Consider the following 72,089-nt stretch of genomic DNA (forward strand, 5'->3'; position numbering starts at 1 on the left):
AATAAGTCGTGGGAAACCTCATAATATGTGGAGCCAGTTCCTTCTGACGGAAATCACTTTGGAAAATATGATCAAAAATGCGTTACACTAACATTAAAGAGCGAATGGCACTTGAGTTAGAGAATGAGGAAATTATATGACCAAATATCTAAAGGCGTGTTTCTAAATAACAGCTCACTGGCGAAGCATGTTGACGTTGATTTGTCAGATGTTGACATTAGTAGATACCGCTCGCCGCCCTTTGTTACGCTCTGACTGAGGAAAAGTGATTGGCAACGCCATGTCACCACTTCCGAGGTGCCCGGAAAAGGAGTATCAAGGTAAAACACCTCACTGCGGACATCGTTTATGTGTCGGTCCTAAGAGACGCATGAAGGACATCTAGAGGGCTAGCAATACTGCGTGCTCAACGATTTCTGTGTCGTGGTTGGACCAATGCCGATCTTGCTTAACTTTGGTACGTGGGGAATCAATGGAACTATAACGGCATGGCTGGCATCCTTAGCCGACCATCCAGAGTGTAGGATTCCTGCGTGTCGCCAAGGTGTCGCGTACGTGACCTCCCACTGATTACTCCGGAGATTCAGCCTAAGTTTACGAAGAGACATGCTACTTCCTATGGCTCTTATCTAAGCTATCAAGTTCACTTTCACCACAAGACCAACGGCATCAAAAAGGGCAAGCTATTATGCTGATCTTTGATGTATAGATTAACACTTGCATTTTCATTTAATTTTCCTTTAGGCAATGCCAAAGCGTCCGTAAAAGGGTCGGCAAGGCATCTAATTAAGGGGCACATGTAATAAATAGCTCAAAGTAGTAAGTTCCAGAGTAATTCACCTGCCGGCGCACGAAAGGTGCGGCAAGCGCACCCAGTTGCCCGGCGAACATGGTGGAGCAGTAGCTGGCTGCCCGCAACGCAGACGGATACTGCTCGAGCGTGAGCAGTGGCAGCTGAGTAGCGGCCACGTTGATCGCCCCCAAGCACATCAGAGCCAGCACGGTCATCAGATCCTTAAACTCTGCAGGAATGTCTCGTCAGGCAGCATCGTCTTCGACTGTTTCCAAGAGATTCTGAAATTCTACTTGTTCTCGGTGTTTACAACGTGCGCAACAGACTAGTGGTACATGTAGCAGTGCTCTGCCTTGGCAAAAAAGAAGAACTTAAAGCTGTGCTAATTGTCCTCTAATTACGCTTGGCAGGCATTCTCAGATCATAAACGGCAGGTTGCCATTATCGCTCGAGAAAAAAGTGTATTGCAGCTGTGCCTTATCAGTACTCACGTACGGGGCAGAAACCTGGAGGCTGACGAAAAGGGTTCTACTTAAATAGAGGACGACGCAGCGACCTATGGAAAGACGATGATGCGTGTAACGTTAAGGGATAAGAAAAGAGCAGATTGGGTGAGGGAACAAACGCGAGTTAATGACATGTGAGTTGAAATCAAGAAAAAGAAATGGGCATAGGCAGGACAAGTAATGAGGAGGGAAGATAAGCGATGGTCATTAAGCGTTACGGACTGGATTCCGAGCGAATCAAAGCGTAGCAGGGGGTGGCAGGAAGTTAGGTGGGCGGATGAGATTAAGAAGTTTGGAGGGCCAACATGGCCAGAATTAGTACATGACCGGGGTAGTTGGAGAAGTAAGGGAGAGGCATTTCCTCTGCAGTGGGCGTAACCAGGCTGGTACTGCTGCTGCTGATGATGATGATTATGAACTGTCCTCTCGCACCAGCGTGTGCCTGGTTCAGCAACAGCACCGACGCCAATCGCCAGCTTCTTATCGTTCTAAACGCAGCGAGTTTGTTGAGACATAGACAAAGCACCTTAAATGAAGAAAAAAGACAGGTGCTTTCATTTGTCTCATTATCTTTGCTGATTTTAGCATGATAATGGCCCCCAGCCAGGCCCCCCACCTACTAGCCCACCAGCACCTCCTGAGCATCTTCTTAGAGCTGGCTTTCTGAGAGAACTTTTGTATGCTCAAGTTTGCGCGCTCTGTGAAACTGTAGAATACGAGTCGCCTCAGAAATGTGCGCACAGGTATGTAGGAATACTTAAAATCCTGCATATGTCTCACACCAATATTTCTACCGTAATACCACAACCCTCAAGGAAACCAACTGCACATTGTTGTGCTTGACTGACAACGTAGTTTCTTGCGTCGAATAGATGAGGAGCTAACAGTTTGTGGTTACCCGCTTTTCGGCACTCTGGTAAAAGTATAATCTTTGTAACAATACTGGCAACCAAGACGAATATTGGCCAAGTGTCGCAGAAAGTTGGAAACTAGGTACAGGGTAAGCGAAAATGTAAATAGATAACCAGGAGTCATCAAAAAGAAAGCGACAGAAAGAGGGAGAGCAAATTGGATGCAAGAAATGGAAACGAAGAAGTCGATTGAGATTCACAAAAATGGCCAGAATGAAATTAGCAAAGAAAATCGGCACGGTAACACAAAGTTATCTGCCTTGCTATTTGAGGCCCGAGCTATAGTTACGTAAGGACAGAAAGATACCGGAGCCAATATTCGCAATGGGTGAGGCCTACAGCGAAAATTCGAAGATAACTGAGCACATCATAATGGCATGCGAAGCCATTCACCTCACCCCGAGTGAGACCCGTAGGAAAGGCTCATCTTATAGAAGCGGTGAGAATCGAAGCGGATGTAAGCATTAAACGGCCAGCTGTCGAGAAAGTAAGAGTCGTTAAAGTATAGTTGGAAAAAAAAACGAAAAGAAAAGGCATTGCCACGAGCGGATCCGCTACAGGCATAGGCAAATATACAAGGTAGATATGGGGTGGGGGGGGAGGTTGGAGGCTTTTAAGTAAGAGAGAATTGATTAAAGAGAGATGGGAAAACGTCGCAGTTTCGCCCGAAAGGCGAAGCATCGATTGCGATTGCAAGGTCGTAAATAACTATACGAAGTAAGGATAGTAGTTTTATCGCCTCTACAAAGTTGGAAAAATAGGCATACTAAATAAATTAACGAGCGCGGTGTCATCCGCGCACAAGTAAACATCAACACACTCACTCGATGACCGCAGAAATTCGCTGTGGAAATGCTGGAACGAGAAATCGCGGCAGCAGCAGCGAGTGAATGGACCTTCGTGCTGCGTCTCGCGTCAACGCGAATTAAACCGCAAGAACACAGCGCGCGGGGTGATCTGTCCCTATTGTAGAGGGCTTTATAGATTCCACCAAACTGCAGACATTGTAGCTGTCCCCTGGCGGACCAAGATCACATCTTGTGGGGATGCCAAAAGAACCCTCCCCCGAGAGAACTCTTTAGGCGAGCTCCCTCACGTGAAGAGTGGGAGAAAAAGACGAAAACTTCCAACCCGCAAGACCAGACACGGTTGGCGGAATGGGCTGATAGCGTCGCGGCAAAGCAGACGCCACGCTAGCCCACACCGCTGGGAAAGAAAAATCCACTCACTTGACAATATAAGTTTTCTCTCTCTCTCTCTATAGATTCAGCGGCATGGCCGGCGGCTTTACAATCCGTCTTTTTCACGGTGCGGCTAGCGTATGCGCCCTGCTCAAGCGTATTAGTCGCGAAACACTTAGGAAGGGTAGCGCGCTTCGTCGGTGCGCCGGAAAGTCCCCCGAAAAAGAAAGAAAAAGGCGCTCGGGGCAAACACTCGTGCAATGTACCGCGTTCAAACTCCGCCGGTAGCTCGACATCGTCGCGGTGCCGAAAAGGTGCGCAGTGTGAGCCTGCAACTCCATTTCAAAGCAGAAAGTGGCCAGTGCTTCTTTCGAGTGGTTCGGACTGCACCGTGAACCACGTAGTTGCCACCTTTCATTGATGGCTAGCAAATTTAACGAAAAACCCGTGCCCTACACATGGGTGACACTTGGAAACATCACGTCGCTGATGAAGTCCTCTTGCAGCGTTGTTCCTCACTTGCTAGTGGTGGCAGCGGGTGCCAAACTTCACGTACTCGTTTAAGGCGCGGTAACACTGGGTTGATAGGAGACCGACAAGACGCTCAGTCAACAATTGACCGACTATTCAGTCACTGAAAGCACTTTATCAAACCAGGCCGACAATAACGCAACCGACGAGCGCGAGTTGTCACACTGCGACGGGCTTTCTTGTCGACGGCACTAACAAAATCAGCGCGCGGACCATCGTTCGACCGAACCCTGCGCGATCGGCCATCGAACTGACATCGCTATAGCGACAGCGCCTTCGCATATATATATAGTAAATTGCGCTAACAGTGAGTCAAAACATGCGTACGAAGTTGAAATGCATAAGATTCACCATTATCAAACCGTGAACTTGAAGTTTGAGCCAATGTAGATCCTGTTTAGCGAAGGTTAAGCCTGGCGCCGTCGTGTTCGTGCACCTGCTATCGGTGGACTTGAACTGAAATGGAAGCAGTCAGGACGAATGAAACGGCTTTGATAGTTAAGTTCTGTCCTTAGCGATTAGAAATTGACTGCACTTCACTTCGCACGGTGCGCACAATAAGGGGCAAACGGCGACACAGCGCTGTGCCTAAATCTGCACGTAACCGTGCCCGGCTGCCGGTCGCATTAGCTACGTAGATGGGTGGGTCTGTACATGTTGTTATGCCAACATATTTCTCAATTCCAGAGATGTACTGTTTATCTCTGCGTCAAAGAGGAAACAAGAGACGGTGCCTTCGGTATAGAGCAGTCTAAAAAACCGGTTCGCTCATTTATACCAACGGTGTCAGTGATGGTCTTCGGCAAATAAAAAACGGCTTAAAAATTAGCACTTAATTTATGCGAGAACAGTTTTCTATAACATTGTTCTATGGCAAGCGCGAACTGTAAGTATGGTGTACCTAAAGAAAAGAGAGAATCCTAAATCAATAAACAGGCCCGTAATGTGTTATCTGGATCACAGTTTCCGTTGTTGAATTGGTTCGACCGCGCTTATTGACTCGTTTCAGGGTGGAACAACGTGGCATATATGCGCAGATATGTATATTTTGAAAAGTTTTGACATTATTTCATATCGACCATGCACCTTTTCCACAATATTTGACGCTAACGACGATCTATAGATGTCGATTTAATAGATGTCGATGTCGATACAGATGTCGATGTCTATAGATATTGATGTAAACGAGTACACCGCCTTGATAAATCCGGCGCGGATGACTACGCTGGAATACTTCTTGGAAATACGAAATGTCGAAATAATGTTTTAAGAAATACAAAAAGCCAACTCCATGTGTAGAAATCAGCGACAAAAGACTGCAAGTCATCAGTGTCGGCAAAGGGAACTCAGCGTACCTTTATAGGCCGCACTGTTTGCACAACAGCGCACTCAGGCCTGCTCACCCAGTAGTCATTGAGTAATTCATGGCTTTTAGGAACGATATTCTGGCCCGAAGAAGGCACTAATAATGACTAACGATCCACAAAACGCACAGCTGACGCGCACTCATCGTGGGCGCAGGTACACAAATCAACCGGCGAAGGCCCCGACACCCTTCCAAAACGTTTCCAGTGGCGTCGACGCCGATGGATTTCCGCGTAATGTGGCATTTAATGCTTTCGTGTTGAAAAGGGATAGAGAGAGAGAGATAATGTAATTGAAAGAAGGCAGAGAGGTCGGTTTGAGCTAAGGCGCTCTAACCTGCTACTCTGCGTAGGGGGAGGGGGAACGGGTGCATAAAGTTGTGATGAGGGATGGTGATGACATAGCAAGAGGGATGCGCAAAGGTGAAAGCAAGTTGAACACTCTGATGGTAAACATTCACAAATGTCATCCATGAAGCCACTATCAAGTTTCGTATCAAGTCTGTAGTCACCAATTCAAGTGAACTTAAGAGGAAGCTTTAGCTCGAGTGCTCCTATCTAAATACATGTAAAAGGAGAATTCGTTTGTCTCGGCAACCACTGCACCAAATTTGACGAGGTTTGTTGCATTTAAAAGACAAACTTAAAATCTAGTGACTGTTGGTTTCGAATTTTTGAGTTAGATTGTTAATTTTTTATTAAAAATTCGCAAAAATCGAAAATTTTGAGAAAACGAAATTATGAAGTTTACAACTCTGTAACTTAACCACTAAAAATGATAATACAATTCTGTGAACTGCACCTAATAGTACTTCTAAAGCGGACAAAATTGATATGTTACACATGAATATAAAAGGAATTAATCATAGTGAAATACATCTTTTGCAAAACCGTTGTAACAAACGTAACAAATTCACGTAAGATGTAAAATGACATATTGAAAATGTCCTCTTTGAATGATCTAATGGATGCCGTTTACATTTCTGCGATATCAGTTCTTGATGCAGAGCTATGAATTTGTAAACTTGGTGCTTCTATTTTTTTCAAACGGTCAAATATTTGAAAATCGTTTTAAGAAAATTCAAGCACTAAATCGAAATTCCGCTTCCAACAGTCACTAGAATTTAACTTTCTCTTTCAAATGCAACAAATTTCATCAAAATTGGTCCGGAGGTTATCTCATAAAAACGTTTTTGCGTTTTACATGTATTTGAATAGGCCGCGTCGGAATTGGGCCCGAGCTAAAGCTTCCTCTTAAAGATAAAGGCGCTAGGACGAAGCCGATGTGTGGGCCTTTCCTGCGTGAACAGCACAAGCACCAAACAAAAGCTTTATAGCATATAAAGAGCTGCGATAAGCGGCTCCAGCACATTGAAGAAAGGTTTTGCAAGATAATTAAGGTGAGCGTCATCGCACACGAGCTGACTCAATTTGAGTTTTTCTTTTCCTTATTTGGATATTTTAAGACAACGAATTTCATCACAAGATCGCGCTCACTAAAGGAAGCTAAGCTGTCCGAGTCATCACGCCTCCCTTTCTTTTCAACGTGACTCGAAAGTTCAGTCGTCCTTCTGCCATTTGCGTGGTCATACAATTTTAATAAAGTCAGCCAGCGAGTCAACAAGAAAACAATAAAGTCTATGCTCACAAATTCACTCTTCAACAGGCTACTTCAACACGCTCCTTCCACCCTCAAGTGTTGTTTAAAGGGACTGACAACCGATTGCTAAGGACCAACATTTTTATAGCGCAACGCTAAGCTCCCCCTCGGTACTGTTTGCACCTACAGTGGTTACTTCCAAAAGTGCCTGGATATTTATTAAGGATAATTTTTTCGCCTGAGCAGCCTCTAAAGAAGTAAGACTCCCTCCTCCAGCAATGTTGAGAAGTTAGAGCGATGTCGACTGGAAGCCTCGTAAGTTCTGAAAGCGGCCCATCGTCCTGCTTTGGCATGAGCGACTGTAACTGTGCTTAACCACCTACATTTGTTTGTTTATTTGTTTATTGACAAAGCAACGCTCAAGAGTGGTTTGTCTTGGTGCCAAGGCAAAAGGCGGCACTAAAAGCCACCTGACTAGGCCTTTGACACCAGACAGCACGCGCAGCACACAACATGAGTGCAACATGCTTCAAAACACACTGCAAAATATCAAACACATACAAATAAAAATGCATATACGCAGTATCAAACACGATAAAGCAAGATAAGGAAGAATGACAGAATTAGTCGTCAACACATTCATCATCAACAAGACACATACCTACTAAGGCCAATGGACTACAATTGGATTTGAAGAGAACAAAACAAATGTACAACACAATTACAACTATTGGAGGAAATACATTTTAGTTAGTTTGCTGAAGGCAAGCAAGGAGGGAGAACTATCCATTGTATCTAAAAACGATGGATAACAATTCAGGAGGTTCGGAATTTGCCATTTTAATAATTGCATACCATATCTAGTTCTCGTTTCAATCTTTGCAAAGTTTTTATTTCGTAAATAATATGGTGTCTCCGTATTTGTATATGTATGAAAAAAACAGCTCACAATTTGCTTTTAAATCGAGAAATATCAATTCCAACAAACGCTGTTTATATAACATTTCTATGTGAAGTATCCGGTTCTCGGCAAAGTATGGGGATGTATGATCACGACTAGATAGGTCTTGAATGAATCATATACTTTTCTTCTGCATTATGTATACTCGTTCCAAATTATACTTTGATGTAACCCCCCAAACTAGTACACAATATTGTATACGGGAATGTACAGTACCAAAATAATGTTGCCGTTTTAATCTTATTGGCAACAACGTCCGAAATCTATTTAGCATTCCAATTGATTTAGCAATGATACCTTTTATAAAATTCACGTGACTTGTCCATCGAAGATTTTCATTAAATAATACCCCTAAAAACTTGTATTCTGAAGCCTGATCTAATGGACATGATTTAAACCTTATAGAGCTATCAAGGTGAACTGGTTTATTAACGGATGAGAAGACAATGTATTTAGTTTTCCTAACATTCAATAAGAGTTTATTTGCATCTAACCTGAAGGACAAATTTTGAAGCCATAAATTAACAGTACGAATGAGAGACGAAAGTTTATTAGATGTGAAAAAAACATTTGCATCATCTGCGTAAAGGACAATGTCTGAGCTCAGGGGGATGTTGACAATATCGTTTATATACAGCAAGAATATTGTTGGTCCTAATATAGATCCTTGGGGAGCTCCATAAGTTATGAATTCCGTATCCGACTGTACGTTCTTAATTACAACGAACTGAGTACGGTTAGTCAGGTAACCACGCAGTAACTTAAGTGGAAGTCATCTTATTCCATAATAGGGTAACTTTGCAAACAGTACGGGTTGTTTAATAGAATCGAAGGCTTTGTTAAAATCTAGGAAAATGCATAATGTGTACAGTTGATTTTCTATATTAGTTACAATTTTTTCTCTGATGTTTAAACTTGTTTTCCACTTTTGAAAATGAAACGCTGGTACATAAATTTCGCGTTGTTCTACAGACATTTCTTGTATTTGTACCGAATTTCCCCCCAAGTACACGCCTACGTCATGGTTGGCTGGCCCCCGTCGTAATTGTTCTGTCGAAAGAAGAACCACCGAAAATGAAGGCGATTGCAGCGCCACTTTTCTACTCACTGCAACGAAGGCGTATCTCCGCATTGTAAGATAGAATGAGCTCAAAAAGGGAAAAAAGTGTACTGAATCGCCACACTAATAAAAAGTCCAGGAATCGTGTGCACTAAAGGAGGGTCACGTGATGGGCCTCCTATGCAACTTAATGTTTTGCCGCGTGTGGCGCCAAATGTCATTTTTCACCAAATTTAATAAAGAATTAAAAACATATCCACTTTTAATGAGAAAAAAAAACATTGCTCGTTTTCGGCACTACGACAGGCAATCTTTCCATCAGGGGTGCAATCTCGATTCATGTTCTCAGTGATTGTCTGTCCCTTTAAAACAAGCACAGAACAACGAAACAGCTCAGAAAATCTTACGCTCTAATAAAAAATAAAACAGTGCTGGACGAGTTGGGCTCGTAGTTCCTTTCTTTATAATTAAGCCCTCGTAGCTCTTCTGTACGAAAATTACTTTCTTTCTTTTCGTACACTTCACCTTTACCGTCGCTGTGCGTATCATTAACCCACTGAGCCGCGTCCCTGCTCGCGCAAAGCAGAGGACGACACAAAGCACTCGCGAGAAGGACTCACGTGAAAAGTAGAAGACGAGCATGGCCGTGATCCCCGTGGCAGCGAGCGCCAAAGCCACTGAGCGGCGTCGGCCGAGCGTCTCCGCGAGCAGGTAAGCGAGCACCAGTGTTGGAGGACCCAGAGCGCCGCGCACGTCAAAGTTGAAGACATCGTAGGTCATCCGGATGTACGAGAGCACCACCGTGTAGTACACGTAGCCCATCGTGAACCTACCAGCACATACGGACGACTAGTCATCGGACTCGCACGAATAGAAGCACGACGATAGTGCCCACATGTTCGTAGTGCATTTCTAATTCGTCATAGGCAATCGGTGCCAACCCCGTATGCTTTCTGCCGCGAAGGAAAGCTCAGTCTCTGTTTGTTATAATTGGTGCGAATGAGCCACTTATATTGTATCGGTCAATTTTGGAGAACTACAGTGGCTGCGTGGCTGAAACAAAATCGTATTCTCGGTGGGTTACTTTCATGAGTACCTTCGCTTCGAAACCAGATGTTTTATATTGCTTAATTTATTACTACTACTTCCTATTCGCATTATCTTTAACACGTAGAGATAAGTTATATTTCTATAGATATATTCCTTCTGTATCTTTGTGCAACTTCGTAATTCGGTGAAGTAAGTAAATTCAGTGTTTGCCCCAACAAATGAACATTTCTGAAAAAAAATTGTACGAAAGTGGAATATGAGCTTCATAATATGCAACTAAGGAGTTCTTACTACATATCACGAATGAGAGGACTGGGATGAACCGAATATACACGTATCTAAGAGGCTACCTTAGGATACTCTAAGTATATGGGACATTTCTCGTAGAATATGCGACCATAAATGTATTTTATCTGAAATTGCAAATGCATCAGTGCAAATGGGGTGCATTTCAGATAGAAGACACTCTTTGCAAAATCCACCAGGAAACCCAGGATCAATGAAGCCTCTCAAACGACGGCAAAGAAAGCTGATTTTACCTGCTATTTCTCATCGCCACACATGCGAAAGAGTGCGAAGTTGCACAGTGCAGTGCCATATAGAAACTCCGTGGTTCCAACTATACCTAGTGGCGAGCGCCAGAACATCTGATTTTTTTCAGGAAGGATATGTACGGCCCCAGGAAATCGAAAACAAGCAGCGGGTGAACCAAAGTAAAAAACAACAACATCATTACTCTTCAGAGGAGGAGGATCAGTCGCTTAAGCTTGAGGAGATTATGAAAATGCGATTGATATTGAATAGTTTTGTTGTTTAGAGGACGAATTCAAGTTTTAGAATGATCTCAGTCAATAATCAAAGGATATAGTATTTTTTTTTCTAAAACTTTTTATGCTCCGAGTTAGCTTGAAAAACATCGGTCTGAAAATATGTCGTGAAATGCACTACGGTTTCAGTTAGGCTACCATATATTTTTACAGTACGGATACATATTATTGGAACAGGATTGCAAGGCGTTGCAGATTTCGAGTACATCATGGAAAGTTTATGAATGCAGGTCAGCCATTGGCAAATACTCTCATAGTCTTCCTGTATTGGAATCAGAAGCCAAAAAAGCAGGCATCAGCGTGCATTAATTTTTGTTTTTTCCATTTGTTTCAGAAGCCACTGTCGCACATCTTGCGCAACGGCTATTCGCGTGAAGTCACATTATCGTGACTTACATTTATTGGCATAACATTATGCGCTAGCTGCACCGAATTAGCAAGGTAATTTGCCATCTGGAATGTCCTTAATATCATGAGTGCGATGAATACGGTTTCTTTCGCGTTTAGGCAGCGGCGAGAAATGGCATATAAGTGAATGCGGAGCGAACTTTCTCTTTAGTGTCTGTGCTTGCCCGATATGCCTCTAGTCGCTATTAACCTATTTGCGGCAGGTTCGCTCTCATTTCCCAAGCAATCTTATTTCCCATGCCTTAGACGTGGTAACTATACGTCTCCCTTTGGTTGCGGGTGCATATTTAGAATGTGTGCAATAACAACGTGGTCAATTGTTTCTTCGCTATTTCCATAGGTCACAGATGAAAATTGATCGGTAAATTCAGTTCTAGACCAATATATTCCTCCGATAAATCACCCTTAGCTGACTTATCTGACCCTTATCTAATACTAGACCTGAAAGCACTTAATTTTATTCCCATGACAATTAGATAGACAATAGACGCGCCTTCGCGCCATCTTGCTGTCCTTATATCGAAGGCGCATGCGCTTCAAGCGCATGGGAGATTTGAAGGCCGCCATAGGCCCGCAATGCTTTTGGTTGCAAGAAACGACGCCAAGTGGACGCACCAGAAAGCTCTGCACAATGGGCTCTGCCGGAGTCCGTGTATACCGTTGTGGCTTATGGTGTTCGCATGACGCGCACACACACTATAGCGTTCTTGCTGAGGAGATGTGTGCATATCCCGCCCTGGTGCTTACACTCCTCTGGCTGGACTGAAGAGCATACGTGAAGCTGGAACTGCGTAATTTTTTATTGATTTTTGCCGTCGCCGTGAGGTTTTGTATATATTTAGGTATATGTATGCTTTTTACCGCGCCACACTATATGACGTGCTGTATAAGCGCGTTATATTACCACACCATTCACTCATTAAAACTGCTCATACCAAGTCTTACATTAGTTAGTTAATTCGGGTTTAATGACGCAAAAGCGACTAAGGCCATGCTTCGCCAGCCATAAGTTACTAAGTAATGAAATGTTAAAGCAGCGAAATCTACATTACTTTATAGCCTGTGCAAAAAACCAGTTTCTTCTAAGAAGTTCAACAAGTCAGTGAAAGGCACTAGCGGATCATCTCCCAGTATTGAGTCGGGGTGTAAAGGTATGTGTAAGTTATACAGATTCTGTACAAGCTTCCGTCTCTGTTTCAGTAGGTGAACATGTCATAATAATGTGCGTTACTGTAAGTGGTTCATGGCACTTCTCGCAAGCTGGCGGGTTTTCGTTTCGAAGTAGAAAATTGTGTGTCAGGTGGGTATGCCCAATTTGAAGTCTACATAGGATCACCTCATAGCGTTGCTGGCGACTGCACAACTTGCGCTCGCCAAGCACGAGTTTTGTTGCGTACAACTTGTTATATATCCTAGAGTCCCATTCTAGTTGCCACTTTGATGCAAGGGCCTTACGAATTGCTCCGATACTGTCTTTGTATGGAAGTGTTGTGTGTGTTTTGTCTTTGTGCGCTGCCGTGAACGCGCATCTGTTTGCTACTTCATTCCCTGGTATCCCAACATGGCTTGGGCCCCAGCAGAATTGTATGGTTCTTCGGTATTGATTATAGGCCACGATGTTTAGGATATTGCCAAGCGGAGGTTCACAGGCGCAGTTTAACTTTATGCCTCTGAGTGCACTTAACGAGTCAGTATAAAGGATAGCATTCTTCTGCTTGTCGGTGGTAATTTTTTTTTACTGCCGTCCATATCGTATAAACTTCGGTGGTAAAGTGTCAAGAAAACGTATTTATCCGAATGCTACTTTCCCAATTTTTTGTTATGATCCCGATACCCATGTATTGTTGTGTTTTAGAGCCACCAGTTAAAAATTCCGTGCAAGTGTTATATTTTTCTTGAGTAGCGCGGAACTCTTGTATTGTATGTTCTTGTGGAATCTCTTTTTTCTTTATATGTGCCAGTGTCAAGCAACATAGCTGTGTAAAATTACACCAGGGGGGGCAACCTTGGTGGCCTCTCAGCAACCTGCAGGACCTGATGAGGAATACCATAAGTGTCACACTATTCCTCGTGTCGTAAGATATGTGGCCGAATCACGTTAGGTTTATTTGTGTAGTGTACATGTGATTTCCACTGTGTTACGATGTTTTAGCATATATGTTGTGGTGATGGTCGAATTTTCATTACATAGAAAATTGTAAGTAGTGCTCTGCGGTGCTGTAAGGAAGGCTTATTACAGTCGACATATAAACTTTGGACATGCGATGTTCTGTAAGCACCGTTCGCCAATCGTAAGCCGAGATTATGAACTGGATGAAGTCGCTTAATGTGGGACTGCCTAGCTGCACCGTAAACTACACTACCGTAGTCGAGGATTCAACATACAAGGGACCGGTATGTGCGTAGTAGACATGTTCGGTCAGATCCTCAGTGCTGTAAATGAGCGTGAATGTATGTGCCAAGACGTACTTGAAATGTTCTATTTGACATGAAGTCAGATAGAGAGTTCGCATTCGGCCACGAGTTCCCAGGTCAGCCAGGTTTCTCAAAATTCCATATCGCCACGTGGTATCATACGCCTTCTCTAAGTCGAAGAAAACCACGAGACAGTGTTGATTGTGTAGAACCGCGTCACGTATTTAGTGTTCTAATCGCAGAAGATAGTCCGTGGTGGAGCAGCCCTTCTTGTATCCACACTGGTGCATGTCTATTAGCCTTCTTGATTCAAGGCTCAATGTGAGTCTTATGTTTATGATGGTATCATAGGATTTGGCTAGAGAACTTGTTGGTGAACTGGATCTGTAGCTGCTTGGGGATGTTGCGGGTTTACCAAATTTTAGAAAAGGCACTACCGCTGCATTTTTCCAATCTGTAGGCATTGCCCCAGACTCCCATATTTTGCTGAAAAACTCAAGTGCCTCTACCGATGCTTGAGATAAGTGCGCCAGCATTAGGTAGTGGATACGGTCCAGAACTGTTGCCAATTTTTTACCGGCAGAAAGAATCTTTGTTCAATTCCTGTGTTGTGAGCAGGTTATTATACAATTCATTTGAAACCACAGGGAAGGGTAGTGTCTGCTTCTCAGCCGAATCTTTGTATTTTCAGAATGTATTTGAGTAGTTTGCTCAGCTGGAGATGTTGTGAAAGTGTTCGCCTAATAAGTTGGCCTGGTCATGTAGTGTTGTTTGTGTGCCTGGACATGTAAGTAGTGGTATTGCGTATGATGAGTACTCTCCTTTAAATTTTATCAAATGGTCCCACATTTGTTTTGATGTGACTGTACTATTTGTTTAGCTTTGGCCTGTTTGAAGTTTAAAAGGTTGCTATAGGTGGGGTGCTTCCGTAGGATTCCCCCGGCCTTATTTTGTTATTTTTTAGCTTTAGTAGGTTTGTTTGTCCACTAGGGATTTAGCTTTTTGCGCATAATACTTGATTACTCACGTATTGCCTATTCTGCCACCAATATTATGACCTCAGTTCATTTTTTTTGAAGTTCGTGAACGCTTAGTTCTCGTGAAAAGTTTCGCATTTTGCATAAAATCCAGCCAGTGAGCTAGCTGTAATTTTCACCGGCGTGAGATGATAAGAGTTTGGTGATTGTGGGTAAGTGAACACTACCATATGACGTGTCGAAGGCTTCCCATTTAAGATCATTAAAAAGAGATGGTTAGCAAAAAGCTAAATCTAAACTACTAAAAGTACGTGAGGTTGGTTAAAAGTAGGTCGGTGCACCTGAATTTAAAAGGCAGATTATCATTGGACCGAATAAAATCCTCAATCAGCTGCCCTCTTTGGTCAGTTTTGACACTGCCCCAAAGAGTACAATGAGCATTAAATTCCCCTGCTAAAAGAATGGCTCCGGTGATTGATCTGTTAAATTTTCTAATTGTTTAGTAGTAAAATGTGCGGGGGGTGAAAAATACAGTGAGCAAATGGGGATGGTTTTGTGAGACAGAATGGTGACGACTATAACCTCGAAGGATATATTAAATTTAGGGTAGGAGTGCCACCCTGCACGACTATAGCGACTCCTCCTGACAAACGGCTCGAACATTCACGGTGTCTTCGGACAACGGTGAAACCTTTGAGAACGTGACTATTTTTCGGACCGACATTCATTTTCTGAAGACGCATTGCAACTGGCCAAAAAATGTTGATAATGTCTTTCATGTCACCTATATTGTGTATGAGAGCTCTAGAATTCCAATATACAATGAAATCCATGGTTCTGAAATGAAAAATGTACTGGTGTGTTAACCTAACAATTAATGGTGACATGCGGTAGGCAACATTACACGGCCGGTGGACGCTAACCACTCAGGTTATTTCTCCCTTTTTCGGCGCAGTTAAGAGGAGCTTGCCTTCTTAGGGCGCTCAGAAGAATGGTGTTCCTTTGGTGTCGATGGCGCCGGGATTTCGGGGTCGACCTCCCCTTTCTGTGAGACGCTGGATGGTCGAAAGCCAGGCGCCGAGACACGCCTTCTTGGCCTTAGCGTTCGCTTTAGTCTTGGGACCTGCAGCTACCTGCACGGCCGTCTTGGATGATGGTGGAGCAGCACTAGTTGCTGCCACCCAGGGGGTTGTTGGAGTTGCTACGGGACCACTGACTGTGACCCCCGTATTCTTCTGAAGCCAATATGGGGCTGCCCGCTGCCGCGCCACATTGCCAAGTTATGCCAAATTGGCATAACTTATTTGAGGTAACAGATAAAGCCTCTTCCTCGCTTCAAAAAATGAAATCTTTTCTTTTACGGCGAGGGCAGTTACCTCCTTCGCTTTCTTCCAGCTTGGACTTCATCGTGAAAATGCTGGATGATTCCCTTTGCAGCTTACACAATGGGGGTGAGGGGGGGCGTGAGGGAGGACTGAGGATTGTTGGCACTGCACTTTGAACATGTACCAAAAGTGAGTATCTCGTGTTTTGGGGTTATCTGTTGGTCATTTCGTCGGAGTGTTATTATTTGTACCTTAATGACATTTTGTTCTTGGAATCCTTCAAGAATCTCTTCATCACTAAGGATCAGGAAATGTACTTCTGATATTACTCCGCTGCTTGTCTTTAGTGAGCGATGTGCAGATATTGTCACGGTAATGTCACCGATACTGGCAAGTTCACCGAGCTTTTCAAGTTGATCTTTCTTTGTCAGTTTGAGGAGGAGGTCGCCGCTTGCCATTTTTGATGCTCTAAAGGTAGGTCCAATCGCGTTTACCAGGCATTTGGATATTAGAAAAAGTGACAGTTTTCTAACAGTTGTGTTTCCTTAATTGCGAAGGGCATAGTAATTTGGGAGGGCTTGTCGTTTTGTTTGAAAAGAAACTGAAATGTTGCTTCGGTCCGCCCTCTTTACAGAAGGCGATCTTGGTGGGTGGGAAAAGCGTTTGTCATCTAATCCTTGCGAAGTGCGGCGGCAATGGTGCCCAACCAGCACCAAGCCCAACAAGGGGACGCTACAATGTTGAAAGAATACCGGCAGACTCCAGCTATGCATCCCCGCTATAACCTAATATAAAGTACCGAAGGTTGCATAAATACACAAGGATAACCCTTACCGCCAGGAAATTCGGAAGTAGGAAGAAGTGAAAAGAAGACAGGAAAGCTGAAAAGGCGAGAGAGACGAAGAAGATTGTAGATGAGGACAGAAAAATGCGACTGCCTGTTTCCTCCAGGTGGGTCAGTGTAGAGGTGCCGTCTATGTTAAGCAGAGGCCAAACGGTTGTGTTACCTTTGCCGGCGTACCTTAAAGGTGCGAACACCCGTCATCGGCTGAACCCCCAGGATTCGCCTTGCCCCAGACACGGCTAAGCCACGCACGGCTACACGCGGAAGTGTCCAACCCTCGTGTGCTCGGGTACGTGGTGTCGCAACACAACACAGGCCTGCTTACGCAGACGCCCCTGTGGGCAGGCCTTACCTTTTTACATTCTTAACGCATTTTTTCCCTCAGGATCTCGAGAATCGCAGTAGCAAACACATGTCATGAAACAAATCACCCACCTTTTGTCTGAAACCGTATCAGACACAAATATGGAAGTGCGAAACAATAACGGCCCTCGAAGCTGAAAATGATGCAACCTCTTTAAAAACTGAACTACTTCCGGGATCGGTCAAAGAAAAAGCTTTGAAACATACCCAATACGGAAAAGTGATGATAAAGTCGCTAAGAAAGACGTTGGCTATACTGATATAAATATAAATGAAATTGTGCGATGGCTGGAACCAAACAGAGGGCCCCTATCACTACCGCTCATCCTTACTTATGTTTACTTCAAATCATACTGCCACTACAGCTACGAGTGTTACATTTCGCGTGATATTCTAGCATGTTGTTATCGCGTTCAAATTTGGGGTGGGCCAAGTTGAAATCTAAGTGGGCCAAATGAAATTTGGGGGTGGGCCAAGTTGAAATTTGGATGTGGGCCAACTTGGAATTTGGGGGGGCCCAATGTCCAAATGAACACTGATGAGCGTCCTTTGAGTCATGAGCATCATCGCGGGCAAGCGAGCCCGTTGAAACGCTTAGTGCATTTTAGTTGGGTCTTACCAAGACCCAACTAAACGCACCAAGAGCTTGCCTAAATAAGGAGCGCGAGCATAATACAGGCTTGTTAGAGCGACAGCAAGGATGACATGTGATTGCGGCGTTGGACTCCCCTTTCACATCAAGCGTTTTTCCTTTATTTAGATCACGATCATCATCATCTCCTTTCACGCCACGCCTCACACGCTCCTGAGGAAGTTGGTGTTCCCTATCGACCATTTAGCTCCGGCGAGACACGCTCGTGCCCAGCGTTCCGATTCGATTGATGCAATTGCATTAAAGTGGGCGGATGCGGTGACAAAACTCTGACAATTGTGTACTAAAGCGCCAAGCATTCTTTGCCACCGGAAAGACCATGGGTAGACGCGCATAAGCTAGGAAAGCAAGTAAGCAAAACTAAGCGATAACGAAGTCACAGCCGAGTCAAACATCGCTTTTTTTTTCGTAAGTACTTCTGCGCATATGCTGCATTATCAAGCTTTACGCACCGCGGTGGCCTAGAGGATATGGCGTTGCGCTGGTAAGCAAGTTTTTCCGGGCTCGATTCCCGGCCGCGGCTGCCGCATTTCGTTGGGGGCAGAAAGCAAGAACGGCCGTGTTCTTGGATTTCCGGATACGTTAGCGAATCCCAAGCGGCGAAATTAACCCGGAGTTCTACAGCGTGGCTCATAATCATATAGTTGTTTGGGCACGTAATACTCGAGAACTTAATTAAATAAATTTTCTACTTTTGGGAGACAGGCAAACTGTCAGCCCCTAAAACTCTCTTAAAGGTACCCTGAACCACTTTTTCGATAGATGCATTTGAAGTTAAATTAGACTATTTCAGAAATAGTCTAGCACGAAAAGTTCTTCAATGCGTTTATTAGAAGCGGAGTTACTGGCAATCAGACATACCGCCCGCGGTGCTTCCGCTCCTTCTTCAATGACTTGCACTGCGAAGGGACAGCGGAGCTGGGACTGCCCACAACGCTCTCCCTATGGAATTTCACCGTGGCGCGCAGTTCAAATTTGATTTTGGATGTTTACGTAGACACTACTATTTTAGACGATGGCGCCTAAGACGTTCCAAAACGCGGTTGGGCTCAGCGAGCTGCCATGCGCTCAGCCATTTCACTCGTCGCGGCACCCCGTGGAGGCCACAGTATTTACGCTACGTAGCAAAACTCAGCTACATGCAACTGCAGCGTTTACTTTGTGCACAGCAGGGCTAGAGTGCATGCTCGCGCTCTAATAACCCTGTCTGGCTCTGCACGATAGGTGATGCAGACAGGCTTTGTCCTGCGCCAGTTTGACCAACGGATAGTAGCCACGCCCGACTTGCGCATCTTGAAGCTCATTACGATTCGAAGCATGCCAAAGCGTCTCACCAGGAGCGGTAAGCAGTGAGCGCACGCCGGCAAGCGTGCGTGTGGTGTAACCTTAAGTATCACGTGTTTCGTGGCTATTTGTGTTCAGAACTAGTGTAAATTCGGGAGACGTGACGGCTATGGCCCCAAGAAGCAGGGTGGCCAAAGCTTTAATTCCTACTCGGGCGGCCGCGGCCGATTGGGATCAGACGATAGTTGGCTTCTTCCGTGAGCACGTAGTTATCAGCGAAATTCGAAAGCAGATTTTCGTTTACTCAGCCTGTTCATTAAACTGCGTCATTAAATATACACAGTAGCAGTAGAAGGAAGCACACTGATCCAAACACCTTTCTTGATTGATGTTGCTATTGCCCAATAGCAGCCGCCTGTGGGAATCTGCTGTATTACGAAATAAAGCGTCCAGATAAGATTGAGGAGCAAGTTTCTGTTGAAAAGAGCGTTTGAGCGAAAGCTGGCTTTGCACTCCGTTTGCGAGATCCAAGCGCCTCGTACGACTGCAAAATTAGGCCCAGATGTTCACAACAGCGTATGTTATCCGCGCGCGTAGAATCTGTTTATTCACCAAGTCGGGGTGGTGGTTCAGGGCTCTTTAAATACCAGGTTGCTTACTTTGAGGCATAGGAAGCGAAATTATTAATAACTAGAATAAAAAATGCAAAAATTAAGTGTTTGCATGGGTATTGCGTAAGGCATTTCAATCTCTAGATGTTTTGTTTCATTGTTCGCGCTCGTAGATTGGACGTCTGGGATCGTGCAAAAGTACGGACAGTTAAGCGTTTATCAGTGCAGAGAACAAGTTGATGAGTACTTACCAGGTAGTGAGCAGGATTATGGTAGTCCATCGCCAGGTCGCCCAGAGAAGCCAGTACATCGGACGCGGTTTCGTTTTAGGTGATGTTATTTCCTGCGACAAACCGGCATCAACCTTTAAACGATTAGGTTCGCACGAAGTATTATGACCGCGCTCACGCACGAGAACGTGCAACTGAGGTGGCTTGTAGCTGACTTCTTTGGCGGCGCAAGTTGTAAATGCATATTATGCATAAATAAATGCAACATATGCAAGATAAATGCATATGCATATTATCTTGGGACGTCGCAAGAAATTCTTCGTAACCGTTTAATCTTGACAACAATACAAAAGTTCCGCAAGGCGGTATTATTTGCTTCCAACAAACTAAACATGTGAAAACTTCGAACAGGCCCTAGGGCTTGTAAAAGTTCCTCCCTATCCCCGAATGCACATTTTAAGATGATCTTGCACATCTGTCTGACAGCCACGATGTATTGATTGGGAACTTACGGAACTTTCCGCGCCAAATGGACTTTCTTCTTTTTATGCCAAGTTTTAAAAATATTTGCTTAGATATTAAGAATAAAATTTGTCTATTCCATACCAGCCGAAAAGTATAAACATACTCCAGACATTGAGTCTGTTCCCCTACCCGTCTCCTACTGACACAACATCAAGTAGCTGACATACAAGCAAAAATTTACGAACAGATACACGAGCAACATATACAACTCCACAGCATCAAAAAAATGGAAACTAAAGAATGTAACAGAGGTATCGAAGTTATTCAAAGAACACAAGATACAAAAGAGTAACGTACTTATTAGAAAGTGGCGGAGGTAAATCGAAGTTCTAGGTCTAAATTCATGGCACGAAAAGCAGAGAATATGAAATGTGGTTATAAGAACACATGCAGGACAACTGCCAATACATCCTCGTTATTCTGATACACCCGGTTGGGAGTACTCACTGCGACTACAATAATTACACCTGTGTCTTCTTATAGAAACAGTAGAATTTGGTAGCACAATTTATAGATATCATTCTCTATACTATGGTTTTCTTTCCAGCAGACATAGCGTCGAATATTATGTTTTTGATTCCTCAAGGAATTCGCTAGAAAAAGCTACGGGATCAGTTTTAATTTGACGATAACAGCCACTAATTTATTTATTCAATGCGCCTATAACACACAGAATATCATACGTTGTCGACCTCTGCTACTTGAACAGGCAACTATTTTATTTTTCACCAGTTATACACGCGACGAGTAACGTAAGTTGCCAAACTTAAGTTATTATTCTTTGACCTAAGATACAGTATGCGCTACATTAGCTTGCAGTCTAATCCATACCACCGACTTGGTATCCCTTAACATTATTCGTATCATATTTAGTTCCACCACTTGTTAAGGGGTACTCTGCTCCTAGACAACATTGTCATACTTCATATTTCAGCCACACAAGTTAGAGCTACAAAAAACACAAACACTGTAGACAACTACTCCATCAAATATATAGGTACGATGCTATTTGGTACTTGTTGATGTCTCTCGTGTCTTTACCCTCCAACGCATTATTTCTTTTACCAGGAAATTTTCTTCTTTTCATCTTTGTCCCTCCTGCATGGTGTTACGTTTCGCCTACGACGCGCGGTATAGCCGGCGCGGATGCAACGGACGCTGGGGCTTCGTTCAAAGCGGCAGACATTTTGGCCCGTTCGGCGCCGCCGCTACGCCTCCCCGCCAAGCGCGTCCAGGCATGTTCCAATGCCACGTGTCTTCGTGTGCGTGTGTGTGTGTGTGTGCATGTTGGTGCCCACGCTTGTCGAAGCGCGGCAGCCGGGGAGAGGAGCTCCCCCAACTGTGAAGCGAGGAGGTCTGAGCGGCGCCGGCCCGGCGGATGCGTCACCTACGCGTCCCAACGTGCCCGAGCGGCGCCGGCCCGGCGGATGCGTCACCTACGCGTCCCGACGTTCCCGAGCGGCGCCGGCCCGGCGGATGCGCCACCTACTCATCCCAACGTTCCCGAGCGGCGCCGGCCCGGCGGATGCGTCACCTGCTCGTCCCAACGTGCGCGAGCGGCGCCGGCCCGGTGGATGCGCCACCTACTCATCCCAACGTGCCCGAGCGGCGAAGTCACGTGCGCGTCTATAGAGGCGTTCCTTCTTGCCCTCAACTGCGAGAGTATAAAAGCAGCTGCCCCCGGACACCAAAGGGGGCTCCGATTTCTTCTGTTGAGTAACGTGCACTCCCGTCTCTCTACTTCGGTCGACCTGACCGCCCACTCTTTGCGATGCTAGAATAAACAAGTTGTTCTGTTACCTGTCGACTCATGCTTTGCCGGGACCTTCGGATGCTTCCAGTTGTGCCCCAGGCCGCCAGGCCAACGCTACCCTTGGGGCTTGCGACCCAGGTGCAACAACGGGCGTCAGCGCCGAGTTCTCAACAATGGTTAGTGCTACTTTGAATGACAGCAAATCAAACTCGAGTATAAACGAATCATGGCAGAAGGAAAGCATGGAATCAGCATTCGACTCTCGAAGGTCACGACATAGAGGGCGGTTTTTAATGTACTCTGAAAGCTTTTTTCTTTCTCAGAGAGCTATTTACGGTGGCTGTGAAGCGTTGTCGTAGCCCTCCAGCAGCGCGTACCCACCGCTATGAGTCACGGCTTCTGCGTGAAAATCAACACTCACGGTACAGCTGACAATCAACGCTGGGAACGTCTTTCTCGGGTTTTTCCCCTACGGGTAACCCGCGCTGAGGCTTCGCGTGTAAACAACAACGCTGTAACAAACACGAGCACATCATCATTGGGTTTCGCCGCTTTTTCTGCGCATGCGCGAGGAGCAGTGGTCGCGAGAGAGAAATTTCGGGACTTTCGGTCCTTGAGATTTCTCTTCGCCTAGGTACTACGGAGAAGAAAGCTGTTAGCTGCGTTCGTCCCTAGCCGAGCTGGCAACGCAATCGACAGAATGCGTGGCGTGTCCAAGGTGAGTTTGTCGCTATTTTGTTGGGACGGTAGCATAGTAAATTTTCATAGTCGCAGGGGGATACATTTGGAAGTAAGGCGTCTTCTCGAATGACTTTAGTGGCAAAGCATTACATCGTGCCGATGCATTGTTCATTAGTGTCGTTGAGCAAGGTCAGCATAACACACACTTCAGGAGATTCGCGGGAACGGAAACGGTTTATGAATTCGACTACCGTGCAGATGCGAGTGTGTTGCTTTTATTGTTTTCTTTTTGCGGTGGTTTCATAATAAATTCTGATAGTCGCAGGGGGATACGTTCGGACGTGAGGCGTTTTCTCGGATGACTTTAATGGCAAAGCATTACGTCGCACCGATACATTGTTCATTAGTGTCGTTGACCATATACCGCACACTTCAGGGGAATCGCGAGAACGGAAACAGTTTATGAATTCAACTGCCGTGCCGATGCATTAGATCTTAATGTAACTGGGCATACAACACACTTGGAGATTCATGGGAATGAAACATTTTGTACTCTGTATAGGAAAGTATTAAAACTTGCGTGGCCATGCAATCTGAGCAGTAGATCGTTGTGAGAGCTCTACAGCCACACTGGGAAAACACTGTGCCTTACGGGTGAATAAGGAACAAATGTATGCTAAAGAAATATGGTCGTCATGCAATTTCATAGCAGCAGATCCTTGTGAAAGCCGTGAAGGTAGTCACACTGATATTGGCTACGTGGTAGGTTGGTGCAATCAGCCAGCTCTTCCAGATTCACAAAAGACTTATGACCGGAGGAAAATTTCTAAAAGTACAAGACGGCAACCTGATTTGCTAAACCATAGCTTGGATGTTTCCAGTAGAAGCATCTGCACCAACGGAAACTAAGTTGCAGTAAAAGTTGGACTTCAGAAAGTAAGTGCGTCAACATTACACCAACGATAAACGCAATTCCACTACATGGATGACTTGCCTTGTATGAAAACATTGTTTTCACATAAGCATTGCGGATTAAGGCGAAGTCTCACTGTTTAGTGCAATGCGTTTGTCACTGGCTGACCACAAATGAATCGCTATCAATGTCGTATAATGAGCATTAAAAAGCTCTCTTCAGCTCCTACTTTGCGACTGATGAGCCGGCTGTGCTTACATAGGTGCGGATCCACCTCGAGAGGGTCATCACTGAATTGCATTTTTTTTTTTTTTGCAGGAGTGTGGACACCTGCATAAATAATGTTTTTGGACTGACTGCACATAGGTTACCAGGCTTTTTAACATTCTTTTAAATCACTCACACAGGCGTACGTTGTCCTCTTCATTTAGTAAAGAGGGGTAAATATCGACAAAATGATGCACCTCAAATAGCTTGAAAGTGTATGCGTTTTCTATCCGCAGTGACGGACAAGATGGCTCGAGCGTTGCACAATGCTGTTGGCCTAAAGTCAGCTTTGCCGTAGAGCACCAATGTCGAGCAATCAAGCATGCGCAGTGTATTGCGGCGAAGTATACCAAGAGTGGAAAGCGGCCACTGTCAGAGGATATAGTGTGATATACGTGCGCACCTGCCGTCACGTCTCCTGTCACAGTACAAGCACGGAGACGCTGACCAAGTGTATTGGGAGGCCTTCAGAGTTATTTCGCACGCGGTCGTAGCGATCTGAGCCCTTGTTTCGCCCACATAGAGCTCCCCGTATATGAGCTAGACATCGTAGCAGCCGGGATCAGTAATACGCGCTCCTTCATTAATTACCCTTGCGCACAAGCACCTCAGAATCACTACGAATCTGCACCACGTAGCCAATATCAGTATTACCGTACAGCTTTCACAAGGGTCTACTGCTGTGAAATTGCATGACGACGATTTTTCTTTAGCATACATTTGTTCCGTATTCATCCGCAGGATGTCGTGTTTTGCCAATGTTGCTGTACAGCTTGCACAACGATTTACGGCTCACATTGCATGGCGATGCAAGTTTTAGTACTTTCACATACAGAGTACAAAATGTTCCATTCCCACGAATCTCCAAGTGTGTTGTACGCTCAGTTGCATTAAGAATTAATTCATTGGCACGGCAGTTGAATGCACAAATTGTTTCCGTTACCGCGATTCCCCTGAAGTGTGTGGTGTTCTCAACGACACTAATGAACAATGCATCAGCACGACGTAATGTTTTGCCACTAAAGTCACCCGAGAAAACGCCTCACGTCCAAACGCATCCCCCTGCGACTATCAGAATTTAATATGAAACCGCCGCCAAAAAACAAGAAAGGCAACGAACTCGCATCGGCACGGCAGTCGAATTCATAAACTGTTTCCGTTCCCGCGAATCTCCTGAAGTGTGCGGTATGCCGACTTTGCTAAACGACACTAATCAGCAATGCATCGGCACGATGTAATGCTTTGCCACTAAAGTCATCCGAGAAGACACCTCACTTCCAGACGTACCCCCCAGCGACTATAAAAATTTCATATGCTACCGTCGCAACAAAATAGCAACAAACTCACCTTGGACACGGCTTCTTCGCCTTGCCGGCCACACATTCTGTAGATTGTGTTGCCAGCTCGGCTAGGGACGAACGGAGCTAACAACGTTCTTCCCCGTAGTACCTAGGCGAAGAGAAATCTCAAGGACCAAAAGTCCCCATATTTCTCTCGCAACCACTGCTCCTCGCGCATGCGCAGAAAGAGCGGAGAAATCCATTTATGATGTGCTCGTGTAAGAAACAGCCTCGCGGGCAGAAGAAACAGGTTTTCAGTTGCACATGCTGTGACTTCGCGTCAAAAAATTCATCACTCATCTTGGGACACACGTGTTATGCTTGCGAACCGACGGAGCACCGGTGCGCTAGAGCTTGGGAACCCATGTGCAGCTCACAAAGAACGTCGCCATGCATGGCTGAGCTTGGCTGGACACATCAAGCTACACTGTAAAATTTGGTACAGGAGCGAGTCCGTAATCGCTCAATAAGTGTTTCCATTTTCATGGCTTTCCTACCGGACCTTGTTGGCCCATTTTAGTTGCAGACTAAAACGGTCGCAGCATCTCTTTGCCAGTGCTGGTTCCCCATAGATATTTTGCATTGGCGCCATCTTGGGCACCATCTCAGGGCACTAGCACGTCGAGAAACGATACGTAACCAAGGATTGTGACAGCACGAAAGCCGCGTCTTGAACGATGCGACGAATCAATGAGAATCCGGTGAAAAACAGTCAGCGTCAGAAAGTAGAGGGATTTACGCGGCATGTTATGCTGCACCGAAGCCATCAAGACCGCCATGTTTGGGTACAAGGACGGTGAGGGTGCGTCCGCGACGTCGTGCGCGAACTACCCACTGTTCAAAATAATGAATAAAAGCAATCTACAGAGAAAACTAAACTACATATTTATTTGTTTGTTGCCACAGCCCGACGAACACTTCATGAAAAATTGTGTTCTCCTGTAGCTGCATCCATTTATCGATATGCCGTGCCTGTGGGCGCATGTCGGTAGTGCATGCTTGCGTAATGGAAAACCATGCCATTTTTTATATGTTACGGCCTGCTAATGAATGCAACGTCTGCATGAACTATGTATAAAACATGCGCATGCACCATCTTTATTACGCGACCACTTGTTTCACGTCGTTTACCTTTGCACACCAGTATACGTCATCAGCTCACTGAAACCTTCTGGAACCTTCGTTGAAAGCAAGGCTGAAACGTTTTCGAAAATGATGTGCTTACAAGTACCTCCTGCCCGACATACAGTGAAACTGCGTCGTCGGCAGGACACGTCGTCTTACCGCCTTCAGTAGCATCGGCTAGAAGGCGAATAACTGGCGAGTGTAAGCAGCGGGCGAACAAAAAAAAAGGCCTCAGGGTGCAGCCGACGCCTCCTGGACAAAACGTTGTCTATAGCTTTATACTTCCTTTGTTTGCCTACTGTTGATGCCTTTGTCCTCATCCTCTTCTGAACCACTTGTCTAGTTTTACCGGGCACAAGACGCATGGTTGGCACAATAGAGACGATCCAGAAATAGTTGGACTCCCCTAAACACTTCACCCCTTGCTTATAGCTTCAAAGACCAATCGCTTCTTCGGACGCCCGCCCTGCCGCTTTCCATTACCCGGCACAAGAGCCTCTGACACTGACTGCATCTCCAAAGTGTAAGTAAAGTATGTTGTGCGAGATCTTCGAAGTGCTCACCAGATTTTCAAGTATTCCACGCGCTTTGGTCCACAGGTTCAGTGCCCGGATGGCTTCAAGACCGTTTTTGCGCGCCGCGCCGAGTAAGATCCGCTGGGCACGGTTGTAATCACGCGTGCGCACCAGCCAGCGTGGAGACTCGGACGTGGAACTGTAAAAGACAAATGTAGGGTGTAACCAGTATAGTTTGAACGTGCATCGCGGGCTATAACGTAGCGTTAGAGGTTTCAGCCACCGTTACCGCCCCGGCTGCATTATGCCTTGGCTTATACCCGAGGTGGCCGATCCGGTGTCGGGCAGCGGGCAGCCTACGCTTCCACGTCCTGTTTTGTATTGACGTGGATGACGCCAGCCCATGATTCACGTTGCGGATTGAGTTTAGCGACAAAACCGTTTTTTTTCTCATCCTACGGCTGTGCTCGGATTGCAGCATAAACATACCATAAATGTCCAAACTCGGCCGGGAACAGCTAAAAACTTGCTCGCGAGCCGCGTGGAGCCCGTGGACTCTGTGTTGTGCATCTCCGTTCTAGAACTATACGATGTAACTTGGTATATGACGACAGGTGATATGCTTTAAACTGCCTGATTGGGACACTGAAAGCAAACAGGCGTGGTGCATATAGACCATGTGGTGAAACGCGGGTCCGCAGTGTATTACAACAAAGCGAGAGACCGCCCCACTGTTTCTGACAAGAACGTGTGACCCACAAAGAGGCTTCGGAAGTCGGACCTTTATGGTATAATGTCGCGAATGCCTCTCAATAACTACGCGAAAGACTAAGCGTTGGCAGTGAAACAATGAGCACGCAATACGGGCACTGCAAATGTGCCAAAAATTGCGGGACAGGGAGGATAGAAAAAAATGAAGCGGTAGTTAAGACGCCAATGTCATGTGGGCACTCGGTTCCCACGCCTGGTTTTATTTCATTCTTCAAATGCTGTTCTAAATATTTCCAACGAGGAGGAAGGAAAAAATTCTGCAGACACACTTAAGACTGATTCCGTGTGGGAATGCGAAAGCATTACAATTGCTTATGTGGAATGTTTTCGATTGTTGTTTTCGACATGCATTAAAGTTCTTTCTGCTGAATCGGTGCGTGTGTGTTTTCGTATACGTTGGCCAGAGGCTGGAAACGCTCGAACCATTTTGCTGCCGAACAATTTAATTTATTTCATGCCTAATGGTAGGTCTGTCGCGACCATGGTCTAAGAATATTATATCTATGTGTATAATACTCATACGCTGTGGTCGTTACTGTGTCGTCTTCATTCGTGTTCCCTTGCTTCGTCTTCTGAGACGTGCTTCCGTGGGCGTCCACGTTTCACAGCTGACGCTTCGGACTGTATCGCAGTAGACAGAGCACCGATGAAATCCGAAGACCAAGTGACGCACGGGAGGCATGACGGGAGGCATGACGGTCACGAAAGCCGTGACGTGTGCAATGACGCACCCACTAGGCACAAGTTTATTCACCCACAACCGTGGAGTTAGCGTGGCGTAGGGGAAGCGGGCTCGTCTCGCACCCCGGAATCCCGGGCTCAATTCCCACCCAAACTAAAACCTACTTAATTTTATTTTCAAAGGAATTAATTTACTTTGTTAACAGAAACCTTCCTGCAAACTTTACGTGAGTCCGAGTATTTTTCGACGTGTTTTTACTCTTCGCACCATCGGCCATTTTTGGTACCATCTTTCGGTCACGCCGCCGACGACAATGCCGGATTGTCGCGCGATAACGCATATAATGTATTCGCGTTAAGACTAAGGACAGGCCTTGATGTGACTCTCTGTGAAGCTCAGTGACGCTGGAAGTTGTCGTTACTCTACCATCTAACCAGGTCACATTCTCCTGTCTTGTTTGTTTCTCGTCTTCGGCGCGCAGCCACGCTGGGCTGCGCATCGTATTGATCCGACCAACGGATCCAATCGCCGTGTATTCCTTCGCTATACGACCAATGATAAGCCCTGCTGCAATTTATGAGAACAAACACGTAAGCTGGTTGTGGCTTCATAGGAATCGTTTTACTTCATTCAACGCGTTTCGGGCGGCCATGCACTGCGGAGATGTGACGAGCCACAACGTGCCCACGAGCAATCCGGCAGAGGAGAACGTCGTTTCACGGTTAAATGCACCGACTGCGGTCTGAGGTACGTTGTTCTCACGGTAAGCGACGCTTCATGGAAACAAAGTTCTTCGGTTCCGTACAGGAAGCGCGTACGCGTCCAGCTAGTGGGTTGTCCGGGCCTACGTGCGACCATCAGGCGTTTGATGTGCATGCAGGTGTACGTTTTTCTGACGACCCTTGTTCACTCTAGCAGCGCATCCGCCAGTCTTGTCTACCCTGCGCCCTTTGAGCACACAGATAAGATTACTGCAGCAAGGGGTATACGTTCTCTTATTACTCACAGCGGCCGCTTCTTTCATATCCTTCAACGTGGCTGTTTTACGCGCTACAAGCGCATCACACATCAGCAAAAACAGAAACACTGCGCAGATGTCGCTGACTTGCAAGCAGTTTATCGTACGTGTTCTCAAGCACAGCGATCTCAGTCTGAGGTGACACGTTAGTATGAATCCACAGAAGGCGGGAAACATATTCGAAGGTCTTCCTTCGTTTCATTTCATGCGTTTTACTTCTTTCAGTCTCACCTGACCATCTCAACAGCTGGGAGAGCACGATCTAGACAACACAGCGGAACAAAAAACGCAGACATACGCAATCCTACACCTACGAGGCTTTTTCCACAGTACGAAACCTACGGAGCAACACGTGTGAGCACACACAACCATAACACAGCCGCCATTGTGACACGACAGCATGGCCGCTACAGCCCAAAAAGATCACTTGATTTCCTCCACACTTTTCTACTAGCGCGCAGAGGGCAAAGGGCCTCTCCTCAGTTCTTTTTACTTCCTGCATGGTTTTCAGCCGTTTTTACTTCAGAAAACGATGTACGCCGAAGGTTGGCCACACTGTGTATCGTAGAAGGAGGACCAGTCATGTGTTTGTCCTGCAGGTAGCGGGACTTTCTCTGGCGTCTGCTGCTATGCGGCAGCAGTTCTAACACGAAAGCGTTTTATGCCGGCGTCCATTATTGACTTTCTGTGACGCATGTAACAGATGTGATGTGGCTAGTTGCAGCACTGTGAAAGTTACAAGACTTCATAGCCAATAGGAAAGCCAAATGCCCCGCGACATTTGCGAGTCCGCGCCGCGTCGTATTCTCACCTTCTGCTTGCCATCCTGTTGCACGCTCCATGGTTGAATTGACGCCGTAACTATAAGCTGCATTTACGTGCATGCGATTCCAGGGCTTCGTTTTACCTTTACACTTTCCGTGCATGTTACCTTGCAGCCTCCGTAGGAAGTAGTACGCCCAAATGCCCTTACAAACGTTCACCTGCGTCACAGCCCCTGCTGGCATATAATTTGCGTTTGCTCGCTACCGTCATCACGTACCATGCTCGAGGGGGTTGGAAATTAATGATGCAGTGATCAATTCAGCATATATAGCATCGCGCATCGTCAATTCATTACCAATGCTAATGCTGTGGCGCGATCTGTTATCTAGAAATCAAACCAGTTTTACGGTTCGGTGCTGCATCTCTAGTCCTAGCAGCGTGAAAACAAACAGCAGATCTCAATAATTACAACAAAGAATAACTAATTATTTGACCTGAACGTGAGATGAGACACAGTGATGACGGATTTTGCTGCTTGTTTCTTGTTGACAGGGCGGAGAGCCAGTGACAAGCGGGAATTCGCATCGAAGGGGGTGGTCGGCGCTGTATGTGCTCTGCCATGTTACGGTTAGGGGGTCTATTACGGTTACCGGCGTCGACTGCCAGAGTAATTCCTTGTTTACGACGTCCATGCGCAAGGCTCCTAACATGTCGCGTATCACCGTACTGTATAATGTAGCAATCAAATATAAAGCTCCCTACTGTACACCCAATAATCAGCCGTTTATGCCCGGAACTATATACCGCTGAGCAAGAATATTACATGTGTGCGCCTCGTACCTTCGGCAGTGCTGCAAGTGACATGACGATAGGAGCGGGGAAGCGAAGTACTGCATCGTGACCATAAAACTAGCGCCGACAGGAAGTGCTTTGGGAGCCACAGCGCAACGGAGGCTCCAACGCGGTATGACCTGGTGTTGGCACTTTGCGCTCACGGTGTGTCCGGTTTGTCTTTCGCGTCGGATTAGCCTGTTGCGCCTCGTCGCAAACGTAGTGCAGCTTCAACAAGCATCAGCAGTTCTTACATGCCGCCTACTGCTTCGCTTGCGATGGAACCAACTAAGAAAACTACTGCGCTAAGTGACGCCGAAAGACAACGGCGTCGACGGCCGAATCTCGTTTCGGTCCGGCGAGAGGCACGCCAGCGTGAAGCAGAGCTGCAGAAAAAGAAAATCCCAGTTCCGCCTGAAAGGCGAAGCACCGATTGCGACAGCAAATTAGTACGAAGTAAGGAGAGTAGATTTATCGGCCGTATAAACTTGTAAACATTCGCTAACTAAATTAACAATGTTAGGAGGATAGAAATTAACAATGATAGAATCTGTTTGCACAGTGAAGGCATGTGAGGGTGAGCCGGCGAACGCGGTTCAATTTCGGGTCCGCGAGCGAGGAACGCGGCCCGGATGCGTGCCCTCTTTTTGGACCCCCCTGTGGCGTACGCGGTAGGGAGGTGAGGCGGGGGAGGAGGGGAGTTCTTCTCCGGCGGCTGCTAGGGTGTCTCGATGTCCCCCTCGCCCGCCGCTCAGTACAAAGTGGACACAACCGCGGCGTCTTCCACGGCGTTGGCCACGCGAATCGCGGTCGCCGTAGTAGACGGCTTTGGCGGACGCTGTAGGGACGCGTTGCCGGCGCTCGTGTCTTGAAAGCGGTCTGCGACGTGGCTAAAGGGCGCGCCATGCGCCTGTATGGCGGGGCATCACTGCGATCCAGATGGTCGGCCTGCACGAATGCTTTTTCGAGAATGCATGTCGAGATTTGTAGAAATTCAGAAAGCGCGAGATTGTGTACCTGCGTGGCTGTCAAGGGCGGAACCCTTGACCGAGCTCAAAGAATTTTAATATAGTCAGCCCTGTAAGGCTAACACTTGGTGCCGAAAACTTACTAATTTATCTTGTTTTCTCAAATATCATTTGTTGTTTGATACAGTTCTACAAAATAGGCAATAAATAAATAAAAAGAGCTAAAGGGCACGCCCGCACGGGCCCCATCTTCAAAGCGATCATCGATGTTTGCAGAGTTCGTGTAGTGCGGGTAGCTTCGCATGCGATGTGCTTTCGACGTTTCGTACGCGTTGAAGGGACATATACTTGGAGGTCAATTGGATCGCGGCTGCTGCCGCGATTCCTAACTCCAGCGTTTTCACACACAGTTTCCGTTATCATCCAGCGATGTGTGTTCACGTTTACCTGTGCGTGCGTGACACCGTGCTGGTTGACACCTTGACGGGCTAGTTGGTTTGAATCAATGATGGGATGTGCAAGCATGACTGAACAAGGACGTAGAAAGAACCGACACACAAAGAAAGCGCTCTCTCAGTGTGTCTGTTTCTTTCTACGTCCTCATTGTGTCATGCTTACGCATTTTTTCTTTGTTAGTTTATTTAGTAAGCGGATGTTTGCAAGTTTGTACAGCCGATATAACTACTCTCCCTAGTTCGTACAGCTATATAGAAATTTGCTATCGCAATCGGTGCTTCGCCTTTCCGGCGGAACTGGGAATTTTTTTTTTTTTGGTGCTGTCGTTTGATTTTGACGCTATTCTCAGTGGGCAAAAAATAATACTGCAATAATTTCTGCGCGAAGCTTCGTGATAGCGACGCAGAAACATTTCAAAGGTTTCCAAAACCGTCTTGGTGATCACGCTATGGGCATCAAGTATATAAAGATGTGGTAGAACCGTCTTAAATGTTCTACATTTGTGGAGTACAAGCCATGCTTTGGAAAGCATTGAACAAGCCATAATGGTATGATTGTTAATGAAATGAAAATCTGGATATTGGGAGACCATCTGTTTTCTGCGAGAGAAATCGCTCAGCCTGTGAATAGCAATACAGATGTTGTGAATGCAATTTTATATATGATTTAGATACATAGCGGGGGAGCCGGCGAAGCTTGTGCTTAGGATTCTGCCTGCAGCAGTTCGATGACCTGTCAGCTTCAACGGAATAACGCAACGTTTCTTGCGGTTGATGTCACGCAGTCCTTTTTTTTTACAATACCGTGCACCGTCAGGATTTACAGACACGACACAATGCTATACCGTTGGCTGCTCAGAAAAATTGAAAAGCACCTTGTGCTTTTGAATTTTCAATTTCGTGTACGCACCGGCTTTAAATCTCGAGAGGAGCAACGCGGTGGTTGCCGTATAGGCGCACTTGCCGAGGAGGGCCTCTGGGATTTTGCTCGAAAAGCGGAAGCACCGCAAGAACCTTTGCGTGAATGCACAAAGGAACGATTACCATAGCGAAAACATCAGGTGATGCTTTTTTTTCCTGGAGCGCTGTGGACTACTTTATGAACCTTGTCGCTGTAGAGAGCTCTGATGACAGCTCTTCACGACTTTGTGTTGTATAACCACAAATTTTTTACGAGGCCTGTTAAAGGGTCGTTTGATAAGACATTGTCGTGAAATTGAGCAGGCGGCAACAATTAGGTAGAACGCAAGAATTTGCGACAATAATGTAAACGGCGAGCATTATGTCAGAATCTGTTGATAGGCAAAGGTCACGACCGGCCTAGGCTGGTAGCCCTCGACGAAAGCGCAAGCACCGTTGGCATCCCGGCAGATGCTGACAGAACTATTACAGCCCACCTTTTAATTAACCTAATAGCCAGTTACCGAATAATACGTGGATAATACCGTAACAAGGCGATCGCGTGCGGTCAACTGTCGCACACTGGCTCTGTTCGTCACAGGGAAGAGGCTACATAAAATGTTACGTTGATCACAAATGTTTTCAGGCGCCGAAGCATGTTATGCCAGATTTCGCCGGACGATGCAGTTTCGGTCTTGCTATTGAAGTATAGATCTCCATATGGCATAGGCATCCCGCATTAAATTAGCCAGTGACAATGCTTATGCTGCAATCAATAAATGGCGAAAATCAGACGGCCGGTTTTCTATATTTTTATATCTATACTGCCATACACTATCTATAGCGGGAACTTACCCAAACTGGAAGAAGAGCAGTAAGACAGGCATCATGGCAATGACGATGACGAATCTCCAGCCAGCAGAGGTGCGGTGCAACCACCCTAGCGCCATACTGGCTCCGCTGTTGCCCAGCTGAATGGCCATCACGTACACGGCGAGATCGCGGGGAGCTACCACTTCGGAGACTGCGCGAAAAGCGCAGCAAAGGAAGTCTTCACGATGCTAGAATACACGCGCCTCAGTCGAGAGCTTTAGCTTTCCCGTATACATATTGACCTTTAAGGCACGAATTTAAAGACCGCCGTTTCCAGCATGCCATGTGGCGGCCGGCAGATTCGGATACGCCATGGGGCGACGCAAGGATCACCGAAAATTTGCCGCCTGTATAAAGGTTGCCACGTGTAACGTGGCCCGTTGCAGTGCCGGGAGTGCGGCGACAATCTGTTGCCTGAACACATGGGCGCAATAGCGCGTTGAGTGAGCGGTTTTTTCTGGTTGGCGAAGACGCAAACTCGGTACGCTTTCTTCAGTGCATCCGAAATGCAGGCCATCATGCGTCCTGACGTTCAGCCAGCGAAGGTGCTAAAGCTTAAACCTCAGAATTTATATTGAAGCGTTAGAACGCTTTTTCCTGTTACATGAGTGCTGTAGCAGATGAATAATAGGGATGTACGCTAATAAATATGCCACGGCTGGCACTTTACTTCAACAGGTTAGTAAAACACGGTCGCTTACTGTAATCACAGCCGTGCTCTCTCTCTTTAAACTGTGGCACGCGATATCGCTACCAGCGTTGGTATACAGGCTGTCCCAACTATAATGCACCATCATTTAAACATACGCAAATGCCACGTAGCCAGACTGAACCAAGGTAATGTTGTCTGCTTGCGCTTGGACATACTCAGATCATTTTTTACATTCCGCCTAAATACATTGGTCTTAATTAATTATTCAAATTATCAAACATCATAATTAGAGGAACAGGGTCCATGAGAAAATTGTAGAGCAACATGAAAAATTACCGATACAGGTTTCTGTTTCTCAACAGATGCTACATAAGAATGTTTCTCCTAGCGTGAGAAAAGCCCGCGAATGCACGCAAAATTGCCGCGCGACTGGCCGCTCGAGGCACTTTACGTGTATTCGTGCGCTGCTTCTTCGTGACACGTGACAACGTTTAGTGCGAGAGGAATGCAACCTGCGCTCACTCAGTACGGTCGAAATGACTGCAATAGGCGTGACGCAAACAGCGACGCAGAAGCGTAGCACAGTGTAGAGGTACGGCGACGACGCCATGGACAGCGACAAACCAGCGGCACTCATCGGCAGCAGGCAGATCAGTAGCGAAGTTCGACGGCCAAACCTGCGACAAGCCCATGATCGCGCTCTCAAAAGCCCTTCTAATAAAAGTTACGCGCGAGCGCGCACCTCAGCAGTCCGCGCGCCAGGGCAGTAAGACGGTAGAACTCAGTCGTCTGCTAAATGCTGCTAAGCTGTACGAACGAATTTACCAGACGCCTAGAGGCCCATGCAAGTTCACTAAGCGCTATATACTGAGCATTCGACATGAGAAAGTAGCCAATGCCTCATTTTAATACGCATGCATGCGGCGGCGTATGCAGCACCAATAACTAATAATCGGCGCAAAGAGGGTGCTGACGAAGGTGCCTTCGCATTTTGTTTCTTGACAATGCGGCAAGGAACTGTGCCAGGTGCATAATTTGAACGGTCGGGACCAAGAATTGTTGCGATTGTGCCGCGAGTTGAGCAAGAGCAAATCCGCAGCAAGTGCAAAAGGTCTTTAATTCTTACGAGAAAAACGCCGCTCCCTGTATCAGCCGCCGCCAATAAAGAACGAGTGGTTCTTACGAGCGAAAAGCTTTGTTCATTAATCTTTCCGCAGCTCGTGATTATAAGGCACGCCAAGGATGCCTTTTGCGTGCAATTTGTCTAAGGCTTTGGCTGAGCTGAGGGTGAGGTTGAGGCGCTTTGGCTAAGATGGATGCCAGTTTGTTCAAGAAAATTCACTTCACTCTTCAGCAGAGCCAGCGATATTTGGCTAACGCATGTGTCGTGCATGTGCTTTGTTCCGACGAATCAATTGGGCTCATGAAAAAAAGCAACATGACTGACTGTACGGTTGACCAACATTTTATTAGTAGTATTTAATTATGAACACTCACTAGGAGAATGCACCGAGAACCATCTCGCCAACGTGACTTTCCTTCAAGTGATTCTGCAGCGCTTTGTAAATAATTATTTAGCTTTGATAGAATTATCCATAGTCCATCTTTATGCATGACCGAAAGGGTTACGGTTCACCAGCTGAGCAAATATGGAGAGCGGGCCTCACCTGTCGCTCAGTATCCCTGCCAGTATGATGCCCACAATGGCGCCGAGCGTGTAGGTGAGTGCCGACCTTTCGATCCACCAGGCTCGTCCGCACACCAACTCCCACTGCAGAGCGTGCAGACACTCATTCAAATTGCAACGTAAGTGTGAAGAACCAGTATGCCGCAGGCATTAGCATCCACAAGACACCTGTCTGCGTTAAGCAAGACTTGAGTACCGTCTTGCACGTGACTTGACGAACACGAGCCGCTGGCTGTGATGTCTTTCACAACAAAGAGCGTACAGCAAAACTTTGAAGCATTACCAGCAACGGAGACCATGGAGATTTAAGGAAAGGGAGAGGTATATAGCTTAGCAGATCGCACAAAAAAGAATTTACCTTTCATAAGAAGTCATCCTCAACACTTTAAGGAAACCCATTACCTCGTTATACCCGTGCAGATTATGTACTTAGATTTCTGGAGTTGAGGTGGCTCTCCAAAAGCGAAGTCGGTCGCCTCCGTCTTTCTAGAGGCAATAAGCCCGAACGAGGGTGGCCACCGTAGCACAGCGTAGAGTGCGTTATGCATGCTTATTAATTGCGCACAGTCGGAACAGTGCTCAACTCATCATGGCATGCTTTCCGAGGCCACCACATCATCTCTGTAGGTCATGGTTACACAAATCACGTTCAGCCTCCTCTGCCTCGTGGTTAGCCCAGATGGGAGAGCGACCGCCTAGGAAAGGCGTTGGTCCCAGGTTCGAGTCCCGGACTAGGGCTATTTTTTATTCAATTGCGAGGTTTTCTTTCTGAGAAAAACTGTATGGGTTTCCTTCATAGCTTCGTGCTACAATTGGTTGGATGCCAATTTTCCCCTTTTATATACTTTCCTCCACCTTGCGGGCTTCCGCAGAATTGATTTTCCATTGTGAATTACTTCGAAAAGTTTGAGCTCATGGGAAATATAACTCTCGGTTACTCAGCAGTTTAGTTATTTCAATGGGACATGTCGTAGTAGTCAGAATTGCTTAGTCGCCTAGAATTTTATCATCACATAATTCAAACTTTACGAAGAAGTTACCAGATCGGGCTTCCCTATAGAGGTGTGCCAACTAATTTTAGCCAGAGCTTTAAAGTACGAAAATGCCACGTAGCTCGACAAAGCAAGGGTAATATTGTTTGCCATCGCATGAAGATACTCAAACTATATATTTTTTAAATTCCGCCTAATTAAATAATTAGGCTTAATTAATTAATAAACATCTCAAATATTATAGCTATATGAAATGTGTCAGTGAGAAAATTGTAGAGGCACTTGAATATCTCCCAATGTGGCTTTCTGTTCCTCAATACGTGCTACATAAAAGTATTTTACCGAGCGTGAAAGAAGCCCGCAAATACACGCAAAATGGCCACGCGGCTGACCGCTCGAGGCACTTTGCGTGTATTCGCGGGCTCCTTTGACGCTCGGAAAAGGGCTTTCAGGTAGCACGTATTGAGCAACAGAATTCTGTATCGGGGCTTTTCATCTCGTTCTACAATTTTTTTTCCCTGACACTTTTCATGTGATTATATTATTTGAGAAGTTCATTAAATAAATCAGGCTATTTATCTCATTAGACGGATTAAAATCATAGTTTGGGTATCTCCAAGAAATTACAAAGAGCATTACCTTTGTTCTGTCCAGTTATGTGGCATTCACATATTTTTAAACTCCAAAAAAGATAAAGACACCCTGTGTCTCATCATCAGCATCAGCGTCATGCTCATCATCCTCATCATCGCCATCCTATTTTATTTACACTGCAGGACGAAGGCCTCTCCCTGCGATCTCCAATTACCCCTGGTCATTTCAAGAATTCTTTAGGTAACGCATAGTATAAGGCAGCCTCTTATACTGTATGCCACATTACTTGTTCGTATTTATTCGTTCGTTTGTAAGTTGCCCTCCTATGCAAATCTTATAGCTAACACTGTAGGCTGTGTCACTTTTGCTATACGTGGCTTTATTACTCGTTTGATTGTTGTATTTCAACCATAGCCCTCTGTAATGTCTCTGGCCCTGAAGGTACAGGAAATAAATTAATCATTTATTGCGCTGAATTCGTAACGTCATAGCTTCAGCCGCCTGCTTCAGAGGCATTAGAAGATTTCGTCGCATCGTTACCCCCTTCTGTTGCGGTGCTAATATTTGTGGACGCGAATTAATTCTTTTTATTTCTTTGCCAATTCCGTTCAGTATTGTACTAAAGAAAAGAAATCGGAAACTGAAGTGAGAGTACATTGACCCCTTTGCTTACCCAATGTCACTCCGATTCACTTTATACCGATGAGCACTGCTCCACATGAACACGTTTCTATGGTATTGCCATGTTCGATGCCATGTTGTTCGAGGTGCCACATTCCGTCAGCTGTGATGCAGTAGCAGTTTTTAGTTCCTCTTTATGCTTTCAGTCAATACTTATGTTCACCCGTCTTAGCGGTGTAGTGTATTTGGCGTCACCCTGCAAAGCCCGAGGGCGAGGCATCCAATCCTGGCTACGGCGGCTCCATTACCATGAGGGCGAAATGCAAAAACGCCGGTGTAACATGCATTGGATGCATGTTAAAAACCCCAGCTGGTCAAAATTTATCCGATCTGCTCTACTACGGCGTGCCTCCTAATCATATCGTTGTCTTGGAACGTAAAACCGCAGGACATAGTTAACAATTATGTTGTGTTAGTTAATAAATAAACTTAAGCCAGTGATTCACAATTTTTTATAATAAATGCGACCTTACTGCGCATTTACTGATTCGAAATGTTATTACTCTGTGATTACGAAGCCTGACTAAAAAATGCAGGAGTGATCTTCCCACCGTGTCTTCGCTTTTGTTCAAGAAATTCTGGAGCACCTTGAAGCAAAATGATGTGGCTATAACATTTCTTTTGCGAGATTTCGTCGTAATTGGTGATTGAATGGGGAAACATGAAGTATATTCGACATTGAGGACCCGACCTTCAGTTGGAAATGAATAAAAAAGCCGATATTGACGTGAGTAATGATTAAAGTTGCTAAAGGCTGCCTGAAACTAAGGTAAAGCCTGCGTGCAGAAAAAGTACCTGCACCTAATGGGACCGCGATTGTTGTGTTATCCCTGGCTCGCAGCAAGCCTAGCTAACCTCACTGACGATGGACACCTTCCTGTCGCGCAGGTTGAACTCCCAAGAAGTGCAGCTGTCGTTCGTGCCGGGCTCCAGGCACGGGTTTTGCTTTCCCAGGGACATATTTGTGCCGCTGCACCAGAACTTGGGACGCACCGCCACCACCTCGGGCAGGAAGTAGTGCAACTCCTGCAACAACAAGCTCGTGTTACAAGCAGGCATCCACCTTTCACGTCACGCACGAAGTGCAAGCCGACTAGAGAAAGAGAGAGAGAGAGATTTACAGAAAAACAGAGAGGTCGGCATGAGCTATAACTCGCTCTGGCCTGTTACTCTACACTGGGGAAAAGGGACGGGGAGGGAAACGGCTCATGAATGATAATGGTTAAGGAAGAGATGTGTATATACATATTCACAGAATTGTGGCATCTCTAAAGCCGTGCGTCTAGCCCAGTGGCTTGGAAAAAAGCTATAGCGGCTCTTGTTACCAGGGCTGCGCTGTTTGCCCTAGGTCAAGCACCTGAAAGAAACTCGTCTGAAACCGGTCTCTCATGGATCTTTGCAATGGAAGTGACAAGTTGCTGTCGTTCTTGCGCGTACGTGCGACACACACAAGATATATGTTCAAGTGTTTCTGGCACCTGACAGAATTCGCAGCTTGGGCTAGTATCACTGGCACTTTTGATATGTCTATAACGGTTGGTTAATGCGGCACCAAGGCGAATCCGGTGCACCATGCTCGTGTGGCTTCTTTTGAGCTTGTGAGACATACGAAATTTCATTTCTTGGTCCCATTTGTGTAATCGATTCTGTCGTCGATCTGGTTGGGTCCAGTGTTCCAACGTAGAGTTGCGGTTTACGCGACGAAGTAGGGCGTTTGTGTCTGTTTGTGATAACGGAATGCGTACTTCACAAGCATTATCGAAAGCAGTTTTTGCTTCAGCGTCTGCCTGTTCGTTCCTGATCAGGCCACAGTGTGAGGGTATCCACTGAAAGGTGACATTGTGGCCATTTCTAGTTGCGCGGTCGAGACGCTCTGTAATTTCTATAGCCATAAAATAATACGGGCCCCGTCTGAGGACACAGTCAATTGTTTGAAGAGCTGGCTTAAAATCGCAGAATATGGTCCCTGCGTGAGGAAGCTCCTCGGAGAGAAATCGAAGTGCCTCCCGGATAGCAACAAGTTCTGCGGCAGTTGATGTTGAGCTATGGTCTAGGTTAAACTGCCAAGCGATGATCATATAAGGAATGACGAAGGCTGCAGTGGAGGCATATGGAGTGATAGAGCCATTGGTATACACGTGTACAGTATCGCCGTACTTTGCAAAAATGTGCAACAGAGTGGGTTGCCTGAGGCCAATAGATGCAACGGATGACATTTTAGTAATTGCAGGGATCTGCAATGCAACAACAGGTTTAGGGAGAAGCCACGGGGGTATTCTCGGAATACGAGCGGGAGAAAATCTTGAAGGCAAAACACTCTGATGGCGCGATATAGTCATTGAAAAGCTGGAAAGCTGGGTGGGTGACAGAGAGCGATGACAGAGGATGGTGCCTGTGTCGGGTCAACACGCGAAGGCACATTCGAAGAGGCTCGCAGAGCAAGTATACCCGAATAGGACAAGCACGAGCTTCCGCTATTGTTCCATTGGTTGACGTGCATCGTGGGAGGCCTGAACATGTGCGCAATGCTTGAGCTAGTATGCTCTCCAGCGCGCGCGCACACAGCTAAGTCCCATGCTTGAGAGCGCCGGAATGCTGTACCGTGTACACCCTACGAATAGTGCTTGGTACAAGTGGAGTAATGACTACTTCGAGGAGCCCCATCTTGTTCCTGCCACGACGCGAAGGACGTGAACAAAACTCTTCAGCTTTGACTTCAGTTCGGTGACGTGTCTTGACCAAGATAATCCCCGGTCTCTGACTAAGCTAAGGAATGTGTGGTGTGTAACCGCAGGTATCGCTACTCCGTTAACAATTATCGGATACCTGGTCATTTGTTTTCGCGCAAATGTAATCACGGAACATTTTTCTGTTGCGAGTTGGAGGCCTTGACGCCGCAGATACTTAGTTGTGATTGTCACTGCACGTTGAAGCCTAGCGCGCATTTGGGGACAGGTGGCTTCAGATGTCCATATCCATATGTCGTCCGCATATGCGCTAATCTTCACCGTGCTAGGAAGTTCGGATACAAGGCCAATCAATGCAACATTGAAAAGAGTTTTGGAACACCTCGATGTCGCTATCACTTGTCGACATATACACCGTGCAGCCACTGAGGCAGCTAACAATCCATGCATATAGCCGGCCACCAACGTCTAAATCTTCCAGTGCATCAAGGATTGCATAATGGAGTACATTGTCGTATGCACCCTTAATATTCAGAAAAACAGCTCCAACTAACCGACGGCGACTTCTTTCCTGTTCAACAGTGGAGACCAAGTCGATAACACCGTCAATGGAAGAACGGCCTCTTCTAAATCCGTGCATAAAATCAGGAAAGCAATTATTTCTCTCTAGAATCATTCCAGCCTTGACAAGACCATTCTTTTCGTTACTTTGCCGACGCAACTGGCTAAGGCGATCGGTCTGTAGGAGGAAAGCTTGTTAGGGCACTTCCCCGGTTTAAGCAGCGCGAAAACGCGACTGCATTTCCAAAAAATCTGGAACATTTCCTGTCTCCCACATCGTATTATAATAAGATAGAAGAAGACGTCGTGATTCGGTGCCAAGATGGCGGAGTGCAGCGTATGTGATACCGTCTGGTCCTGGTGCCGATGAGTGTGGAGAAACCGAAATCGCAGCGTCAAGCTCTTGCATCGAAAATGGTACTTCGAGTCGCTCATCAGGTGAAGGGGGCGCGATGGTGACAAGGGATGAAGTCACTGCATTAGATGCGTCCACTATGAGTTTACAGTAGTCCTCCGCTACATCCAGTTCAGTCCGGCGTTAATGTAGAGCCACCGCACGGGATGGGTGTCTTTGTTGTGCAGTTGCCTGGAGACTTCGTATGACCCGCCAGATCCTTGATAGTGGCTGTCTTGGATCTAGGGATCTACAGAATGCCCTCAAACGCTGTCTGTCAAGCTTCTCCAGATGTCGAAGAACATGTCATTGAGCTCGGTGACTGCTCGAAAGATCTGATGGTGACTTTGTTCTTTTGTATCGCCGTTCCGCGCGGCTACGGATTGCACGCAGGGCCTCATATTGTACTTCGAACGATGATCTGTGCCTCGGTATGCTGACTTCTCTGGTTTTGTCCCGCAAGGTAGCGGCAGTGATTTCTGATTAGCACTGCGCTATGGCGAACTCACGCGGTGAACACGTTATGCATCTGCGCTCCTGCATGTCTCGTTTATAGAGAGCAGGATGGCCGGGAATTCCGGCGCGTACACGCGCCGACAACTTGTTCAACGCTTGTATTGTTGCGGCCTTTAGTGTTGTTGCGTTTCGCCTGCGACACGTGGTTTTGCCGGCGCGACTGCGGCGGGGCGGCAGACATTTTGGCCCGATCGTCGTCGCCGCAACACTCATCGGCAGGTGTTTCCAGGCGCGACTGCGGCGATGCGACCGCAAAGGATCACCCTCTCATTCCAGTCATTGTGCCCGAAACAGGCGATGCCAAAGCAGGGATCATCCTCTCATTCCAGTCATTGTGCCCGAAACAGGCGATGCCAAAGCAGGGATCATCCTCTCATTCCAGTCATTGTGCCCGAAACAGGCGATGCCAAAGCAGGGATCATCCTCTCATTACAGTCATTGTGCCCGACCGGCAGCGCTACAACAGGGTGCTACGAGATCGTGCTCGACAGGGTGCTACGAGATCGTGCTCGACATGGTGCTACGGCAGCGCTACGACAGTGTGCGTCACCATTAGCCCATTGTACATTCACGTGCTCGTCTTTTGAGGGGTTCCTTCTTGCCCTCAACTGCGAGAGTATAAAAACAGCTGCCCCCGGACGCCAAAAGGAGGGCTCCGATTTCTTCTGTTGAGTGAAGTGCTCTCCCGTCTCTCTACTTCGGTCAACCTGACCGCCAACTCTTTGCGATGTTAAAATAAACAAGTTGTTTCGTTGTTACCAGTCGACTCATGCTTTGCCGGGACCTTCGGATGCTTCCAGTTGTACCCCAGGCCGCCAGGCCAACGCTACCCTTGGGGCTTGCGACCCAGGTACAACCACGGGCGTCAGCGCCGAGTTCCCAACAGATCGTACCAGCGGTGCGATCCCAAACATCTGGATGGCAGCGGTGAGATCGCCTCCGACTTCAAACAACTGTCTGCCAGCGGTGAGATCGCGACAACGGAGGCCAGCAGCGAAGAGATGCAGTTGACTGTATGCTGAGCAGCTCAACGACGATCCGGGAGCAGTGCAACGAGCCCTGTGTGATGACTGGTTGCCTGCAGCGGAACGACTGCGCGGAATTCCTGCCTGCGAGGTTTGGTGAGTGCGGGACTTTCTTCTTCTGAGCTTTGCCAGGCTTTTGTTAGTGTTAGAAACAGAGCTGGTAATTGTGGTTGTCGTTGCTGCCGGGTTAGTTTGCGGCAAGACAATAGTAAGTAGTAGAGAAAGCAGCATTCAGAGCAGCCATGGATTTGAAGTCGTTGCGCAAACCGAAATTGTTGGAGCTTGCAAGAGAGTTGGGTCTGGATGTCTCAGACAAACTAAGAAAACCTGAACTGCTAAAGGCTATTCTTGAGTTAGAGGCTGAGGATGACGAGCTGTCGGAATGCCTTGAGACTATTGAAGAGAGGGAGACTGCAAAAGAAAAAGAAGAGCGTGAACGTAAAGAACAGAAAGAGCGAGAGCAACAAGAGCGTGACCGTCAACACGCTTTGGAAATGAAGCGTCTTGAGGTAGAGATGGAACGCGCTCGTAATGGAAGTCAGGCACACGGTGCAGGAGAACGCGTATTGTTCAAAATGACTGACCTAATGCGGCCGTTTAAGCTTGGAGAGGACATTGGTTTGTTCCTGGTTAACTTTGAGCGAACGTGCGAGAAGCAGGGGTTCTCTCGGGAAACGTGGCCACAGCGCTTGCTCACTTTGTTACCCGGCGAGGCGGCCGACGTAGTCGCTCGCTTGGATAGAGAGGAGGCAGAGGATTTCGACACAGTGAAATCGAGTCTTCTAAAAAGGTACCGGCTGTCTGCGGAGGCGTTCCGTCGGAAGTTTCGGAAAAATGAGAAAGGCAGAAGTGAGTCATATACAGAGTTTGCGTATAGGCTTATGTCGAACATGCAGGAGTGGCTCAAAGAAGAGAAAGCGTTTGGTGACCACGATAAAGTTCTGCAGTGTTTCGGGCTAGAACAGTTTTATAGTCGGTTACCGGAGAACGTGCGATACTGGGTCTTGGATAGGCCAGACGTTTGTACGGTGGCTAAAGCCGCTGAGCTAGCCGAGGAGTTTGTGACGCGTCGGGCTCGCGGAGCTAAGGACGGTCAAAAGGGTGAATTTGGCTCGAAGTTTGAGAGGCCGAAGTTCACACCCATGAGATTAAAGGGGGACACGCGTAGTGAGGATGCGAGTGAAAGCAGTCCGACCAAACGTAAAGAGACGGCGGCAGCCAAACGCAGAAAGCGGTTCGAGATGAGGCGAGCGCGCTTGTGTTATACGTGCCAGAAGCCGGGTCACTTTTCGGCGCAGTGTCCGGAAACAACACCAAAAGTTGTGTTTTTTTCAATAGGCAGCACTGACGAGAACATCAAGCTTCTCGAGCCTTACATGCGAGACCTCCTCGTGAACGGGAAAGAGTGCCGAGTGCTTCGCGATTCCGCAGCTACGATGGATGTAGTTCACCCGTCTTACGTAGAACCCCATATGTTCACGGGCGAGTGCGCATGGATCAAGCAAGCCGTGGAAGCTCATAGCGTGTGTCTGCCGGTAGCAAAAGTGCGTATTGAAGGACCTTTCGGAGCGCTTGAGACGGAGGCGGCTGTGTCATCTATGCTGCCACCCCAGTACCCGTACCTATTTTCAAACAGGTCCGATCACCTCCTGCGCGAGAAGGGGCTTTTGTTTGGTGAAGCTAGTGTTCAGGCCTTAACCAGATCGAAGGTTCGGGAGCTCGCTGCAAAGGCGGTAGTTGCGGGGCCGACGTTATCAAACAACGAAAAAGGGTCAGAGGCGCAGCAAGCTGATATTCCGAGCACGCCCGAACTGAATAAACTTGAGTCTGTAACGTTAAAGGCGCCAGATACTGGAGAGGACACGCCCGACACGGGAAAGTTAGAAGAGCTATCTACTGATTTGCTCATCGCGCCTACGTCAGACGGACTTGATAGGTTGCTAAAAGTCAGCCGGTCGGCTTTGATAGCCGAGCAAAAAAAGGATGGTAGCCTAGAAAACATACGCTGCAATGTCAAAGAAGGTATCGCCAGGAAAACTGCGCGTTTTGTGGAAAGAGGTGGAGTCCTGTACCGGAAGTATCTAGACCGCAGAGGAGTGGAGTTCGATCAGCTGGTCGTGCCTCAATGCTATCGTCAGGATCTGTTGCGCTTGTCACACGGGGGTTCGTGGTCCGGACACCTAGGAGTTAAGAAAACTAAGGACCGTCTCTTGCAAGAGTACTATTGGCCAGGGTGTTTTCGGGACGCAGACCATTTCGTGAGGACATGTGACACTTGTCAGCGGGTGGGCAAACCAGGGGACAAATCGAGGGCACCGTTGAAATTGGTACCTATCATTACGGAGCCTTTTAGACGGCTCGTTATTGATACTGTGGGACCTCTGCCGGTAACAGCCACGGGGTACAGACACATTTTGACTGTGATCTGCCCAGCGACAAAGTTCCCTGAAGCAGTGCCGCTTAAAGAACTCAGCTCAGTTGAGATAGTTAATGCACTACTGTCCATATTTGCGCGAGTTGGTTTCCCTGCGGAAATCCAATCAGATCAGGGCACAGTGTTTACTAGCGCTTTGACGACAACTTTTCTCGAAAGGTGTGGGGTAAAGCTGTTACACAGCTCAGTGTACCACCCACAGTCGAATTCCGTTGAGAAGCTCCACTCCGTCATGAAGCGCGTGTTGAGAGCGTTGTGTTTTGAACATCGAACTGACTGGGAGCTGTGTCTGCCTGGGGTGATGTTTGCTTTAAGGACCGCGCCGCATGCGGCTACGGGGTTTTCGCCAGCTGAACTGGTGTACGGTCGCTCGCTTCGGTCTCCGCTTCGCATGCTTCGAGAATCATGGGAAGGTAGGGGCGACGACCCAGTCGTGGTGGAGTACGTGCTTAAGCTCCTCGAACGCTTAAGAAGGGCACAGGAGTTGTCAGGTGAAGCAATGACAAAGGCCCAGCAGAGGGCCAAGGTTTATTATGATCGGACAGCCAGGGCCCGTCGTTTTGAGGTTGGCGATGAGGTCATGATATTGCGCACATCGCTAAACAACAAACTAGACGTGCAGTGGGAGGGCCCAGCACGAATTGTTCAGAAACTGTCGGACGTTAACTACGTGGTAAGTCTGCCAGGAAAGCGGAAAGCACAGCAAGTTTACCACTGTAATCTGCTCAAACCTTATAGACAAAGGGAAGCAGTGGTGTGCATGATGGTAAACGTTCCTGAAGAGCTTCCGGTCGAGCTTCCAGGACTAGGCTCAGTGACGAACAGGGAAGACACCGGTCAAGTCATTAGTGACCTTATCAGTAAAGCACCGCTGTCGCCTGAGCAGAAAACCGAACTACACCAGCTATTACAAGAGTTTCAAGGTCTGTTCTCTGAGAGGCCTGGTAGGACTTCGGTACTTACTCATGATATAGAACTTACCTCCCCAGAGCCAGTACGATCCAAGGCGTATCGGGTGTCACCCCGCCAGAGCGATATTATGGAGGCTGAGGTAAAGAAAATGCTACAGCTCGGTGTTATTGAGGCAGGTGAGAGTGATTATACCTCCCCTTTGATTTTAGTTGAGGTACCGGGCAAGGAACCTCGTCCTTGCGTCGACTACCGCAGGCTTAATTCCATCACTAAGGATCAAATTTATCCGATCCCTAACATCGAGGAGCGCCTTGAGAAAGTTAGTAGCGCTCAGTTTATTTCCACCCTAGATCTTGTCAGGGGTTATTGGCAGGTTCCACTTACAGAAGAGGCTAGTAGGTATGCGGCGTTCATTTCACCAATGGGAACATTCCGTCCTAAAGTGTTGAGTTTTGGTTTGAAGAACGCGCCATACTGTTTTTCAAGCCTCATGGATAAAGTGTTGCGGGGACAGCAAGAATTCGCTTTACCGTATCTAGACGACGTAGCGATATTCTCCGCATCCTGGTCTGAGCATATGGCACACTTGCGGGCAGTGCTAACCCGCCTGCGCGAAGCGGGCTTGACAGTCAAGGCTCCTAAGTGCCAGTTAGCACAGGCCGAGGTTGTCTACCTCGGTCACGTGATTGGTCAGGGTCGTCGCCGCCCCTCTGAAATAAAAGTGGCCGCTGTGCGAGACTTTCCGCAACCGCGCACAAAGACCGATATTCGGTCGTTCTTAGGTGTCGCCGGCTACTATCAGAGGTACATCCCTAGGTACTCTGATATCGCGGCTCCCCTGACGGATGCTCTAAGAAAAACAGAGCCTCAAACAGTCGTCTGGGACGAGACAAAGGAAAGAGCTTTTAGCGCCCTAAAGAGTGCCCTAACAAACCAGCCTGTGCTACGATCGCCAGACTATACAAAAGGGTTCATTGTTCAGTGCGATGCTAGTGAGCGAGGCATGGGCGTTGTACTGTGCCAACGGGAAAAGGGAGAAGTAGAACACCCCGTCCTGTATGCTAGTCGTAAGCTGACCAGTCGTGAGCAGGCGTATAGCGCCACCGAGAAAGAGTGTGCGTGTCTCGTGTGGGCCGTTCAGAAATTGTCATGCTATCTAGCCGGCTCGAGGTTTATCATTGAGACGGATCACTGCCCTCTCCAATGGCTGCAGACCATCTCTCCCAAAAATGGCCGCCTCCTGCGCTGGAGCCTCGCTTTACAACAATATTCCTTTGAGGTGCGTTACAAAAAGGGGAGTCTCAACGGTAACGCCGATGGCTTAAGTCGAAGCCCCTAACGTAGGAATCAGCCTCAAAATTGTTTGTTACTGATGTTTTTCTTCCTGAGGCAGGATTTTTTTTTAACATATTGCTTTTGTTTAGTGTTTCAAAGTGATGATATGCTTTCTAGTGCAATTTTTCAATTTGTGGACGCGTTCTGAGTGATGCTAGACTACTGTAAGGAACTAGGCAGTGGTATAAAAAGGGGGAAGAGCCTGGCAGGGCTTAGTGAGGGTTGTGCCGTGCTTACTGACTGAGCGGTTGAGTTTCAGCGTAGTTCTAACGCTTGTCGGGAACGAGAACAAAAATGTGAACTCTCCCGAAGTCACTTTGCAGTGTCCCGTGCGAACCTGAACTAGAGAACGAGGCCTTCTCTGTGCGCTGCGCTCAAGAAACGTCGAGGGACGCCCGACTTCGGTTATGAGCATCATCGAGCGACATCCCTCCGGACAGCGGATGCAGTCCCCTGTCCATCGGGATCTCCTTCCCCCGGCGGTGCGGTCTGTTGCGTTTCGCCTGCGACACGTGGTTTTGCCGGCGCGACTGCGGCGGGGCGGCAGACATTTTGGCCCGATCGTCGTCGCCGCAACACTCATCGGCAGGTGTTTCCAGGCGCGACTGCGGCGATGCGACCGCAAAGGATCACCCTCTCATTCCAGTCATTGTGCCCGAAACAGGCGATGCCAAAGCAGGGATCATCCTCTCATTCCAGTCATTGTGCCCGAAACAGGCGATGCCAAAGCAGGGATCATCCTCTCATTCCAGTCATTGTGCCCGAAACAGGCGATGCCAAAGCAGGGATCATCCTCTCATTACAGTCATTGTGCCCGACCGGCAGCGCTACAACAGGGTGCTACGAGATCGTGCTCGACAGGGTGCTACGAGATCGTGCTCGACATGGTGCTACGGCAGCGCTACGACAGTGTGCGTCACCATTAGCCCATTGTACATTCACGTGCTCGTCTTTTGAGGGGTTCCTTCTTGCCCTCAACTGCGAGAGTATAAAAACAGCTGCCCCCGGACGCCAAAAGGAGGGCTCCGATTTCTTCTGTTGAGTGAAGTGCTCTCCCGTCTCTCTACTTCGGTCAACCTGACCGCCAACTCTTTGCGATGTTAAAATAAACAAGTTGTTTCGTTGTTACCAGTCGACTCATGCTTTGCCGGGACCTTCGGATGCTTCCAGTTGTACCCCAGGCCGCCAGGCCAACGCTACCCTTGGGGCTTGCGACCCAGGTACAACCACGGGCGTCAGCGCCGAGTTCCCAACAGATCGTACCAGCGGTGCGATCCAAACAGTGTGGTGCCGGCTTCTCTCAGGACCACAAACAGTAAGGTATGCACACGGCCCACGTTTTCTCGGGCAGTTTCTATAACCTGCGCAGCCGCATTCGCAGGTCAGTACTGGCGGAGTGAGTCTGCTCACATTTTCTTGCAGAGCTCGCGCTTACGAATGATAGCGCTTTACGCGATACAAGTTTAGGCAATCGCCGGGTAGAGATACGAAGGCTTACCCTAAAGAGTGTAGCAGCGAACATCTTTATTACTAGGCCAGAAGCAAAGGCATACCGGTATCTTGCCTAACTTACAGCTAATGATGGTAGAAAAAAAAATCAGTGGCGATTTAGCGGTAAATGCGAGATAAATGCGTTAACATTAAGCCGTACGACTTTAATGTCTTGGTTCCATGGTTTAATCCGCATTCACCGCATTTCAATGTGTTTTTCGAGAGGTCAGGCGATACATCCGCCCTCTGCGAGGAGCAAACTGTAGCTGGCTGTTCCGGAGCAGACCGGCGTCCGTCGCGCTACACACACACACACACACACACACACACACACACACACACACACACACACACACACACACACACACACACACACACACACACACACACACACACACACACACACACACACACACACACACACACACACACACACACACACACACACACACACACACATGTATATGTATGTATATGTATATATGTATGTATATGTACATGTATATGTATATATATATATATATATATATATATATATATATATATATATATATATATATATATATATATATATGCCTGACCTCTGGAACAACACTTTGAAATGCGGTTAACGCGGATTACACCATGTAACCGAGACCTCGAAATCGCACGTATGGCTTAATGCTATATATATATATATATATATATATATATATAGATCGTCAGCCTGGTTACGCCGACTGCAGGTCAGAGGCCTCTCCCATACTTCTCCAACTACCCCGGCGACGTACAAATTGTGGCACGTCGTCCCTGCACACTTCTTAATCTCATCAGCCCATCTAACTTTCTGCCGCCCCCTGCTACGCTTCCCGTCCCTTGGAATCCAGTCCATAACTTTACTAACTATCGGTTATCTTCCTTCTTCATTACGTGTCCTGCCCATGCCCCCATTTCTTTTTCTTGATTTCAACTAAGATGTCATTACCTCGTGTTTGTTCCCTAACCCAATCTGCTCTTTTCTTATCCCTTAACGTTACACCCATCATTCTTCTTTCCATAGCTCATTGCGTCATCCTCAATTTAAGTAGAACCCTTTTCGTAAGCCTCCAGGTTTCTGCCCCGTACGTGAGTACTAGTAAGACACAGCAGTGATATACTTTTCTCTTGAAGGATAATGGCAACCTGCTGTTGATGATCTGAGAATGCCTGCCAAAAGTACCCCAGCCCATTCTTATTTTTCTGATTATTTCAGTCTCATGATCCGGATCCGCAGTCACTACCTGTCCTAAGTAGATGTATTCCCTTCCCACTTCCAGTACCTCGTTACCTATTGTAAACTGCTGTTCTCTTCCGAGACTGTTAAACATTACTTTAGTTTTCTGCAGATTAATTTTTAGACCCACTCTTCTGCTTTGCCTCTCCACGTCAGTGAGCATGCATTGCAATTGGTCCGCTGAGTTACTAAGCAAGGCAATATCATCAGCGAATCGCAAGTTACTAAGGTATTCTCCATTACCTCTTATCCCCAATTCTTCCCAATCCAGGTCTCTGAATACCTCCTGTAAACACGCTGTGAATAACATTGGAGAGATCGTATCTCCCTGCCTAACGCCTTTCTTTATTGGGATTTTGTTGCCTTCATTATGGAGGACTATGGTGGCTGTGGAGCCGCTATATATATCTTTCAGTATTTTTACATTTGGCTCGTCTACACCCTGATTCTCTATTGCTAAGCTAAGAGCCTCTAATAGCAGGCAGGTTAAGGAAGAGACAACACGACTCGCCATGGGTCGTGTTGTCTGTTCTTTGTTCTGCCTCTAAATATAGGCGTCATAAAAACGCTGTGGTGGTTGCTCGGTGTACGTATGACGTAGTGCGTAACGTCGTGCGCGCCCGATTTTTTCTTTTATTTCGCATAAATGACATATACATATTTATATGTATAGTTACATACCAACAAAACTCTATACCAACATACTTTATACCATGATAGCAGCGTAGCTGGTCAATCGCGTTCACAGGGTGGAATGGCGCCTCTTTTTTTTTAAAGCTTCGCTTACTCTTAGAGGTGAAGTCAATTTTCTCATTCGCTTCTCTTCAACAGAGTGTTCTCATTGGTCCTCAGACTTCTTTACGTTTGCGGAAAACCGAGTTCACGGACAGATGCACGGCTGCAACAAGCCTGGTAGCGCCATCGGGTGACGCAATGTGTGAACAGAGAGCGTGCAAAACTGACGCTGCAGTGACCTACAATATTACATTCAACTGTTGGTGTAACGCGCTGATAGCGACACAGTGGTTGAGCTGGTGTACATTACGAAATCTCTTTGTTTTGACAATAACATTGAGGTGATACAAGAGTTTATCGCTCATTTTACTCTGGCAGAGCGCCAATAGTTGTCGCTACCAGCGTTGCCACCGCACGCCACTGCTCCGGGAACTCGGTAATCCGGAACGATTAAGAAGTTCGCGGACAAACTACAACTATGCAGTATGCACCCGATGCTCAGTACAGGGACCTTGCTGCCTTCGATCCCATCGGAATGCAGCCTCTGCGTCAAGGATAGAACTCGCAACCTGCCGCTACCCCGCTGCCGCTACCCCCGCAACCTGCCGCAACCTGCCGCTAATGCGGCGCTACAGCGGAGCGCCGCATTAACTACCCCACCGCGGTGGGTATGCCATAGGGTGAAATATTTTGGATTGTGGCACCACTGCCTCCCTGCAAGAATCATGGCAAAGCACGTAGCAGGCAAGAACCTAGAGTAGATGTGTTAGACGGTAAGTCAGGGACGCACAGGTAAATTCCGGTCCGGAAGGACGGAGACTATCTGTGAAAAGTGCCGAATGATGCTATAAGCACTGGGAGTATTTTGCTACGATATGGCAGCGCCGAACCAGCGATGAATGGTGTCATGCTGCTCTTTGGGCTTACTTGAGTGCTGGAGAAACAAAAATGTATTTGCGGCAGAGCCTACTCTCAGATATCTGGAATATTGTAGACAAAAAGAAAGAACGAAATCAATTTTCACCAAGATTTCACCAATCACCAAGATTGCCCCGAAAAAGGGGCAATCTTGGTGACACTTGCCAAATTCCCTCTGGAAAGGGGGTTCCTAGCGCCATCTCCGTCGTCATCATCAAACGAAGACAAATGTGCAAAGCAGAACGCGAGTTACTTTCTTAAGAAAAAAGAAGAATTATTTGCAATGCAATTTCTTTGGCATTAGCATGCAGCAAAAATTTACTGCGTTAGCATTAGACTACGATTTTCCAGCAATAAAGGGGCCACGTTACGTGACGAGAGCTGGCGCAAAATTTGCATGGCGTTGGCGCAAACACGTCTATTTCATTTTCACCCCCTTACATGCGCTTACGTTGTGGACACCTCGTCCGTGTTTGTTAAGTAATACGCCTATAAATAAATGTGTACTGAGTATTGGCAAATAAACGGTTTTAATAAATATTATGGCGCTTCGATGCGCGATGCTTCAGTTTGCGTAAATACAGCACATTTCAAATGCCATGCCGCGTGCTGTAGTCAAGTCCATGCAATCGCGGCTGTAAGAGAGCGCATATTGCACTTGCTGTCTTCTACTTAGGTGCCATACCTGTGTGAACAGGGCGACAATACCGAAGAACACGCAGGCGTTCTGATAGGGTCCCGCGCCCAAGGCACCAAGGTAGAAGTCCATGGCATCATCTGCTTGGGCCATGGCGGGCGAGTGTTCCAGCATGGCCAGTGTCGTCGGTGATTTGGGGAAGTGGCCCGAACTGTCTTCGGCATGATGCGCAATAGAGCTTGTACGCTGCCTGAGGCGCTCGGGGCTGACGCGGCCGAGTTCAAGGGTCAGCTTGCTTAAATGTCCAGGCGCCATTTCACCAGGATCAGCCATCGTTTGGCTGCGAAGATAAAGAACATCAGGCTATATTTTTAACTCCAGAAGACATGGTTATTTTCGCTAGTATGCCTGTGCACAAAAGTGAACTGACATGCTTGAGGTAATATCCTAATGTACTTAGAGAGCAAATGGAAACAAGAATGGAAGCAAGAAGTAACAAAGACAACACTGATATTCCAGTGATCTTATGCGCAGAGGAAAAGCGATTATATTGAACTGTGCCGTAAATCCCCAAATTAACAACTACGATGATGACGCTGTCACCTAATTACACTGCAGGGAGCCACTGATCCTTCCATGTCACGTCAAAGGACACGAGGGATGTTTAAATGTTTATCTGGGAGGACAATTGATCCCACACTTCCAGACATATAGCTACCAAGCGCAATCGCGGCTGCCTCACATATTTCCGTTGTCATTTCGCCTTTCCTGCCGACAATTTCCCAGCCACCACGTTTGGTCTGGAGCCACAGTAGCAGCGGTGTATTGCCAAATTCCCTGCTCTCCGCCTCACGTTGTTGTCGTGTTCAGGCAGGTAGCCATCAAGGCAACGTTCACACTGGCTAACAGTACTTGCTGCACGAAAGCGGTATCCTGCACATGATACCTTCTGTGCATATGGATGCGACTTTCTGAGCTGAGTTTGGCGGCCACGATGTGGAATGCGTTGCTCGCACTTTGTTTTGCGTAAGCCCAGCAGGGGCCTTGAAATGACTCGAAAGTTCATACACTGACCACGCTCGTCAGGCCGCACCTTGACACCCGGACAAGACACCCATAAATATAGGCAGAACGAGCAATCTCTACTGCGGTGCTCTCTCGTGGTGTACTTGGAATCCTCTGTTGCCACATCGTTCTTTTATCACTTTTCTGGGGGCATCCTCAGAAACGGAAAAAAGGATGCGCAGGGCATATTCGAGAGCGACCAGGCAGTCAGTCTGCTCTCGGGAACCTGTTTCAACCATTTGTGAGCACGACTATTTTGATTCATGAAGGAACGATTGCGCGACTCCATTTTCTTTTATTGTAAGCTTACGCAATTGTTGGGAAGAGGCGGCTTTTCGTGTTTGGTTTATATTTCCAAGGTAGGCGGTTCCTGAATACAGTGTTCGAGATATAAAAATGTAATCCTTAGTCAAAGGCACCTCTTGCGCCAATGTAAGTGGAAAGGTGTTAAAATGCGGTTATTGCTTGTAGCACCTGTTCTTCCGCCATCTGGGCTTCACAGTTGATAAGAACCACGTAATCGTTTGCATATGGAATCATCTTAACAATTGTTATATTGGCTCAGCTGTGTGACTAACTTCCGGTCGCACTTAGCGGACGCGAAATTACTTGGATTCGAGGTGCCTATAGAATAATCTTGGTCTTTAAGTTATAGGTCACTCCTTCAGGTAGCGTATTCAGCACCGAGGTGAATATTAAGAAGCTGGAGACAACCGTTATCTCTAACGCCCGCCATAAAACTTTTCTTTCAAGATGATGTGGGCGTCTGAAGTTATCTGAACTTTCTGTGGATGCAGCAATTCTGTGCTTTCAATTTCAGCTGGACAAGATTGGTATGAGTAAAGTAAAGCATAACTAGCTGCCAATGAATTCGCAAGCAATAGCCACTGACAATCATCATTGTACTGCGCGTCTCGAATTGTGGCCCTCGCTATCCTTTAATTTCTGTCGTTCGATAGCTGCTCAAATTCAAATATTTAAGAAGTACCAGTCCTGACCGGGAAATGTCACAATGAGAATCTACAAAGGCCAGCAGTGTATCAAAAAAGAGCGATAACTGAATGGTGGCCACTTGCGTAGAGTCAGTTCTAAAGCGCACCTCACGGCAACTCCGAGTTGAACTAGCGTTGGATTAAGGCTCTACGTACAAGCAGCAAATGAAGGTGTGGTATAGTGTCTCCCTGTTAACTGTCCAATCATGTTGTGGTCTGGTTTGGCTAGATGGCGCACCCCCTTTCGGTCATGCGTTTGGCTTCGACCAATGAGGTGGTGACATCTGGCAGGGGAGTCTTCATGCATTAAACGGCCACTTGCCGGCTGAGTCTTTTGTGTGGTTTGCTCAAGAGCGGTCGTCTCTGCGCTTCCCTCTCTCGCGGCGGCGTCGTCGGGCGCTCGCCGCGCTCTCTCCGGACGCCGGGCCCCCGCCGCCAGCCGCTGCCGACACAACAGAAGGCATCTGCGTGTTGCCGCTGCATTACGGGCCATTTTAACCGAGCGCTTTTCTTCTCAATCTGGCACCGCTAAAATGCCTTGCCAGACCAAAAATTTCATCGCGTTCGAGTATCGGTGTCGAAGGTAACAACTGTGACCGTCGTTTTAAGTACGGAGGCGATGCCTGTCAAATGACAAGCGCACTAAGAAGAATCGAAGTGCACTTCGGTGGCCACTGCATTCGTGATACGTCTGTCTGATCTAATCGAATGCATGTCGAGCGCTACGCTGTCATGTTAGAAAGGGGTAATGTAACGTTGCACATTAGTTGCGGCTTGGTGCAGAAATTATGTTAGAGCCAGTCAGTGCACTTACCTTCAAGTAGAAAAATCGGGACAGGCGATTTGTTTTCTTCGTCTTTCTCTTTTCACGGCGAGCGAAAATAGAAGAGCGATCGAGTTACTAATGAGCCGCCGCACTGCGTCCCGCGCAAGAGGGAAGAAAGAAGAAAGAAAGAATTCCAACGAAAAACTTTCTCAAAACTTTCCTTTAATTTACATTTAATTTGATCTTTTTGAACTGAGGAAGAAAACGTGAGCAGTAAAATTTCACATTAGTGATTTTTTATATATGTCTAAAGAGAGGCAATGTTATTTTTATACAAAGACAAAGAAGTTACGGTACTACTAGAATGAGGAGATATGCAATTGCTCTAGACTTTTTGAACCCAGCCATAGCAAATTTTTCAGTATATCGACACCTCGCTTAGAACAAAAATTCCTTGCACACCAGAAAAACTGAAGTAATTTTACTTGGTTACGCTGTCGAACACCATTATTAAACGTTTATCATCGCAGGGCTGGTCTGGCACCCTCCCCTTTGTGCCCATTCTGTGCAGTAGATGAAACCATTGATCATTTTTTCCTATTCTGCCGCCGTTTTTCCTCTTTAAGGAAATACATCTTAGAACCAACGTTCCCGCAACCTAGCTTAAATTTCTACATTTTAAATATCCTTTCCCTAGGAGACTCATCTGCTGGAAGCTACAACAGGGATGTCTGCTCAGCTGTGGAGGAATTCATATTGTTTCGAGATGGCCTTGTTCAGTTTTCGTACATTGCTTTTATCCGTTTCCACATTACACTTCTACCAGTTATTGTAACACCACCTTCCTAATACCATCCAAATCTTGGCCAGTCCACAGTAGTAGATACGCGCCATCGAAGAATGATATCCTATCCTATGCTACAGCTTTCCCTGTCTATTAATTTGCGCTCAGGAAAAGGAATGATTGGGGCTGACGATGAAAAGGCGATGCGCATTTCCTAGAAGCAGAAACTACTGCCGTAATAGAAAAGTTCATGTCCTGCTTACCAAGTTCTGATGTCGAATACTATATTAAAGTATTGCCTGCATCAATCTAGTCTGGCAACCACATCCTCGTGCACCTACTGTGGCGAGGATGAGTCATGTTGCCGTTTTTCGTAATTGAGACAATACACATTAGAAGGACAATTTCATGGTGCTGGATTCACTGTAACGATTCCTGATATCCTATATGTGGCAGCCTCTTGTTGGTGCCGCTGTTGTGAGGTATATAATTGAATCAGGTAGATTTATTTGCGAGACTCTTCAATTTCTATCTGACTTCATTATTTGCAGCTATTCAGGATTTTTAATAGTGCTTCTGTCTAAGATTGCGTAATCATTTTCGATACCACACCCGGTTCTTGGCCACTACCCCACAGTGGGTATGAGCTACTCTTGGAGAAAAAAAAACAAGCCGGTATTGGCCGATCTCCCAGACGGGGTATGTACCATTAAAATCTGGACTCCGCATCCGCTACACGCCGGGATGGGGGACGCGGCCGAGCAGCTGCAGTTGCAGCTCTGCGGGATGGTGGCTCGGGACGTGCTCGAGGGCCTGCACGTTGACGACCTCTTCAACTGCGCGCGGTCCAACGCGCTCTGGGAAGAGGCCGCCCTGCCACTGCTGGCAAAGAGGCTTCGCTTCTTCGTGCTACTGCAGGTGATGTACCGCACCGCCTTTCGTGCATGCTTTTAACCGGTGACACTTGAGAAACAGGTCGTTCAGGTTGGCATCTGCAGAGAATATCAGTGTGTGTGTAAGAGTTTGAAATCATCAAGGTATCAGTTATTTAAGCGTCACTCGCGCGATACTGGCACAAGAAAGAGCGGGGTCTTCGTTGGTTTTGAGGAAGATCTGGAATGATATTACTAGAAAATCATTAGTGGTAACTAACCTTGTGCGCTTTTGTATACTGCAATGGGGTGGCACGCGCACGCGCACTCAGGTTCAAGCGGCATGAGCATTCGCCTCGTCGTTCATAGCAGAGACAGCTGTGAAAGGCGCTTTCTAAAACTCAGGATAATGACAGTGTCCCCAACACAGCTCTAAGGACACAATGACAACTTTGAGGACGAACCGACTCACCCAAATCAAAGAATTGTTGCTCGACATATTGATGGCGTTGATAGGAGTAGTAGTCAATAATGACTAATGCTTAGGAAAGTCCTACCTAGTCAACCACTCAGGGTTTCACATAGGTGCACGGATGAGGTTACAAACATTGACGCATGTTAACACCGCGAAGCATATATACAGTCCTATAAGTTAACCACAGGTTCCTAAACAAAACATGCACACCCGCATATAAGCATGCTTCCGACATTGGGCTGCAGCTATTGGCTCCTTTCGTTGTTTTTAATGCGATTAGCACTCTTTGGGTACTTGAAGCATTTTTCGGACTCTGACCATCTATGTTTCTGTTTTCCCGCCAACCTAGGTCACGGGTATTTCATGGTCCCACCGGTAGCGCATCCGACTGATGTGTTGAGGAACAGGCTTTGAAATCAAGCTTTTGACCAACTTGGGTCACTGAATATATGGTGCTGCGTAGCTATGGGCCGCTCTTCAACAAAGCAGAAATGCGGCACATAGAATAAGCTCTTTGAGGCTGACCTAGCTCACTGGTGATAAGGCACAGGATATGTGACACTGCGTTTGTACCGCCCTTCAATGAACCTCTTTAACGCCAGCTTGGTTAAAGGGGTTGGGACACCAAAGTTTGAGGCTATAAAAAGCATGTTGTAGGCTGCTTCCGTATGTAAGGACACCCAGAATGAGGTATTGGACGCTGCAAACATTTCAAAATAATTTTACTTCAGCTCTAAAATGTCACTAAAAACTCCTTCTCATGGTCCAGACCCATCGCTAGCGCGGCAGTTATGACGTCACAGAGGAGGAACGAAAATATTGACGTCATAGCACACTAGCACAAATACATGACGTATGATGAGTAGCGATGAAATGCCGATTACGGAGCCTGCTAAGCCGAGCGACCGAGCATAGCCTCCACTATGACTGAGCTACAGGCATATAGAAATCCTTTCTTAATGCAAAGAAGGGGTAAGGCGTGCAGACTTGGACACAAGAGGAGAGAAGTGGACAACACAAACGCCGCACGGCGGTCCGCGAACGGCAAACTGCGTGTAACACTAGCCGGCCCACTCCGAAAGGTACCAGGATATGCGGCGTTCGTGCATAGTTCGGCAGCTCGGAGCGGTCTCTCGTTCGCTTGGCCTTTCTCAATGTGAAGGCCCGTCCACGTTACCGGCACGGAGACTCGCCGCACGCCGTTTGCCGTTCGCGGATCCCCGTGCGACGGCGGTTTTGCTCGCGAACGGCGAGATTTCCTTGCCGCAGAGAGAACGGGCCCGGGACTAATTAGTGCGGCAGCCGTACGGCGGAGCGGCCAATCAGCGACCGAGGAGTGGTCCCACTGGCACCGACGGCAGCCTCACCGCCTCTGATCGTTCGGCGCCGCCGATATCGTCGCTAGGCCTTTTCCGGTTCACTTCAAAGCTAAAGCTTACGGCGCTTCGGAATGAATCACCGACTCTCACAAGCCGCAATATTTTCTTACCGTTGTTGTCGCTCTTTGCAATAATTATAATAATCGCGACATGCACTTCGAATCGCCAGTTATTTACCTCTGCTGGGAGAGCACGCGTACGCGCGAACAGACGACGCAGCATCGTTTTACGTCACTATTTTTTGTGGCCCACGTGACCAAGCCAAGTTGCTTTTCCTCCTCTGTGACGTCATAACGTCCCCCGGAGCCCAGAAACCGAAACCGAAATCGCTCGGTATAATAATGCTATTATTAAATTATTTATCGGATATATATGAACCCCGCTGTGTGTATCGTGCTCCCTGAAGGATGACGCAACGTTTGAATCAACAAACGCATGAACGAAAATTGTGATGTCTCCACCCCTTTAACTAGGTTCATAGAAGAATAAAATTGGGGTGGATTACATATAGCAGACATTGTCAGTTCCTGACTGGAAGCTTACCATTATCATTGAAAAGGAAGATGTACAATCAGTGCATTTTACCGGTGCTGACATATGGGGCAGAGAATTGGAGACTGACAAAGCTTGTGAACAAGAGGCAGCTCTAGCTCGGGTACTCCTATCTAAATACATGTAAAAGTAGAATTCGTTTTTATCGGTAACCACCGCACCAATTTTAACAAGGTTTGTCGCATTTAAAAGAAAAACTTAAATCTAGTAACTGTCGGTTTCGAATTTTTGATTTAGATTGTCAATTTATTATTTAACATTGGCAAAAACCAAACGTTTTCAGAAAACAATACTGCAAAGTTTACAACTCCAACTCAGCAAGTAAAGCTGACCTCACATTTATGTGAATGGCATCTCATAATGCATCTAAAGCGGAGAAAATTGATACGGTGCACATGAATAAAAAAAAAATGACTAATGTGGAAATACAGCTTTTGCAGGATCATTGTACACAACGTAACGCATTCATGCAATGTATAAATTAACTCATCTAATTTGTCCGCTTTGAATGATCTAATCGATGCCGTTTACAAAACCGCGATACATGCAGAGCTATTAATTTATAAACTTCCTGCGTCTATATTTTTTTAACTTTTGAATTTCTGAAAATCTCTTTCACAAAATTCAAGCCTTACATCGAAATTCCGCTTCCAGCAGTCATTAGAATTTAACTTTCTCTCTCAAATGCAACAAATTTCATTAAAATTGGTCCAGGTGTTATCTCAGAAACGCTTTTCTGCGTTTTACGCGTATTTGAATAGGCCGCGTCGGAGTTGGGCCCGAGCTAAAGCTTGCTCTTGAAGGGACCCTAAAACAATTTTGACAATTTTCTACAAACGTACTGAGCCGTTAGAGTAGGTCCCTTTGATGGTTAATCGACGCATGTATTTTCCCCGCGTTACTCGTGTAATTTATCATAAGGTTTTAAGAAAGTACAACGCTGTACCCATGTGACCTCAATCACCCAATTGACGTCATGTTGGCGAGCTATCCGATTGCCTGCCAGGGCGCGTTATCTATAATTTTTCCACCTTTATGGTGAACAAATGATGTTTGTAATAGTTGGAATGTTAATTTGTTGTATAAATAGAAAGTAACAGAAAAGTAATGCAGAACAACAATTTATCACTACACCTACGCACTTCCTGCACACAGCAAGCGTCGTCTGCTTGTGTAACAACGTGCTCCATTTTGACGAGAGCTCCGCGGTCAGAGTAGGTCTCGGTCTTTTTGAGAGCACTATGATTCGACTTTGTTGCGTTATGGACTGCAAACATAGCGACTGGCATAGCGACTGGCGATATGTCAAGCTGCGACATCGTGTCCCTCTGTAACTCAGCACACGAGCGGACTGGCTGCAGTGCATCGGACTGCCGCTATCCGATCAGTGCCATGATTTGCACGTTTGCGTCCGTCACTTTACACCGGAAGATTACTAACGCAATAGCGTTTCGCGAAGCCGGTATTAGGGTAAACGCAAGCGCAAGGGGACAGGGCCTGGCTGTGTCCCCTTGCGTTTCGTTTCACGGGATGAGCAGAGGCGCAAATGTGAATGGTCTGCATGGTACAGCCATCTGGTGGCACAGAGCTCAACCAAACACAGTAGCAGTAACAAAATGTATTTTTCTTTGCTGCTGGTATAAATTTTTCGCAGGAGTGTAATCGTTAACACGTTGTTTTTGTAAATGTTTAAAATGTTTTACATTTGGTTAGAGCAATATTAGCTCTTTGTTTGGCTGGTTAAGATCTGCGCCAACGGTGGTTCGACCGTGGAGACCGATTAGGCAGCTCACGTACCTCTACACAGAGTGCTCGCAACGCACGCTGCTTCGGTAGCTCTCGCTTGGGGTGGACTGCCAAGCAGCTGGCGGAGTGTTCGGAGAGGCTTCGCCTGCTCGCTCCTAACGAACCGGAAGTTGACGACACGACCTGCCATCATGACGGAGAGCCAGTGGAGACGGAGCTTAGGAGGAAGCTTTAGCTCGAGTCATCATCATCATCATCATCATCATCAGCCTAGTTACGCCCACTGCAGGGCAAAGGCCTCTCCCATACTTCTCCAACTACCCCGGTCATGTACTAATTGTGGCCATGTTGTCCCTGCAAACGTCTTAATGTCATCCGCCCACCTAACTTTCTGCCGCCCCCTGTTACGCATCCCTTCCCTTGGAATCCAGTCCGTAACCCTTAGTGACCATCGGTTATCTTCCCTCCTCATTACATGTCCGGCCCATGCCCATTTCTTTTTCTTGATTTCAACTAAGATGTCGTTTACCCGCGTTTGTTGCCTCACCCAATCTGCTCTTTTCTTATCCCTTAACGTCACACCCATCATTCCTCTTTCCATAGCTCGTTGCGTCGTCCTCAATTTCAGCAGAACCCTTTTCGTAAGTCTCCAGGTTTCTGCCCCATATGTGAGTACTGGTAACACACAGCTGTTATACACTTTCCTTTTGAGGGATAGTGGCAACCTGCTGTTCATGATTTGAGAATGCCTCCCAAACGCACCCCAGCCCATTCTTATTCTTCTGGTTATTTCAGTCTCATGATCCGGATCCGTGGTCACTACCTGCCCTAAGTAGATGTAGTCCCTTACCCCTTCCAGTGCTTCGCTACAAATCGTAAACTGCTGTTCTCTTCCGAGCCTGTTAAACATTACTTTAGTTTTCTGCAGATTAATTTTCAGACCCACCCTTCTGCTTTGGCTCTCCAGGTCAGTGAGCATGCATTGCAATTGGTCTCCTGAGTTACTAAGCAAGGCAATATCATCAGCGAATCGCAAGTTGCTAAGGTATTCTCCATCAACTTTTATCCCCAATTCTTCCCACTCCAGGCCTCTGAATACCTCCTGTAAACATGCTGTGAATAGCATTGGAGATATCGTATCTCCCTGTCTGACGCCTTTCTTTATAGGGATTTTGTTGCTTTCTTTGTGGAGGACTACGGTGGCTGTGGAGCCGCTATAGATATCTTCCAGTATCTTTACATATGGCTCATCTACACCCTGATTCCGTAATGCCTCCATGACAGCTGAGGTTTCGACTGAATCAAACGCTTTCTCGTAATCAATGAAAGCTATATATAAGGGTTGGTTATATTCTGCACATTTCTCTATCACTTGATTGATAGTGTGAATATGGTCTATTGTTGAGTAGCCTTTACGGAATCCTGCCTGGTCCTTTGGTTGACAGAAGTCTAAGGTGTTTCTGATTCTATTTGCGATTACCTTAGTAAATACTTTGTAGGCAACGGACAGTAAGCTGATCGGTCTATAATTTTTCAAGTCTTTGGCGTCCCCTTTCTTATGGATTAGGATTATGTTAGCGTTCTTCCAAGATTCCGGTACGCTCGAGGTTATGAGGCATTGCGTATACAGGGTGGCCAGTTTCTCTAGAACAATCTGACCACCATCCTTCAACAAATCTGCTGTTACCTGATCCTCCCCGGCTGCCTTCCCCCTTTGCATAGCTCCTAAGGCTTTCTTTACTTCTTCTGGCGTTACCTGTGGGATTTCGAATTCCTCTAGGCTATTCTCTCTTCCACTATCGTCGTGGGTGCCACTGGTACTGTATAAATCTCTATAGAACTCCTCAGCCACTTGAACTATCTCATCCATATTAGTAACGATATTGCCGGCTTTGTCTCTTAACGTACACATCTGATTCTTGCCTATTCCTAGTTTCTTCTTCACTGTTTTTAGGCTTGCTCCGTTCCTGAGAGCCTGTGCAATTCTATCCATATTATAGTTCCTGATGTCCGCTGTCTTACGCTTGTTGATTAACTTAGAAAGTTCTGCCAGTTCTATTCTAGCTGTAGGGTTAGAGGCTTTCATACATTGGCGTTTCTTGATCAGATCTTTCGTCTCCTGCGATAGCTTACTGGTTTCCTGTCTAACGGAGTTACCACCGACTTCTATTGCGCACTCCTTAATGGTTCCCATGAGATAGTCGTTCATTGCTTCAACACTAAGGTCCTCTTCCTGAGTTAAAGCCGAATACCTGTTCTGTAGCTTGATCCGGAATTCCTCTAATTTCCCTCTTACCGCTAATTCATTGATTGGCTTCTTGTGTACCAGTTTCTTCCGTTCCCTCCTCAAGTCTAGGCTAATTCGAGTTCTTACCATCCTATGGTCACTGCAGCGTACCTTGCCGAGTACGTCTACATCTTGTATGATGCCAGGGTTCGCGCAGAGTATGAAGTCGATTTCATTTCTAGTCTCACCATTCGGGCTCCTCCACGTCCACTTTCGACTAACCCGCTTGCGGAAAAAGGTGTTCATTATCCGCATATTATTCTGTTCTGCAAACTCTACTAATAATTCTCCTCTGCTATTCCTAGAGCCTATGCCATATTCCCCCACTGACTTGTCTCCAGCCTGCTTCTTGCCTACCCTGGCATTGAAGTCGCCCATCAGTATAGTGTATTTTGTTCTGACTTTACCCATCGCCGATTCCACGTCTTCATAAAAGCTTTCGACTTTCTGGTCATCATGACTGCATGTAGGGGCATAGACTTGTACCACCTTCAATTTGTACCTCTTATTAAGTTTCACAACAAGACCTGCCACCCTCTCGTTAATGCTATAGAATTCCTGTATGTTACCTGCTATTTCCTTATTAATCAGGAATCCGACTCCTAGTTCTCGCCTCTCCGCTAAGCCCCGGTAACACAGTACATGCCCGCTTTTTAGCACTGTATATGCTTCTTTTGTCCTCCTAACCTCACTGAGCCCTATTATATCCCATTTACTACCCTCTAATTCCTCCAATAATACTGCTAGACTCGCCTCACTAGATAGCGTTCTAACGTTAAACGTTGCCAGGTTCAGATTCCAATGGCGGCCTGTCCGGAGCCAGGTATTCTTAGCACCCTCTGCAGCGTTACAGATCTGACCGCCGCCGTGGTCAGTTGCTTCGCGGCTGCTGGGGACTGAGGGCCGGGGTTTGATTGTTGTATTCATATAGGAGGTTGTGGCCAAGTACTGCACCAGGGTGGCCAATCCTGCTCTGGTGAGAGAGTGCGTTACCGGTTCTGGTCACCGGGATCAGGCCGCACTCCAGGCCTGTTTGTGCAATTTCTCAACACACGGTTTTTTTTCTTTTTTTTTTGTATTTCCCGGAGGAGAATTGCGCGGCACCGGGATTTGAATCACGGTCCCCTTGCACTGGAGACGGATACTCTGCCCCTATCTAAATACATGTAAAAGGAGAATTCGTTTTTCTCGGCAACCACTGCACCAAATTTGACGAGGTTTGTTGCATTTAAAAGACAAACTTAAAATCTAGTGACTGTTGGTTTCGAATTTTTGAGTTAGGTCGTCAATTTTTTATTAAAAATTGGCAAAAATCGAAAATTTTCAGAAAACGAAACTATCAAGTTTACAACTGTGTAACTCAACCACTAAAAATGATAATACAATTCTGTGAATTGCATCTAATAGTACATCTAAAGCGGACAAAATTGATATGTTACACATGAAAATAAAAAAAATTTAATCATAGGGAAATACAACTTTTGCAAAACCATTGTAACCAACGTAACAAATTCACGTAAGATGCAAAATGACACATTGAATTTGTCCGCTTTGAGTGATCTACTGGATGCCGTTTACAGAACCGCGATATCCGTTCTTGATGCAGAGCTATGAATTTGTAAGATTCGTGCTTCTATTTTTTTCAAACGGTCAAATATTTGAAAATCGTTTTAAGAAAATTCAAGCCCTAAATCGAAATTCCGCTTCCAACAGTCACTAGAATTTAACTTTCTCTTTCAAATGCAACAAATTTCATCAAAATCGGTCCAGGGGTTATCTCATAAAAACGTTTTTGCGTTTTACATGTATTTGAATTGGCCGCGTCGGAGTTGGGCCCGAGCTAAAGCTTCCTCTTAGTCCCGATCACTCGGCGAACGAGTTGACGAGAAAATGCATGACTATGAAGGAGGGTAACTTGTAATGATCCGTAGCTCTTTTAATATGAGACGTTTCACACAAATTGTGGTGCGAATGATTAACTTTAGCTGTACGCTGCGCGTCTACAAAATTTGCCCGAACTATTTCAAAGGCCCTTTAAGGACCGCGCAACGTCGATGGAACGAAGAGTGCTAGGCACAACGTTAACAGACAGAAAGATAGCGGCTTGCATGAGAGAGCAAACGCGTATGGCCGATACTCTTACTGACATTAAGAGAAAAAAATGGCGCTTGGCTGGTCATGTAATGCGCAGGTTAGATTGGACCATTAGGTTTACAGAATGGGTACCAAGAGCAGGGAAGCGCAGTCAAGGCCGAAGACTAGTTGGTGCTACGAAATAAGGAAATTTGCGGGTGCTAGTTGGAATCGGTTGGCGCAGGACAGAGTTAATTGGATATCGCACAGGGAGAGGCCTTCGTCCAGCAGTGGACATGAAATAGGCTGCCGTTGCTGGTGATGATGATGGTTAAGTAGGTATGTGCTGCTGTTTGTGAGCCGCTCCGCAGTGGCGAAAATGATCCTTTAAATTATTCCGATGCTGAGAGGGATCCAACACTCAGGCTCCGTTCAGCACGGTTCTGGGCACACAGGTCACGCTCAGGACCAGCAGCGGTAGCCTGGAGACGCCTTGTACAGCACGGGCTCGACGCCCGACTCGTACGCCGCTCGCAGCCTACGTGCGGCGGTCGCCCGTGGTCCTTAGATTGTGCAGCGTGTGCTGCGTGTGCTCCTCTCTCGCGAAGCTCGAGAGAGGAGTTCGGCTGCATATTCACTTCAGCGTTGGTAAAACAGCCTGTCGCTGAATTGCTGCAGTGATAATGGAAATAACGGCGACATTCATCGTTGGATGGGTTCTGCTGTAATTGTTTTTTTCATACCGCACTACCACTAGAAGATGATGCTCATCTAACACACATTCATTCATTCATTCATTCATTCATTCATTCATTCATTCATTCATTCATTCATTCATTCATTCATTCATTCATTCATTCAAGTGTGCTTGAATACCCTGAACAAGTCGAATCCTATGTGAAGCAAACCTTTAATCAAGCGGTGCTAACTTCTATAGAGTTAACGGGCATGCGTAGGAAGGTGTTTACTGTCATCCTCTTCAGCGAGCAACTTCACACGATATTCGTTTATCCCCCACAAAAACCAACTTCTTATTTCTTTCTTAATGACGAACCAGACGGTAAGAGCGCCAATTGTTCATTTCACCAATCTGTACCATGGATAACTTTATTATTACAGGGATAACTTCTTACCCGGTTTTGAGCAAGGGTGTAACCAAACGTAATAAACTGGGCCAATTAAACTTGCTGGAGGTCACAGCGCTAGAGTATGTATGCAAGGCAACTTTCCCTGGCGAACCATAAAATTGGGTTTTATTGCGAAATTCATGCGGGGGCGGTTCCATTCGGAGCCTAGAAAATTTGATGTACTGGAAAAAATAAAAAGCGCTGCTCCTCGTAAAAGAGTTAGACTCAGAGGGGTCGAGCAGAGAGTCGATTACTTCGAAATAATTTTCGTCTTTCACATTGCGTGGGAATAAAAGTAGCTAAAGGCAAATTAAAATGCTTCCAATTATGAAGCTGCCGAGTTAGGCTGTTTTTAGCGGTAAGCATTCTCGCGCGTTTGTTTGACCCTAAGAGTTCACGGAGGACAAAAAAGCGAGTGTCGAACTAATGGTGCACTCCATTAGCAGAACAGGAGCGGAGACAAAGAGTAGGGTGAGCAGAGCAGTAGCGCAACGAAAGGGCGATTCGATGATCCCCCATTGAAACGTATCACGCGCTCCGAGATCAGGCACGAGGGCGAAAGTATATCACGTGACCAGAGTGTTTAACTTCCCGCGGTGGTAATCGCACGAACTTCGATTTTGAAACTGCCATTGAAGCTGCATACTGAACCAAAACGACGGAAACACAACCAAAATAAAAGGATATGACGCGTTTACGTCCCCTGCCTTCCTTCGCCCTCCGCTTTTCGTGCGGCAGCAGTGCTAACTGCTCTCGACTGCACTCGACGTCACCGAACTGCTCCTGTTCTGCCATGGGAACGCAGCTGCTGCGGAGAGAGCACGATGAGGACGCTTTTATAGTGCTCCTGTTGACTCAACAATTGCGCCGTAAAACTGTTCTACTCCGGAGATCTTTCAATAATGGCTGACATTCAAGGTTGATAAACAAGCAGAAAGTAAATGATATCTGAAATTACGTTGTGGGAAAGTTCATGTGGCAGTAATAAATCGTGGCAGCACGAAATAGTTAAAAAGAAAACTCAATTGCCATAAGAAAGAGCGAGACGAATGTAATGAAAAGATAAGCATGGCAATGTCATCAAATTCGACTATACAAAAAAGGCAGCAGATGGGTGATATACTGAGCTGTAGAGTACCGAAACCACTCAACCATGATTGCAAGAAACAGAAAGGAACCAAGCAGCAAACAGAAAGTGCATGTTTAACGACCGATAAGAAAAGGGTAAAAAAATCGGCTTGAATTCGCGATGGGAAGGCTGTCAGGCAGTGAAACTGCGGTGTCACATGACCCGATGGATCAATGTGACGTAGACTTGAACGACTTAGCGATACGCTACATGAAATTATCGATAGTAAGACAATTAAGTACATTGTAACAAAATTTTGTTCCTTTGAAACGATATCGATAATTTTCGGCACTCATCGTGTTCACGCTACTCTTCGAGAGTCCCAACTTCGCGTGGCCTACTCATGGCGCTATCAGAACACAAATGAAATCAGTTGCTAGCCGAGATACTATTTTACGTATGAAAGTGTAGTGACGTCACTCCGTGCTTCGTACGCTAGAGTTGCTGCTTCCCGGCAACTGCAGCTTATGCAACTGTAATTTTTACCGGAAAACACACGCAACGAACACTGTGCTTTGCATTTTTCGAACGCGCCTTATCATCTATCATACGATTGTGACACTTGTTTTACGCTTTTATTTATTAAAACGAATAGCGGGGTGTGCCTTGCATGCGTAGTTCCATTCAAGATGGGCAGTTTTCTCTTCAGTTGGTGGAATGGCTTTTTGTCGGCTTTTATGTCGCCGGAATTCCATGATCCGAGTCATATATATCTTCGCTCTATGGCTTTTTTTATGCCACAGCGCCCCGAACGCGAAAAGATACGTTGAAATATGCAACATGACAACAACACATTGGTACTGTAGTTTCAGCGCAAGTTGAAGAATAAAAATGATTAAACTGGAGAATTCAAACCTTCATGAGTAAAGCAAAGAATTAGCCTATATATATTTGGTGTTCACTCATCTTGTAATGGCGCTGAGCCAAACTGAGTACAGCTGCTAACGCAGGGCTCACCTGACAAGACTACCAGGCCTTGTTCTGTCTGGTGCGTCCTGGCCCTTTGCAAAATCATATATGTCCCGTACCATAACTCTATATGCTCATTTGGATTTACTTAGGAACAATCAAATTTGTGGTACGTGGCACATATAACTTTCCAACAGGGTTTGTTTGTAGCCGCACTCAAATGTTTGACCTTCACTTTCTTTTTTTAGACCCAACCTAGTACCACGAAATGTACGAAAGTAAGGTCTCAAATGATCATTCCATCTTTGTAAACTAATTCAATTTTTCGCTTTATCCCTTTTGCCCCGCCAGTTCGTCTGCCCACAAATCGTTGTCTTAATTATGCACCCTAACACATCCGCGTTGTAGTGTTTGGAAGTATCCATCATTAATGTTTTTTTTTTTACTTCTTATGTGCAGGACAGATTAGATGATCCATTCACGCGCAGCAAATTTCTGGAAGAACTCCATTTCCGTCTAGCGGTCGCCGAGAAAGCGTCAAAGCATCCATCATTTGCCATGATCCTCTGCTCAGAAAGGCACTATGGTAAGTTCTTCGGGAGAGCGACCCAACTGTTTACAGTAAAATATCAAGAACCGTTGTTTAATAACTATTCCTTGGAACCATAGTCAAGCGAGTTTCGCTCATCCGAGACGGAGCGATTCGCTTATCAAGCAATCTTAAGCCAAGATTATGTCTCAGCTGGTATCTGGTCGTCGTTGGTTTTGGAGGCTTCACCCGAGCAGACAGCTTTTGTCAGTAGGAGTTAAAATATCTACGTATTTGCGTCTCTATCGCCTTGTAATTTCATCATGTGGCTTCAATTTAGATGGCAATCTAGTGACTTTGATAAGAATGTTTGTTTTTAGGAAAATGCCTGACAGTAATCAATAATAATAATAATAATAATAATAATAATAATAATAATAATAATAATAATAATAATAATAATAATAATAATAATAATAATAATAATAAAAAGTCAACCCTGTCCCACGTGTTGAAAGATATTGTGAGGGAAATGGCCGGACAAAAGAAAATGGAATAGCTGAAATTTTACCAATGGCCCGAAAAAAATATGGTGATAATGTATAAAGTGGCAAGAATGGCAGCAGCCTTGATCTATCAAAAGTGTGTACCAATACTAGCGCCTGTCTTTAGTGTAGCATTACTCCAGTATAGAAAAACACTATAACGAGGTTCTGCCAGAAGATTATAAATTTAGTGTACTCCGCAGGTGTACAATAAAACAAGACATTTCAGCTCGTTCGTGTTACTTCTTATGGCTGCCATTAGACAGCTGCCAGTTCACAAGAGACAAGACATTTTACTCCACTGAATAAAATCCATCGAAAAATGCCATATTAAGACGCCAGGTCTTCCTCTCGATAAAAGGTAATAGCTGACCAAATGATCTTACTGCCAGTTTTCAAGTAGTAATCGCTCAACTGATGAAGTCTAGAGTTTGGCGGAATGACATCCCGTCAAGTAAAAGCGTGGTTGAACGATTGGTTAACTGGAGAAATTAAAGTAATTTTCTTCGCCTTTGGATTGTAAGTGAGTCTTGTTTCACGCGGGAAATATTGTGTATGTTTTAGTCTTCGCTCAAGGAATTTAGCATAATTGTTACTAATACTCTCTATCATGCTCTTGAGCCTAAGGGAGGTAATGTGAATTGCAAGTGACATTAGATCAAGTCTTGTAGGCAAATGCCACTTGTTGGCAAACGCCCAGAGGTTTTTAAGTCGAAGCTTTCTTTGCCTCTCCTCCCGACTTTCCGGGCGCTGTCATGGTCTTGCCCCGCGTGCTGCTGGTTTTTTTTTTGCAACTCCACCAGATGGCGCTCGCTGGTCAGGTATGCAGCAAGTATGCGGCCTGTGTAGGGTGGGCAACACAGCGACAAAGCAGGTCAAGCGGAAAGTCAGAGAGGCTGCAATAATCTCATGGGTGCCGGCAATGTAAAAGAAACCTGCCATGAGTGACTACTTAAGAGGAAACAACGAAATCAGGAAAGAAACCATTTATGATAACTCAAAGGGAAGCTCATTACTTTTCGAAGCGAGATCGGGATGCCTTAGAACAAGCACCTATAAAGTGAGATATAAGAATGAAGAA

At 46.4% G+C, this 72,089-nt stretch overlaps 1 protein-coding gene across 1 annotated transcript; it reads right to left on the minus strand.

Moving 5' to 3' along the window:
* Window positions 1–6,555: 6,555 nt before the first annotated feature.
* Window positions 6,556–54,111, minus strand: LOC142586188 (solute carrier family 22 member 6-like). The gene is made up of 9 exons (XM_075697442.1): window positions 53,827–54,111; window positions 39,737–39,907; window positions 36,595–36,698; window positions 35,450–35,604; window positions 34,258–34,426; window positions 27,061–27,211; window positions 19,915–20,006; window positions 9,528–9,736; window positions 6,556–6,584 (listed from the first exon to the last, which is right to left on the minus strand). The coding sequence occupies exons 1-9, from the start codon at window positions 54,109–54,111 to the stop codon at window positions 6,556–6,558; spliced, it is 1,365 nt and encodes a 454-aa protein (XP_075553557.1).
* Window positions 54,112–72,089: the final 17,978 nt, after the last annotated feature.

Source organism: Dermacentor variabilis, chromosome 6 (genome assembly GCF_050947875.1).
Source record: "Dermacentor variabilis isolate Ectoservices chromosome 6, ASM5094787v1, whole genome shotgun sequence".
Classification (NCBI taxonomy): Eukaryota; Metazoa; Arthropoda; class Arachnida; order Ixodida; family Ixodidae; genus Dermacentor; species Dermacentor variabilis.

Excerpts from the sequence above, each read along its gene's own strand:
- LOC142586188 (XM_075697442.1), bottom strand. The coding sequence starts at position 54,111 with ATGGCTGATCCTGGTGAAATGGCGCCTGGACATTTAAGCAAGCTGACC. Across the intron at positions 35,605-36,594 it reads GCAGGGATACTGAGCGACAG|GTTTGGCCGTCGAACTTCGC; the intron begins GTGAGGCCCGCT and ends GGCTTGTCGCAG. Across the intron at positions 34,427-35,449 it reads AGTCATTTCGACCGTACTGA|TCTCCGAAGTGGTAGCTCCC; the intron begins GTGAGCGCAGGT and ends CTTTTCGCGCAG.